Raw genomic sequence first — 72,089 nt, forward strand, 5'->3', positions numbered from 1 at the left:
GTGCAATTTATTCTTGCTCTCAGGTTTTTTCTTATAGCATTGAGCTACACCAATTTTGTCAAAGATTAAATATTTGTGTCTGTGTGAATTAATACACAAGAAGGAGGTAGATTGCAAAAATGTTTCGGGCTTCAAAAGTTTCTAGTTCCAAGTAGTAGAGATGACTTTATTATTATGTATTTTTTCACAACACGGAACCATTTATAGAATTATATTAGTTTACAGTATTTTATTTTATTGGTTTAGTTTTTGTCAGTACGAATGTAAAACTTTATGTAGATGTTTTGTGTTTTGTATTTCTGAATAAGATATTAAATTTAAAATATTTAGTAACTTTAACATCCGTTTTATGTTCTTGAATGAGCAGCATTGTGATATTAAATGGAGGGAAAATAACATTTAATTGATAAAATAATTCAAATCACATTTTATAATATATATATATATATATATATATATATATATATATATATATTTCTAATTTCATAGGTAAATCAATATACAAAAATATTATATAGTTGAATTAATATACAAAAATATAATTTCAGTGTTACTAGAAATATTTTTTCTATTTAATTATCATCAAATGTTTAATTAATCTTATTTTAAATTGGTTTATATTTTATTATTGAGTTTTTTTTCACCAATTTAAGTTAATGAATTAGTTCAGTATGTTTTACACCATTATTATTAAAAGCAATTAATCATGTGATATATATGTGTGTGTGTGTGCGCGCATGTGTGTGAATTTGTAAATGTTATTTATTTGTAAAAACTGTTGTTGATATACAAAATGATTATATTAAAGAGGTCTATAAATAGAAATAAGTAACTATGTTTATGTTTGTCTAGGTGATACATTGAGACATGGAAATTTAGAGAGAATAAGTTATGAACTTTGAAATAAAACAGTGACATACCACCCAATAGCTCTTATTAATTTTGGAATCTAAAAATTTTACACCAGTAATTTTTAAGATTTATTAATTTGAATTATTGTTAAATACATTATCAAAATAGTTAACTTTAAATTTACACTCATACTTTTTATTTTAAGATTTATTAATTTGAGTTATTGTAAAATGTTGGAATTTTTTATAATTCTAAACAAAACTGAAAAACAGAACAATACTCTGTTTTAACACGGCGGAAATAAAAATCGTTTGCGGAATACGGTGTTTCAACAACGCAGTTTCTTCAGTTGCTGTTTGTAGTGTATCAACAACGGTGTTTCAGAAACGCTGTGTTAAAACAGAGTATTGTTCTGTTTTTCAGTTTTGTTTAGAATTATCAGAAATTCCAACATGGTATCGGAGTTGGTTTAGGCACTCAGTGAGTCAAAAAACAGAGTTTGTTTTTTCACTGTAGGAGCTGTAAGAAGCTTATTGAGCAGATTTTCTCCAGCAAAGAAAGTTTTTGCTTGTTTTTATTTATACAGTCAGTATCTCCTTATTTATTTATACAGGTTAAGATGGTAGATGCTGGAACTGGTTTGACAAATTCCCAACTGCCATAGTTTAATGGGAAAAATCACAGTTATTGGTCCATAACAATGAAAACATTGTTTGCTTCTCAAGGAATATGGGAGCTGGTTGAAACTGGCTATGCTGAACCTGCAGATGCAACAACGTTGGTTGCTTTGACAGTAGCAGAAAGAGACCAGTTGAAGAGCGACAAGAAGAAGGATGCCAAAGCTCTCTTTTTTCTCTTCCAATCAGTACATGAAAGTGTTTTTCCACGGATTGCAGCAGCAACAAAATCCAAGGAGGCATGGGATATTCTCAAAACTGCCTATCAAGGTATGGAGAAGGTGAAGACTGCAAAGTTGCATATGTTGAGGAAAGACTTTGAAACACTCAGCATGAAGGAATCTGATATAATAGATTCATTCTTCACTCAGGTTATTGGGTTGATAACCCAGATAAGATCTCATGGTGAGATTCTTGAAGAAAGAAGGATTGTAGAGAAGATCTTGAGAATTTTACCCTCAAGGTTTGAATCTATTGTGGTAGCAATAGAAGAAACAAAGGATCTCTCACAGTTCACAGTAGATGAACTGAGTGCTTCTCTTATGTCTCATGAACACAGACTGAGTAGAGGAACAGATTCCTCTTTTGAGCAAGCATTCAAGACTCAGATGTCTTTTGGCCAAGGAAAAGGTCGAGGCAGAGCAAATAACAGAGGTCGTGGAAGAAGCCAAAACAAAGGCAGAAATAATCCTGCAAGCACAAGCGGAAGGAGCTGCAATCAAAACCAAGATGAAGGTTCAAGCAAACAGCAAGCTCATGGACAAAGGTATGACAAATCCCAAGTCCAATGTCATTATTGTAAGAAATATGGGCACTATGCCAATGAATGTAGGAAAAAACAAAATGACAAGAATAGTAGGCAAAATGCTAATTTTTCAAATGAAGAAGATAAGAATCCAAATATTGTGCTCTTAACATGTAACATTGCACAAGACAAACAAGAAGATTTTTGGTTCTTAGACTCAGGTTGTAGTAATCACATGACTTAAAATATTGCAATGTTTGCCAATCTGGATGAAAATGTGAAATCTGAGGTAACAACAGGGACTGATAGTAAGATATCTGTCAAGGGTAAGGGCAGAGTCAGTATCCGAGCAAGAAATGGAGAACAGATGATTGTGCCAGAGGTATACTATGTACCTGGTCTGAAATGTAATCTTTTGAGCATTGGACAGCTCATTAACAAAGGTTACAATGTGTTCTTCAAAGATGATATGTGTACAATCAGAGACATACCTCCAAGTAAGAAGATCATTGCACAGGTGCAGATGACCAGCAATAGAATGTTTCCTCTCAAACTCAGGGCAGATTTAAAGGAAGGAAGAACTATTGCAGATGTTACACAAGAAGTCTTTCAGGAACAAGTGAAATATGAGAATTGGTTGTGGCACTTGAGATTTGAACATCTCAATTTTGGAGGCCTTGAATCTGTTGCACAGAAAGGGAATGGTAAAGGGATTGCCATTGATTGAGAAACCGGACAACGTTTGTGAAGGCTGCATCTTGGGCAAGCAACACAAAGAAAGCTTTCCAGCAAGAAAGAGTATAAGGGCAAAAGCACCCTTGAAAATTGTTCACTCTGATGTGTGTGGATCGATGCAAACACCATTATTTTCCGGAAATAAATATGTTTTAACTTTCATTGATGATTACACCAGAAAGACATGGGTGTATATGCTGAAACAGAAGAGTGAAATGTTTGAGAAATTCCGCCACTTCAGAACTCTTGTTGAGAAGCAGTGTGGGCATTATATCAAAGTGCTCAGAACAGATAGAGGAGGAGAGTACATCTCCAAAGACTTTCTACGTTTTTGCAGAGAGAATGGCATACAAAAGCAGTTCACCGCGAGGTATACACCTCAGAAAAACGGTGTTGTCGAAAGGAAGAATAGGACCATTCTTGACATGGTCAAAAGTATGTTGAAGGGAAAACACTTGCTGCATGAGTATTGGGCAGAAGCTGTCATTTGCGCAGTTTACATCTTGAATAGATGCCCAACTAAAACTGTCATGAACAAAATACCAGAAAAAGCATGGAGTGGTCAAAAGAATACTGTCACTCACATGAGAGTATTCGGTTGTGTAGCATATGCACATGTACCAGATCAGCTAAGGAAGAAGCTTGATAGTAAGGGGGAGAAGTGTGTCTTTCTTGGCTATTGTGATGAGTCAAAAGCATACAAACTCTATAATCCATCCACCAAGAAATTAATAGTAAGCAGAGATGTGTAGTTCATTAAAGATGAAGCTTGGGATGGAAGCTTAGAGAAGACAGTGAATGTGAAGACAATTGTGTCTCACGAAGAAGAAGAGGAAGGGACAGCAGCAAATAATCCTTCCTTGGTGGCTCGTCCTCCACCACAGCAAGTACAACAAACCACACCACAAGCTGGAATACGAACAGCCTTGAGAAGTCAAGGAAGTGCTTCTCCAAGCACAACACAGGGATCAGAAATACCCTCAAGTTCGGATGGAACTCCAAGCACAACAAGAAGACCAAGATTCAGAAATCTGAATGAGATTTATGAACAAGGAGAGGTAAGTAACAATACCGGTCTAAATTCATTATTCGCTTTGTATTGTCATGTTGATGAGCCAGTTCATTTTGAAGATGCTGTAAATGAAGATAAATGGATTGAAGCAATGAATGAAGAAATTGGTGCAATTGAGAAGAGTAAAACATGGGAGTTAGTGGACCTCCCTAAAGGAAAAGATGCCATTGGAGTTAAGTGGATCTATAAGACCAAATGTAATGTTGAAGGCAAGATTGACAGGTACAAAGCAAGACTTGTTGTGAAAGGCTACAAGCAGCAACAAGGCAAAGACTATGATGAAACCTTTGCACCAGTAGCAAGGATGGAAACAGTCAGAACAGTGTTGTCTATTGCAGCACAACACAAATGGAAGATTTATCAGATGGATGTTAAATCTGCATTCCTGAATGGAGTGTTAAAAGAAGAGGTTTATGTTGAACAACCTCCAGGGTATGAAGTTGAAGGCCAAAAGCATAAAGTCTGCAAACTGAAGAAGGATCTTTATGGGCTGAAGCAAGCTCCAAGAGCATGGTACAACATAATAGATGCTTATCTAATTGAGAATGGGTTTGATAAGTGTGATGGTGAACCCACACTCTACATAAAGGAGAATGATGGTAAGATTCTTATTGTTGTTTTATATGTAGATGATTTGATTTTTACTAGCAATGATGCTTCTCTCATTGCTGATTTTAAAGAAGTCATGAAAAGTGAATTTGAAATGACTGACTTGGGCTTCTTAAGATATTTTCTTGGAATTGAAGTAGACCAAAGTGAAAATGGTGTTTTCATTTCTCAAGTTAAATATGTAGAAGCAGTGTTGAAGAGATTTAACATGCAGAACAACAAGGCAGCTGTGACTCCAACTGTAATGGGGTTGAAATTGACCAAAGAAGACAGTAGCAAGGATTTTGATCCAAAATTGTACAAGAGCATAGTTGGCAGCCTTATGTACTTGACTGCAACTAGGCTGGACATTATGCATGTTGTGAGTTTAATCTCCAGATTTATGGAAAGACCGAAAGAGACTCATTGGCAGGCAGCCAAGAGGATTCTAAGGTATGTGAATGAAATGAAGGGGTTTGGTATTTTATACTCCTCTTCTGAAAGTTTCATGTTGACAGCTTACACTGACAGTGATTGGGTTGGAAGTGTTGATGATAGGAAAAGCACATCGAGATATGTGTTTCATATGGGATCAGGAGCCATCTCATGGGCTTCCAAGAAGCAACCAGTTGTGTCTTTGTCAACAGCAGAGGTAGAGTATGTGGCAGCAACAGCAGCAGCATGCCAAGCAGTGTGGCTGAGAAGAGTTTTCAGAGATTTGCGTCATGAACAAGAAAATGGCACAACCATTTACTGTGACAATAGCTCAGCAATAGCATTGTCTAAAAACTCCGTTTTTCATAAAATGACAAAGCACATAGACACCAAATTTCACTTCATACGTGAATTGGTTAACAATGGTGAGATTGTTTTGCAGCACTGCAGAACAGAGGATCAGTTCGCTGACATCTTGACAAAACCATTGGGAAAGAAAAGTTTTGATCATTTCAGGAAATGCTTGGGTATGCAGAAAAAACCCAGCAGTTGAAATTAAGGGGGAGTGTTGGAATTTAATTCCAACTGCAACATAAACAGCTGGACAGAAATCTAATTTGCTGTAGATATTTCAGACTGTTGGATGCCTCAAAGTCGTGCTTGATATTTTCCACATTAATGTGCATTAAATTCTCAGCGTTAAATTCCCCTGCAACAACCGACTTCATTTCTTCAAAAGGCATCACCGCTTGCTGCATTCAATACGCAGATAAGCTTTAGAAGATATTTGTATTATCTTATTGTTTAAAGTCAGATATGTTTTAACATATAAATGTAATGAACAACAGTTCTGTTTTAGGTTAGAAGAATGAAACTGAGTTTTTTCTTGTAACGCACAGCAGTGCTGAAACTGAGTTTTTCTTGTAACGCACAACAGTGCTGAAACTGTAATTTTCTGAGATAGCAGAAATTGGTTTGTGAAACTAAAACGTTCTTGTTGTAATCCCTCTGTCAAGAGGAAGATGCTCTTCAGCATAATCTTTTGTGAAAATCCCTCTATGTGAGGGAGACGAATTTGTATAAGTTGGTTTACTGTTTATAAATAGAAGTTTTATTTGCGTGTTGTTGTTACACCGTAACCATAAAATAGTCTTGACGTCAAAACAGAGTGTTGTGATACACGAGTTTCAGCGTTGCTGAAACACCGTTGCTGATACACTGCAAACAACAACTGACGAAACTGCGTTGCTGAAACACCGTATTCCGCAAACGATTTTATGTTAAAACAAAATATTGCTCTATTTTTCAGTTTTTGTTTGAATTATCAAAAATTCCAACATAAAATACAATATCAGAGTATCAGAGTAGTATATATATTAATTTGAGATATTGTAAAATACAATATCAAAATTACATGTGATATATTTTGAACCCAAAAAACACGGTGTAGTTCAAAGAAAATGAAGGCTCTGTCTTTTGCATTATGTCCAACAAGTTAACACCAGGCATTCCAAACTAAACTAAAGAAGTTTGAAAACACAAGTACTTCACTCATCAAGCCAATTCCAAAGTAAACGTTCTACCTCCAGCAATTCCAAACTAAAGCCGTGTAACAGAACAACAATTATTCCTGAGCTTCTAACAAATACTTCACTCATCAAGCCAATCCAAACTAAAGCGTTCTTCCGAGACATCAATGGTGAGATCTGGAAGGGACAGCCACTCTCCCTCCATCGCCTCATCAGGAATTATTACACGGTTGAAATATCTCTATGTTAAAATGTTTCTATATGCTGTCCAAAAATTGTGTATGTATCAACGAAAGATGTATAGATGACAATATCTTTTGAATAGGATATCAAATCCGGGACATCGCCCGCTATATATATATATATATATATATATATATATATATATATATATATATATATGTAAATACAGCACTATTTTTTGGGAACATAATATATATTATACTGCTTTTTCTTTGAAAAAAATTCTTACACGCTTTAAAGATTTCAATTTGATTTATGTAGCTTCTTCAATCTCGAGCACTCCCTCATGTCCAACCATTCTAACTTTGATAGTTGATCAAATTTAGAGGGAAGGTCCTTCAAATTCCCACATAGTGAAATATCGAGATATTCTAGTTCGCCGAGATTGCAAATGGATGGTGGCAACCTTGACAAGATTGGACATGCCGACAATCTTAGCACCCTCATTGACCTTAACCTTCCCAATTCTTGGATAAGATGGCAATTAGTGTGAGAATAATGCAGAAATAGAGTTAGTTATGAGTGGTTGAACTGAATTAGTTGTAGGTGGTTGAACAGAATTAGTTAGGAATTGGTTGCACATATTTCCTATATAAGTGTGATGTAATTGAGCAAATAAATGAATGAAATTTGTGAGTTTTCTGTTTTTAAGTTGGTATCAGAGCCTGACGGGCTGTTGAGTTGAGGAGGAGAGAGACGCTGCCTCTTTGCGTGGACTGGTGTGCTGTTGGCCCTGTCCAGAACCCACTCTGCTCTCTGCGTGGATCGTGAGCAGTCGTTGGTGTGCTGTCGAGCACCGTTGCTGGTGCTGTGTGCTGTCGAGAACCAAGAACCGTTGCCCTGTCCCCAGAACTCTGTCTGGATCGTGACCAGAACTTTGCTGGTGCGGTGAGAAGCGAAGGTGGCCCGTAACCAGACCTTGTCCAAAACCGTCGTGTGCAGATTCTTGCCATCCGAGAATCGTTGCAGCCATCCGTAGTGCGTTTGCGTGCTGCCAGAACACCAAAACCGTCTGCCGTGAGCGTTTGCTGTCTGGTGCTGTCGAGAACCGTTGAGAAGGCGACAGTGAGGCCGAACCAGTGTGTGCGTATACCGTCGAGGAGCAAGGGAGACTTATTAAATTGGTGAGTGAAATTGCCGTGGCATTTTGTTTTGTTTGTGGACTGTCCACAAGGCCGTAAGCTTAGTTGGAAACGCCTTAAGCTTAATTGGAGGCTCCTCCTACCGTTGTTTTTTTTTTTTAAATTGTGAGTTGAACAAATTCAGAAGTGAACGGGGCTGTGCAGTTTTATGTGAGTTGAACAAATTTATATTTGTTCTGGGTATTTTAAAACAAAAGGGAGCAAGTTTGCAAGTTTTGTTTGAAGTTTAAAAAAAAAAAAAAAAAAAATCAAACGAAATAGAGTGTGTAAGAAGCTTGCAATTTTTTGAATTTGGTCATTGGTGGCGAAATGGCTAATCCCCTTGCAGATTCATATTTAAATGAGTCTTCAAAACTTGATGGAGAAAACTATGTAAATTGGAAATTTAAGATCATCACAGTACTGGAGGCATACAATCTCTGGCCGATTGTCAAAGGTGATGAGACCAAGCCTCAACCTCCTACTAACACTCAAGATTGGGAGAAGCGTGAAATAAAAGCAAGGGTGCTGCTACGCATGTCAGTGAAGGACAATATTATTCCTCACATTCGGGACTGTGAAACTTCGAAGGCGACATGGGACACTCTCAAAGGTTTGTATGAGACTTCTAATGCAAACCGTATTTTATTTTTAAAAACAAAGCTACTATCTATCAAAATGGATGCCAATGAAAGCATTAGTAACTTTGTTTCCCGAATTAAAGACTTTAGTGATAAGCTTGGTGATATTGGTGAAAAGGTTTCTAGTACAGACTTGGTAATTGTTACGTTAAAGGGGTTAGTCCCAGACTATAAAGTCTTTATTTTAGCTCTCTCAGCTAGACCGACACCTCCTACATTTGAAGAATTGGCTAGAATTCTTCTTCAAGAAGAAGAGCGCATGAAAACTTTTGAACTGGAGTCAAATGGTTCTGATTTGGCTTTGACTGCAAGAGGCCAAAGACCATTCCGAGGGAGACCATGGGACAGAAACAGAGGCCGTTTTCAAGCAAAGCAGAAAGGTATGGCACCTCCTGATTCTTATGTTAAAAGGAACATTGAATGTCATTATTGTGGAAAACCTGGACACCTGGCAAAAGATTGCTATAGGAGAAAGAATAATGAATCAAATCAAAGACATCGCAAGCATAATGGAAATTACATAAACAGAGACACCTTAGTGAATGATGGATTTAAAAATCTTAAGTTATTTCTTTCTGATGCTGCATTGTCTGCTGAAACTGATGATGCGAATGCTTGGTTTATAGATTCTGGTGCCTCGGCACACATGACTTGTAATAAAGAATGGTATGATAAATATTATGAGAAATCTGATGGTACACACATTTACCTAGGAGATGATAGGTCACTTAAAGTTCAAGGCTATGGCATAATAAATGTGTACTTACCTAATGGACAAATGCGACAGATTCATAATGTGATGTATGTACCTGCTCTTAAAAAGAATTTGCTATCTGTTTCCACTATCACTGATAATAATTTAAAAGTAGAATTTGGTAAATTGGGGTGTATAGTGAAAGATGTTCAGGACCACTACAAGGTTGTTTCTACAGGTACCAGGGTTGGAGGATTGTACAGATTGGATGTGACAGTCAAGCGCCATGTTGCATTGACATCTCAAGAGACATCGACAGCAGAATTATGGCATCACAGGTATGGGCACCTCAATTACAATGATTTATCGTTGTTACAAAGGAAATCAATGGTTGAAGGTCTTCCTGTTATGAAGTGTGAACATTTACCATGTGAAGCTTGTGCACTTGGTAAGCAGCATAGAGAAGAGTTTCCTGTTCATACTGAGAAACGAAAGTATGATATACTTGAATTAATTCACACTGATGTATGTGGACCTATGCAAACTAGGTCTCTTGGTGGTGCTTCATACTTTGTTATTTTTATTGATGATAGATCTAGATATACCTGGGTCTATTTCGTTAGAAGGAAAAGTGACATATTTGAGTATTTTAAAGAGTTTCGAAATATGGTTGAAAAACAAACAGGAAAGTGCATTAAAATACTCAGATCTGATCAAGGGGGTGAATATAAATCAAAAGCATTTAACACCTATTGTAAATCTAATGGAATTCAACAACAGTTCACAGTGCCACATACCCCTAAGCAAAATGGTTTTGCTGAGCGATGGAATAGAACCTTGGTGGAATCTGCTCGTAGTATGCTGCAAGGTAAGAACATCTCTAATGGTTTCTGGGCAGAAGCCATTAACACTGCTGTTTATCTGAAGAATCGATGTCCCACTAAGAAATTAGTTTTTCAAACTCCTTTTGAGGTTCTTTATGGTTATAAACCTGATGTGAGTCATTTCAAAGTCTTTGGATGTACTGCTTTTGCTCATATTCCTGAAGCTAACAGAAGAAAACTTGATGCCAAGTCCATCAAGTGTATTTTCATTGGATATTGTACGGATCAGAAAGCCTATAAATTGTTTGATCCAAGTTCCCATAAACTATTTGCAAGTCGTGATGTATTGTTTCATGAGCAGACTGATAAAAGTAACACAAAGAATGATACATGGCATATTTCTAATGATGCACATCTCAAGCTTGATACTTTGATTAAGCAGGAACAGGAACAGGTCCAGGTACAGGTACAGGATCAGGATGATAGCAGCAGTATGAGCACATCTAGCAGCAGTGAGTCATCACAAGGAGGTGATACACCTCAAAGCCAACGAATCATGGATGGAACACCCACACCAAGAAGGTCATCCCGACAGACTCGGCTTCCTGAAAGGTATAGAGACTATGCCTTAATGTTTAATATAATGAATGTTGAAGAACCAATTGATTATGAGCAGGCTAAACAACATGAACCATGGATTAATGCTATGAATGATGAGTATGCTTCTATTATGAAAAATCAAACATGGGAATTAGTGGAACTTCCTGAAAATAAAGTTCCAATTGGAAGCAAATGGTTGTACAAAACAAAATTTAAAGCAGATGGTACAGTTGATAAATTTAAGGCAAGATTAGTAGCAAAAGGATATGCTCAAAAGGAGGGAATTGATTATGAAGACACTTTTGCACCAGTAGCTAAGTTGAATACAATTAGATTACTGATTGCCTTAGCCACAAAACATAATTGGAATATACATCAAATGGATGTCAAATATGCTTTTCTAAATGGTGATTTACAGGGAGAAGTTTATTTGGTTCGACCTGAAGGGTTTGTCAAACAGGGACAGGAGCATCTGGTTTGCAGGTTAAGAAAGGCATTGTATGGTTTGAAACAGGCACCAAGATCATGGTATTCAAAGATTGATACCTTCTTTCTTCAGAATGGATTTGTGAAAAGCAAAAATGATCCTAACTTGTATGTTAAGAAAGATGAAAAAGGAAATGTTGCTTTAATATCTTTATATGTGGACGATCTCATTATAACAGGCAGTGCTCACAAGTTAATTGAAGAAATTAAAGTTCAGTTGTCACAGGTTTTTGAAATGAAAGATTTGGGTGAAATGCATTACTGTTTAGGCATTGAGGTATGGAGAGAAACTGGTAAAACATTGATCACTCAAAGCAAATATACAAAGGAGATTCTTAAAAAGTTCAATATGACAGATTGCAAAGCTATGTCAACTCCCTTAGAACAGAATGCAAAGTTGTACAAAGAAGATGGATCGAAAGAGGCAGATGGAACATTATATCGTCAGTTAGTGGGAAGTTTGAACTATCTCACCACTACCAGACCAGACATTGCATACACAGTCAGTATCCTTAGTCAATTCATGGCTAAGCCTTCAGGAAATCACTGGATTGCTGCAAAGAAAGTTCTCCGATACTTAAAGGGAACAGTGAATCTTGGTATTATGTATACTGATGTATCTGATGTTGCACTGACAGGTTTTTCTGATTCAGATTGGGCAGGAAATCCAGATGACAGACGATCTACCTCTGGCTATGCATTTCATATTGGATCAGGGGTCGTATCTTGGAGTAGTAAGAAACAACCAACTGTTTCTTTATCATCAACAGAATCAAAGTACAAAGCTTTGACCAATGCCACCTGTGAAGCCATTTGGTTGCGAAGAATTCTTGCAGATCTTGAAGAAGCGCAAAGTGGTGCAACATGTATCAATTGTGATAATCAAAGTGCTATCAAATTAGCACATAATCCAGTTTACCATGCTAGAACAAAACACGTTGAGTTACAGTACCACTTTGTACGTGAGAAAATTGAGTCAAAAGAAATTGGATTGATATTTTGTAACACCAAGGATAATGTGGCTGATATATTTACTAAGCCCCTTGGTAAAATCAAATTTGAAGTTTTTAGAAGTCAGTTAGGTATTGTAGAGAATCCATTTCTCCATTAAGGGAGGATGTGAGAATAATGCAGAAATAGAGTTAGTTATGAGTGGTTGAACTGAATTAGTTGTAGGTGGTTGAACAGAATTAGTTAGGAATTGGTTGCACATATTTCCTATATAAGTGTGATGTAATTGAGCAAATAAATGAATGAAATTTGTGAGTTTTCTGTTTTTAAGTATTAGTGACCGACAATATTTGGAGGGAAGTCAAATTGCATAACTTAGCTGGCAGTTCCCTTAAATCACTACAGTGATCAATATAGATTTCCTTAATGTTTGGAAAGTTGGGGGCTTCCACTTCCTTATCTATTCTGGTGATATTTTCAAGGCCTTCACATAGGCATATATACAATTTTTCCAATCTTTCCCACGATCTACAGTTGTCGTAAAGAGGAGGCACATGCAACTTATTAAGAAGCACAGACCTAATCTGGACAGGTGAGGGAAAAGAGGGCAGCCCACTGAGTGTTGCACGCTGAGAACTGTAATTGTATAATATAACAACTTTCAGTTTTGGCATGGTCTGTAAGAATGTTGGAACACAGTATTGTCCTGCGGAAAAGATTAAGGCTAGAGGTTTCTCCTCCAGAAAATGAATTGGACACCACTCGTGGTCTTGCATTGCCCCTGCAATTTTCAGAAATCTAGAAGTCATAAAAGTATGTAAATCACCTTTAATAAAGTTGGGAAATTATGGAATAGAAGTAATGTATATAATTGAATAGAAGGGAGAGAAAGCGTGTTTGATTAGGCAACAAATAAATCTTATGTTATTGGGCATTAATTGAGCGGGGTTATATTAATTGAGCTGGGCTGTATATGCCGAGCGTTCTTTCGATTTTGCCAAGGCCGAAATCGAACGATGGGAATATACTGCTGCTGCTCAATACAGCCAGAATTTATTTGTTGCCATTTTATTAGGAGCAGCTTGATTGATCACTTGTATGAATTGAAAGAAACTGAGCGCCAGACACTGATTTGTGAGTCTTTCGCCATTCTTTGGGAATATTATCCTCCTTGCGAGGCATGAAAAGCCTCTTACGATTGTCGATACCCCTCATTAGCCAGATGCACGGCTAAATCCCGCATTACTTCATGCTGAGAGAAAGAAAGCTCGGAGGTGCAGTTGTATTCCATGGCGCCACTCCTAACAAATCAAATCAGATGATCAAAACGCAGACCAATAAGTTCCATAATAGTGATAAAAAAAAGCTCCCAAATGTCCAATAACAAATCTACGCTCAGCTTTCTTCCTTGGGGAAATGCCCCCAAGACCAAAAAGCACTCCCTCGACTCCTTATCAAGGATATCTATACTCATTTCTAAGCGACTAAGAAGTTCATCTCTGTGAGAGTCTGATATATGTTGTGCTCTTGAAAGTTTCTCGTAGTAAGTTTCCCAAACTGGCTGGGGTTCTCCGTGTAAAGAACTTCCAATCACCTTGAGTGCAAGTGGTAAACCATTGCACTTTGCTGCAACCTACAAATATTTGTGAAAATATTGAAGGCGTGACTTACAACTTTTGTGGGGGTGAGTTGTATTGAACACCAATAGTTTTGAAGTTTCAAAGTTGCAAAATTAGTGTTTTGGAAGGGGTTGAGAAAAATTGAACAGTATGTATAATTCATACCTGTTTAACGAGATTCTTCTTTGCCGTTGTTGGAATCGAAGTCTGACCAAAGGCCCAGAAGCAGAAAAGTGACAGGGCATTAGCTTCCTCCAACATCTCCACTTTATACAGATGACGTGTACTATCTCTAATTGGAATGGTGGAGTCCTGTCTGGTTGTGATAATCGTCTTGTATCCTTTTGCTTCAAACAGCAAGCTTTCCAGATTTGACGTGAACCAAACATCATCTAAAACTAGCAAAGTTGGCCGATATCTTCTTGACTTTAGCTGTTCATTCAGCTGGTTGCGTGCATCCTCTATGCTCCTAAATTGAGGCCTTTGGCCAGGAATTATTAGCTTATCCCACATTACCTCTAAAATCTCTTTAGGGCCTTTTACATTATCAAGAAGCGAGACGGTAATGAAAATGATGTTTTCTTGAAAGTGATCTGAAAATACAAAGCTAACAAGCATTAGAAACTTAAGTCACCAGAAAATAAACTGGAAGTCTGGAAAACAAATTCATCAAAAATAAAATGCAAATCTTACCTTTGACGTCGGTATCCCTGCAAAGGGCCGCTGCAAGAGTGGTTTTTCCACTCCCGCCCATTCCTGCTATTCCAACGACATTAACATCATTCTGCAATAGAATTTGTTTGACGTCTATTAAACAATTATCCAAACCCACAACAAACTCTGGCATATCCGGGACGATGGGGTGTTGGGCCGCCGTACTTTCATGCATCATATCATTGGAGGTCTGACATACCTGAGTTGTGTTGATTTGTTGAAGCATGATGGTATTGTAAATGGGATCATTAGCCATTCCGGCAATGGCACTCTTAATTTCACTTTCAAATCGTTGAAAATAAACCCTAAAATCTGCATCTAGTTTCTGCACATCAAGGGCGGTATTGAGTGGAACTTGAGTAAGAAGGAAATCGTAGACTTTCCTTTGAAAACGGATTTTCTTTCCATATCGGTACTTTCTGTATATATCAAAGCTGTGTACCTTCTCTAAGCTATCCACCATCATGATGCCTTCTTCCAGGACAACTTCAAAGTCTTTGAAGTGGTTATCTCTGTCGGGCGATGTATCTGAAATATTCCCGGAAATTTTAACGATGGCAGGCTTTACGGACGATATTTTTTCTTTGAGTTCTTTTCCCCATGTTTTGCTGGAAGCAATGATTTTAACGACTCCGAGCAGCTCGGTCAATGCTAGCTTAATAAGCTCACCAATAGCTATATCGACTAGCGGCAGAGACATTCTCAATTCCAGAAATCAGACACTGAGCGATCAAGCGTTTGATAATGAAAATCCCGGTTTGCTCACGACTCTCCAATATCTGAGGCAAGTGAGAAAGAAATGATGTGGGACGAGCCTTATTATAGGAGGAAAATGGGCAGAGTCAGGTTGGAAAGGAATTTATCTTTAATTTCAATATTTTTCAATTTTATTTTAATTTTTACCTAACAAAGTTTCATACACTCTAAAATCATCTAAATTATCTAAATTTATCTAAATTTGAAGAAAGAAAGAAATAATTCACGAAGTTAAAAATAGCTTATAGGAGAGATTGCTTCTTCATCTGCCTAATGTATTCGGCCATTTTTCTGTGAAGCTTCAAAATAAATGCTCTTAGCTTCTCAACAAACCCCCTAGCTAAATAGATTATCTTAAAAGCTAGCTGATAGCATATTTGCATAACTCCCTATTGTTTTAAAAACCTCACATCCTAAATAAAACTCAAATTTTAAAGATCGCCCATGAAACTCATTCCACATTAATTCACAGTGTACACGGTGTCCTTGAATTTGTGCATTTCATGGACATCGCGCTTTTATGGATGTCGTGTCGATTCTTTTCCATTAATTTGTATTTCCAATAAATCGTGTCGATTCTCCTCAACTTGTGTGAATCTTTTTTTCAACCAAAGATTCACATGCATACATAATCTTGTCCGGATTGCACCACAAAAAAAAATTCTCAACTTGTATAAATCTATCATAGAATTTCCCACCTAAAAGTTATACAACATCCCAAAAAACAAGTTAGTCAAATTCTTTCATCCTCACTTTAATTTTGTAAGTGAGTCAAATTGTTTTCATGCCAACTTTGTAGCCATTCTCTTCAACTTTTGTAAGTCACACAACTTCCCAGCAATTTTATCAAATTGTCTATCAGGTTTGGTTGTGTGAAACGATCACAAAAATTATTAAACAAGTCAAGTCAATCTAAATATTCCCAAAAATATAAAGTCAAGTCAATAAAAATCAAATTGTTGCGAACTTTTATATTTATCGTGTGGTCCCCAACTTTTATATTTATATCGTGTGGTCCTAAACTTTTATATTTATTCACTTGTTTTCCCCACAAGTCAATCAAATTATATGACTTCCGAAAAATGAAATCCTTCTCATCCAGCGATGGAATAAATCAAAAATCTTTATCAGCACAAGTAATTAATACTCGGCGAGGTTTCAATCAGCCAATGATAGGACCCCGGCCTTGTTGTTAGCCCAAGAGTGGATGGGTGAGCCAGTGACTTACAAAACCAACACGTTGGTTCCACCATGGGCCCTTGGTGGCCTTTCAAACCATGTCTTGTGCCATGTGACCCCACTATAGGGCGTGGGGTCCAAGCCTTTGGCTTCAACGTGTTTGATGGGGCCCCTAAGCGTGTTGACATCACTTGCGTGTTTGATGGGGCCCTAGGTTCACCACCGGTTCACCAGGAGTTGGCTATCAAATATAATCAAAGAGACGCAGCAAGTAGCAAGCTTGTGACAGAAGCCCCTGCTTAAAATTAGTATCAGAGCCAGTAACGTTTGGTTCAAAAGGTCAGTATTCTAAATCTTATACTCATAAGAATGGATTCATTCTGGAAATCTGTTTCTTTCCGTGAATTAGAAGAGAGAGAATCTAAGGTTGAAGAAAATCCTTTGAGAGATATGTTTGCTTCAAGTTCTAGTCGTGTCCTAAATTCTGCTAAACTTGAGTATGAAGAATCTCAGCCTTCTACCCGTTGAGAACTACCTTCCATAGCTCCCTTAGAAGTATATAATGATATTTATGTTTTTCATTTAAAAGTTGCCACTAGAATTAGTATCAAAGAGTCTGTAAGCCAAATCCAAGAAAACTTTGATAATATCCAGACCATTTCTTTGTTAAATCCCAAAGAGTTACAGGCAGAGGCCAAAAGACTAAAAACAAATTATTTGCATTTAGGATGCATACGGGTAGGAATCAACCCTTTGACTCATCAAGGGTTAAATACTTATGTGTTAGCTACTGTCCGAGATCTGACACACAATAAGTATACAGATTCCTTAATTGGCGGAATAGTTGCTCCATTGTCTCATGACCCAGTCTATTTCGACTGTTTCCCAAATTTCTCTATCTACACATTTGATGAAACCATTGACCAGATCTTGCAGCTTCATATCCAAACCACTGTTTTCGATATGCATAAAAAGAGAAATAAAATTGCCATCCAAACCAAAGGTTGTTTTCGCCATACCAACACTTTATGGCCAACCATCCGCCATACTCCCAGTCGTGATTCCAAATCTAGTGTGGTTGTTCTGATTGATCCAAAAAATTAGAAAATAGAACACCAAACTATCAGATGGGAAGACTTAACATTCCCCGAGCACTGGGTAATAAATAATCCCAAGCCTCTCTTGCCAAAGAAAATCACCTCAGTTGCTATCACAGAGAATTTATCTTCTGCAATCATATCCTTTCCCAGAAGATCTACTATTGACCACCGAGGTATTGAGTTCACCTGTAAATAGTCTAAATATTACAGAGACCCCTCCACTATAGATACTACTTGTTCCAGTTCATCTTCCTCCTGTAAACATAATTCCTTATTTGAGTTAGCACAACTTGTAAATTTTTCCTCTTTAGAAGTCAAGTGTTCAGAATGCCAAGATATCATCAATCTGCTTACGCTTGCAAAAACTGCAATCCATGCCAACCATAATCCCAAATCTAGCATAGCTCCTCCTTCGACATCTATTAATCCGTTCCCAAATCCCAAATGTTCAAACATTCCTTTTCCACATGAGCAGGATGTTGATCATGTACTTATGATGCATGAGATTGTTACATTAGAAGGAGAAGATCCAAGGCTAACTGAGATGATGTGTCTTATGAGACCTGCTAAGCCTAGATATGGTCTAGGATTCCTTGAGCAAGCAAATGGCCTCATACCACCATGTAGATTTGGTCCAGTCCCTGATGACTGCAAAAAGCCTGTTGTAATGGAGATGCACAAATTCTTTTCTCTTATGGATGGATGCCTGAAGTCTCAAATTAGTGAAAAATGGATGAAAGCAATGCTTAACTGGGATTTGTTCACCAATCCTCAGGCAGAAGAATTTGATAGAAATTATACTCCCAAAGAGAAAAAAGAATTAGCTGAAGATTGGAAACATTTTATGGAAGTAAATAATACATGGATATATTTTTATTCCTGGAAAGATAATATTTCTCCATTAAATGTTTTTACTGGTTCTACATCAAGCACTTCAGCAAATAAACATGCTTGGACTGCATTAGATGGAAGTAAAGTTGAAACTCCATCAACATTTCCTCCATTCAAAGGAATTGTTATAGGAGAAAACCAGAATGCAGCTAAAGCCATCTCACTTGTGTAGAAAGATGACAATGCCTTAGGCATTGATGGAAGAATATAGAAGGCTAGTGAACAACTGAATTGGACAAAAACAACAATTAAAGGCCTTGAAATAAATGTAGTCAAATCAGCATAAGTCAAAGAACAGATTGATATTGTTCAAGTATCAATTAATGTTGTAACTAAATCTCTAAATAATGTACAGTTTGATTCCATTCTTATTCGTTCTTATGCAAGAGAATCTTTATCTAAAATAGAAGGAGTAGAAGAAAAATTAGTTAATCATTTGGATGCTACTAAGAATCTTATAACTGGTCTAACAGATAAGGTTGAGAAAATGAATTTGTCAAAAACAGAAAAACCAGTTCCCAACTCCTTTCTTGTCAAAAGAAGTATAAAGATTCAGGATCTTGTTAGGCCTATCAACAGGTTTCCAACATTGTTTCCCAAGGAAGTAGCCACATCTTCAGAATCTAAGGCTACAGAAAAAGTAACCATTGCATCCTTATTTAAGGATGAAGAAGAAAAATAAAAAGAATAGAAAGATCTTGATACACAGATCTTTCCCATTTATGAACCTCTTGAGCATAGGTTCAGTAAGTATCTAGCACCTGATATTGAAGGAAAAGGTAAACTTCCTGAAGCCCATACCTTTTTCCCAGAGTCCCACAGAGAGTGGAACATTGACAACCTGAGTGTTGGTCAAATCAGACAAATGATTGATATGATGTACACAGAATATAAACTAATGTGTCTGAGAGGAAAAAGTGAAATTGATGCTTGCAAGACTATCATTCAGTGTTTTACAGGAACACTCCTGAGGTGGTGGGAGACAGAGTCATCTCCTAAGCTCATTACAGAAATGGAAGAATAAGTTCTTAAGGATGAAAAAGGAGATGTCATACATAATCTTGATGGCACTGTTACCAGCAATATGATAGGAGCATTGACATCAATGATCCTAGAACATTGGTGTGGTAGAAAAACAGAAATTGCAGACAAAAATGAAGTTATTCTTATGAATTTGAAGTGCCATAAAATGTCCCAGTTTGAAGACTTCCATAGAGATTGGATGCAGCGAATCTATGAAGTCAAAGATTCAAAGAACTTGTTATGGAAACAAGTTTACCTTGCAGCATTGCCATCCAGGTTTGTAGATTACATCAGATTACAAGAAGTCTTCCAATTACCTTTTGAGTCTTATACATGGGGAGAAATTTATGCCCATATTACAAAGACACTGGTAAGTCTTTGTACCAGCTCAAAAGTCAATAAATCTCTGGAAAAACTTTCCAGATTACCAGATAAAAAGTCCATTTGTAGTAAATATGGACTGACAGCAGATGATCCTTTAGTAAAAAGAAGAAAGGCAAAGAAGAGAGCAAAAAGAGAATTTAAAGAAACATTCTACAAAAATCGAAGAAAGTATCCAAAGGATAGAAGAAAATATTCCAAACCAGCTCGGGGCCAAACCTCTAGAGCAAAGAAAGGGTATTATAAGTATGTTCCTAGAACACACTATTATAATCCCTCTGATATTCACCTGCACACTGCCAAGCAGGAGAAATGGAATAAGCTTACTTGTTGGTTATGTGGAAAGAATGGACATACTTCCTCCAGATGTCCAGAAGGTGAAGAGTCAAAGAAAAACAGAGGCAAGAAATCTGAAGCCTTTGTTCAAAAAGGGAAACAAGTCAAGCAGGAAGGAAGAGGACCAATGCAGTGCATGAAATGTGGTTCTCACACACACAAGATAGAACGCTGCCCAAATGTTGTAATCAGAGAAATAGCTCAACAACATCAAATAGAAGAATCTTCATATGATTCTTTCAGTTCTTCTTCTATAGAAGAACTACAAGCTCATATACAACAATATTCAGATTCTGACTCTTCAGAATGTTTATGTTCTGACTCTGAAGAATGTGCTTGTCAAGTTCAATATGATTCTGATTCTGAATATTACAGTGAATCCAGTGAAGAAGGGGAAAACCTCAAGCCCCAAAAAGAAAAAGTTCTCATGGCCGCAACAGAAGAAGATGAGCTGAAAATTTTATCTCAGATACGAGCCATGGAGGATGGAGAAATGAAAAATCACTTGACTGAAGCCTTTATGGACCAACTCAAATCCAAAGCTTCAAATAATTCAGGTAAGAAATCTTTATTTATTGATGCTTCATATGAAAGAAATACAAAATCATTTCAAAGGCATCAACAGAAACCTGATAGAGTGAGATCACTCACTCTAGGAGAAGTGAGTCGTGAGATTCACAATCTCAAGACAGAAATTTCTGCAATGAAAGCTCAGATTGCAGAATTGAAGAAAGGAAAACAGGTGGCAAAAGAAGAAGAAGATATTGACCAGCCATGGGATACTGCTCAATATAGCAGTAATCAGGAAGTTCAAGTTGCTGAAGGAATTAAGGATCCAAATTTTGGATTCTGAGATATGATATTACTAACTATCTCTTATTAGCAACATCATGTTAGAGTTAATATCTGCATAAAAGGAGAGATGCATGGGCTTTCCGTTAAAAGCATCCATAGTGTAATAAATAAAGAACCAGTCACAAGGGCTTAATTGTGGCCAGATTTCCCGTGGGCTTTGCTGTACTAAAGCCTCCACTGTGTAAATAATTCATACACTATATTTTCTCGTGGGCTTTTGATATACGAAAAGCATCCACTTTGTTTTGTCGGTATTATATTTCTCGTGGGCTTTGATAAAAAGTATCCACCTTGTTCTGGCAGAATCACTTTCTGTAAGATTTACTTTTCCGGACTGGAATATTTGTGCGGATGTTGCTTTGGCGTTACCCGAAAGCAATGATTCCATCCACCTTTCGGTCAGTCCACTGATGGCCTACAGTAATGCTTGTCCCCTCTCATTTCCTATATAATGAGGGTAAGGCTCATTGTTGGGGCATTCAGAATTAGATCGAGCCTTAGGGAGTCATTTTGTCGAGTGGCTCTCCTGCTCTGCATCTGCGGACGTTCAGTCTGATCTGCTTGCATCACGAGAAGAACTCTAGTCCTTAGGTGATTTGGGAGTTTGCGCAACAATGCTTGACATTGGTGAGAACCTAAAGTGGCCGAATCATTTTAGTGAGTCATCAAGTCTGTAAATGAGTCCAATCATATTCTAAGGCAGAGCCTATCTTTCGCCAGGTAGCCTTTGGTATTGCTTGTTCCTTGCGATGGAGATGTCACAGTGATTTCGTCACAGTCATGTTCCTCTTTAAATATTAAATATTGCGCTCAAATTAATTATATAAATTTTAGTTTACATCTATTTTAATTTCACATTGATGTTTTGTTTTTAAATATTAAATATTGTGTTTAAATTAATTATATAAATTTATATTTATATTTATTTTAATTTTGGATCGATAAAGTTTTAAGAGGGATTACAGAGTCAAAATGTTTAGATAGAATAACATAATAGGACATTAAACATGTTGTAGGAGCCAATGTTATAACTTAAAGCATGGTGAATTATCTTTGTGATCTTCCTCACATTTTTGTTAGATACTTGAAAAAGTATATTAAATAATTGTTTCTTCAAATTAATTATAAAATAAAATATTATGAATAATTAAATATTATATCTTAAAATAAGGGTGGGGAGAGTACACGTAATGCCTTCACACTCATACACTCATATGAGTATCACGCACACAAGTATGTTTGGGCATGCAGGAGATAATAGCCTTAGTTTGATTATCCACACATATTTTTGAGTATCTTTACTTTGGCACTACATGGGCGACATACAATGTTGTGGCATGCCATCACATTTTAGGCAGTCACACAACTTGGATAAATCCATGGTTGGGCGAGTAAGTGAGTCACACACCATCACAATGACTTGGCGAAATTAGTTGCACAAGATGAAGGGTGACATGACCAAGTTGCAATTGGTGGGTCATATAACATGGGTTCTCCCAAGTCACTAGTTGGGACCTCATATGAGGGTGCATGGGGTGAGAGATCCAAATTTGGGGTTTCCACCATCATACGACAAGGAGCACAATTGGCACAATGTCACAGTTAGCTTGGTGACCTACGTCGAAGGTGTTCAATTGGACAAGATTCGCATGATGTGATGGGCACATCGACGCAAATGAATGAAGGAACAAGGGCAAATAAAAAAATGTAGTTAACACATTGTCTAATACAAAAAACAACATGCAGAGAAGAATAGACACACCTCCCAACTGTTATGTTGGTTGGGGAGGTCGCTCACACCTCCTATATATTGCCCACAAGGGAGTTCAATGGAGAGGTATGTGGAGATGAGATGGAATACAACATAGTCTATGGTTGAGATGAAACAAGTGAGTCATGAACCAAGATCGAAGAGTTGGGTAGAGAGAGAGTGACATGGGTCTGGTATTCGCCACACCTTGCCTAGCAACGCAAAAGGAATGTGGGCCTGGGTTCTCGGGGACAAAAAATTACAGGTCGTCAAAGTGTTGCTGATCCAGGTGGATGTTGGTGGCTACCCACCTATCCCATTTGGATCCCCACAATTGTCTCTTTCAGTCTTTTCAGTTTCCTAAATTGTAGCATAGTTTACTATTTTTAGCAGTTTTTTCGGGTCTTGAACTTCCAGAGCCGTTTTGAGGCCCTAAACGACGTTTTTTGGGAAATATGGGGCAACATGGGCCCATGGACCCATTTTGCCTCCCAAAGTGGTAGTACTCGGATAGATCTTTCTAACGAGCTATCGTATGCGTCAAACGGAGATCGTATGCCAAAGTTACGACCCCGAGAAATTGATGTACCAATTTACCCAAACGGGGCCCACAATTTGGCGTTTCATCTTCTAGGGTTAGGTTTTGGGATGTGAAGGGTTTTCCATTGTTTCTCAACAATAAATAGGCCTTCGAGCCTCATTGTAACACAGTTTTAGAACAGTTCAGAGGCATGTAGCCGCCACATCTCTTCTCAGAGATAAGCTACCATCGCCCTAGCTGATTTATTTCTATTTCTGTTTGTAAGCACATTTCAGTATTTTACAGTAATGAAATGAAGTATTATTTCTGCTGCATCTCAGTATTTATGGTTATCTCTGTAATTTGTTGCGTTCCTGTCTAAATTCGGATCAGTGGTATCAGAGCGGTCTGTTTTTTTTTTCTCTGTTTTTCTTTGCATGTCCCCAACGAGGTCGGGATATAAGGAGTTAGGGCTTGAACTAGTCGAACCTTTGCAAGACCAGCCTCGCAAATCCCGACGGCCTCCCATGGCGGATGAGAAGAAAGACGAGGGGGCAGGAGATCCTATCAAAATCTTGCTCGAAGAAGCGCTCGAGCGACAAAGGAATGTGATGATCGATAGCTTTGCGCAGATCCTTCAGCGGCTACCCAGAGGCGACACATCGGCTTCGAACAGCGACTCTAGAAACACCACACCATTTAAGGTACAAGTTAATTTTGAAATCCCCATCTTCGAGGGTCAAATAGACGCAGATGCCGTAGATAAATGGTTAAATCTGCTAGATGGGTATTTTTCTGTTCATGAATTTTCAAGTCGGGAAGAGATTGTTTTCGCTCTTCTCAAAGCAACCCCCCACGTCAAGGACTGGTGGGAAACCTACTGCGAGCAGAAGGATGAAAGTACAGGCTCACTATTTTCAGCCGCACCCACTTGGAATGACTTCCGGGATGCCATCAAGGATCAGTACTACCCTGTCGGAAGCTATGAGGACAAATACATCAAATGGACCACACTGCGGCAGGGACGAGACCAAGATGTGCCGGAGTTCACAAACATTTTTCATACCCTTCGCATACAGTTGGGTATCAAAGATTCTGAGTTGCATCTGGTATTCAAATACCGCGGCGGCCTACACAGATACATCCAGGAAGAGATGGGGTTCTTGAACATCTCCTCACTCGGCACAGCATACCGATACGCTGTCAAAATTGAGCAAAAGTTCAAACAGAAGAAGCGAGACTTTGGATCTGCAAATCCGAAGCCCAAAGGACAAAGCCAAGGCGGGGTGACCCAATACAACCCGTTGAAGCCGCAAGAAAAGAACAACACCACGAAGCCAAAGAAGGACACAGGAAAGTGGTGTGAGTTCCACAAGAGTCCCACTCATAACACAAGTGAGTGTCGGACCAAGCAGTCGCTGGTGGCCGAGTTGAAGGCTTCCGAATCAGATGCATGTTCTGACCCTGAGCCAGAACCTGACAAGGGGAATGGCAAAGGGAAGTAGATCATTGATGCGGATCCCAGCGCCACTATTGCCACTGCCAAGATCCAGAAGAATGAACCTGCAGATCCAGAAGAGGGGGAGCGTCTTTTCCACTCACAGATGTGGGTGAAGGGTTCGCCGCTGCAATTCATTGTCGACAGTGGTAGCCAAAAGAACCTCATTTCAGCAGAGGTCGTGAAGCGGTTGGGCCTACCGACTACACCGCACCCGCAGCCGGACAGTATTAGGTGGCTTCACAAAGGACGAGATCTGAAAGTTCGCCATCAGTGCTGCCTTCCCTACTGCATCAAACCCTTCACAGACAAGGTATTGTGTGATGTTACACCTCTGGATGTTTGTGATGTATTATTCGGCCAGCCATACTTGTGGAGGCGACATGCTGTGTATGAGTCTAGGCCTCGTGCTGTCATTATTTCTTTGAATAATTCATTATACAGGATACCGGAGGTAGCCGCACCTACCACCACATCTTTGATCACTACTAAGAAAGGCAACATGCTCATCTCCAAGACCAGGAAATTCATTTGTCTGGTTCACTCCCAAAGTAAGGGGAAGATTGCCATCACATCCATGACCCCCGCGAAGGGTTCCTCCATGCAGCAGCAGCAGCAAAGGGATACAGTCATGACAAGATACAGGAACAACTTCTCCTCACCCACAGGGGTACCACACAAGTTTCAGGTGGGCGACAAAGTTTGGTTGCATCTGCAGAGAGAACGCCTTACCAGAACCCATCAGAAACTCAGACCACTCCGACATGGTCCTTACACCAGTACCAAGGCTACGGGTAACAATGCTTTGAAGCACAACATTCCTCCATTCCTTCACTTGCACCGAGTGTTCAAGGTGGGTCATGGTCGACCATGCTTCCCACCATTACTGGACACATCAGAGATTGCAGAACAACTCACCCGGGGACAAGTTCAACAGATGGAGGAACTCAATGCAATGGGGACCATTGCTTCCTAAGGGGGAGGAATGATCCAGGTGGATGTTGGTGGCCACCCACCTATCCCATTTGGACCCCCACAATTGTCTCTTTCAGTCTTTTCAGTTTCCTAAATTATAGCACAGTTTACTATTTTTAGCAGTTTTTTTGGGTCCTGAACTTCCAGATCCGTTTTGAGGCCCTAAACGAGCTATCGTACGCGTCAAACGGAGATCGTATGCCAAAGTTATGACCCCGGGAAATTGATGTGCCAATTTACCCAAACGGGGCCCACAATTTGGCGTTTCATCTTCTAGGGTTAGGTTTTGGGATGTGAAGGGTTTTCCATTGCTTCTCAACAATAAATAGGCCTTCGAGCCTCATTGTAACACAGTTTTAGAACCGTTCAGAGGCATGTAGCCGCCACATCTCTTCTCAGAGGTAAGCTACCATTGCCCTAGCTGATTTATTTCTATTTGTGTTTGTAAGCACATTTCAGTATTTTACAGTAATGAAATGAAGGTTTATTTCTGCTGCATCTCAGTATTTATGGTTATCTCTGTAATTTGTTGCGTTCCTGTCTAAATTTGGATCAGTTGCATGATGCTACTATGGGCCGAATTTTAGGGGCATAAATTCAAGGTTGTAATTTGGGGTTGCAAATGCCAAATTTTTGGGGTTGCACCAAAAAATTGGCACTTATCTTAGATCTGGTGGTTTTGGCAAGGTTTGCATTGAGGTAAAAGAGCTGAGAGGGTTGTTCATTGTTAAAATGTGTCATTACATATATGTTGATTCGCGTATTAGGTTAGCGAGCCACTGACTCTATATTTGTCTTTTTGCATGTGTTTGGATTTGCAATTGTACATGTTTATGGAAATTATTGTAGTTGTATACTTGAAATTGGTTAAGTAACTTATTATTTCACAAGCACTTAACTAACGATCATTGTGAGGGTTAGGAAGACTAATCCCTCTTGTGGAAAAGACAAATCTCCCTAAATCTCAAATGAAATCTAGTAACAAACAAGAAAAGAATTGCTACCTTTCCTTAGATTACGATTGATTGAAAAAAATAATATGCGAGAGATCACTTATCGGTGTAATGAAATGTCTGTCGAAGCCCTTTTAGTGCCTTCCATAGGTGGCTTCTCCTCGATGCTTTAGAGATTGTTCCAGCACATTCCACAACTTCTCCATGATGTTTCGAAGGAGATCTGCATAACCAGAAACACACAACGAATCAAAGCATCTAGTATATAAAAGTGAAAGATAAATGAAACACTTAACTTAACATATATCATAAATCGAATCAATAACCAATCACAACCTCTCTAAGTGATCAATGAATCCCACAAATGATATCAGAGAAGACATGATTACGAAAGAACAATTTATTTTTATTAAATAAAAAGGAGAACAAACTTACGACCTCAAAGCCTTGATGTTACAAGACTCTTCTCAAAATCTCCAACCTTCTCCTTGGATGAAAAGTATTCTAGACTCATTTCTACAGCATAAGCCTAACTTCAATGGTCCTCGCCAATCCTCTAGCCTATGCTTGACTTATAAGCAAAGAGGAGGAGGTTTGGGATCTTCTTCCTAAGGGATGAGATCCACAAATGGTGGGATAGGGGATCCATGAAGAGAGGGAAGTAGTTCCATGATGGGAGGGACCAGACTTGAGTAGGCATCCATTCGAAGTTGTTAATTGGAAAATATTTGAATATAAAATCTTATATACTTTACTTTTTATTTTTTACTTGCATTGAGTCACGTGCGCAGGCCATAGTGTTAGACAGAGCACACTTTTGCATAGAATCTATAGGTATCTTCTGCAAATGCGCATAAATTAATTAGGGAACTGCGTAGGAAGCCAACTATAACATTTTGAGCCTTGAGATCCAGGAATTTCATTCTCTTTGGGATTGTTTGGGTTCTGGCCTTGCATGGGGGTGCTTTGGAACAATTTGATGGATAGCAAAAGATCCAAATCGACTCTCATTTTCCTAATGCGTCAAAATGATGTGTAACAGATTGCCCCCTACTACAGAGTTTCTCAAAACAAGCCAGTTAAATTGTTTCATCCCCACTTTGATTTTGTAAATTTGTAAGTCAATGAAATTGTTTTCATCCCCATTTTGTATCCATTCTCTTCAACTTTTGTAAGTCATACAACTTCCCAACAAGTTAATCAAATTTTCTCTTTCCCACTTTAAATATATCACGTTTTGTTGTGTGAAACGATCACAAAATTTCCTAAACAAGTCAAGTCAATCTAAAAATTCCTAAACATATAAAGTGAAGTCAATAAAATTATCGCAAACTTTTATATTTATCGTGTGGTCCTCAACTTTTATATTTATATTGTGTGGTCCTCAACTTCTATGTTTATTCACTTGTTTTCCACACAAGTCAATCAAATTATATCACTTCCGAAAATGAAATCCTCCTCATCCAGCAATGGAATAAAACAAAAATATTTATCATCACAAGTAATTAATACACAGGGGTTTCAATCAGCGAATGATAAGATCTCGGCCTTGCTTTTAGCCCAAGAGTGGATGGGTGAGTCGGTGACTCTTAAAAAGCCAAAGAATTAGGTACCAGATTATTGGGTGCGTGCTAACACATTGGTTCCACCATGGGCCCTTGGTGGCCTTCCAAACCATGTCTTGCACCATGTGCCACCACTGTAGGGCGTGGGGTCCAAGCCTTTGGCTTTGGCGTGTTTTATGGGGCCTAAGAGTGTTGACATCACTTGTGTAAAACACTGTTATTTTTATTTTCAAGCGTTTATATTTTAAGTTGGATGGAGATTTCACAGTCATGTTCCTTGAACTCAGCCTTGATACCATGTAGAATTTCCTGTAGATTTACAAGCTCATGCAATGTACTAAAGCACGTGACAAGAATCTACTTCTAATTTCAACCAGTGGAAGCCAATAGATCGATGAAAAACAATATGAACAAGAAGAAGATAATTAATGGCACATAACACAATAAGTTTCTCTTGGGAAAGCCACTCCTCAAAACCTCGCCTATTTGTATTTCATTAATCATAAATATGAGTGAAGATACAAAGCTTGTTCTCACAAGAATAATTCCACACAAGTATGTTCAACTCTCTGCCTCACAAGCCCACTCTTAGCCAACACTTAGCCAATTTCCATTATCTGCCAAGCTCCTAATCTCTGGCACCATTCTTAGGATGAATACCCTGTATTTAAATGGAATTCATGGTTCCAAAATAGTGCAATCCTAAATTAGGTCCTTCTCCTGATTGCATGCACGATATTTACAACTCACTAAATCATAGAACTGATAGTACATTGTCCCTACACTCTAGTTTCAACTGGGTCTTTCTATGAACTGATATGCATGAGTTTCTCATGAGGGAATCTTCAGTTAACTGGAGTAACACTTGGGGATGCACCAGTGCACCAACTGATTGTTAGTCCTCTATTAATTCCACAAACAGTTAGAACTAATTTAACTGACCATAACAAGGTAAACTGAGTTAATCTAATTACAACTCAAATAAACTCATCCTGGACCCCTAAAATTTAGGGAGAATATATACATGACTACATAAATACTTCCAACTCAAAATTCCTAAGCTAATTAAGTTAATTAAACTTAAATAAATATTTACAAGTTGCTATGAGAATAGAATTCAATTTTAATTCTTAGTTTAATTCAATGATAAATTAAATTGTAATTTTTTGTTGCCATTTCTCAACAATTTTGTCGGGTTTATACTAGTATAATAATAAAAGTATTGTCACTTTTTGTAGTTAGTAGTGACAATTGGGCATGGATTGGCTATCTGCAAATGCTGAAATTGAAGTTCATTTATGTAACTAAATTGTAAATCTCTGAGTATTTTGTTGCATTTGAGCACAAATTTAATAAACAAATACTCATTGTTGTTAAATAATAATAATAATAAAACACAAACACAAACACAAATACAAACACAAATACCTTCTATTATTTTTAATTCTATCCTAAAAATCATTATTACAATCTTTCAAAATCCGCAAAAATTGGCAGCTTGTTGTCAATCAAAAATTCCATCTTTTAAAGGAACACATATTTTCCAACCCCACATATCTGCCATGGGATATCATGTTTCTAATTCAAATCTATTTCCTTTATACCTTTCCTTTTAATATTTTTTTTTTAATATTCAACTAGCCTAGATCCATCTTAACCCCGAATCTATCAAGTGCCGAGAGGGATCAAATCTCTCGAGCTGCAAACCTCTTTTTTGAGTGAAAAACTTGAGGAAAAGTTTGCACCTCGAGAGATTTGAAACCTCTTGGCACTTGATAGATCCAGGGTTAATATGGATCTAGGATGGTTTCAGTCATGTGCGGTCATACAAAATTTGTCGAACATATAATTATTTTGATAATTTTAAATATGCTAAATATGTCTAAGATTAATTTGGGCAATTTAATTTTAACTTTGCTTAGTTACCTTAGATGTTGAGATGAGACTTGAATGATGAAAAATGATGAAATACAAATTTTAAGTGCAAAGTGACAATGTAACAATGTTGAATGATAGAAAATGTGAACAATAAGACCATAGTCAATTACAAACAATCTTCATTGCGATCAATATGAAACTATTTTCTTCTATTTTTCCTATTGTCACGCCTATTAGTTATTTTATATTACCGCATTTGAATGCAAAATCATTAACAATGTTGAATGATGGAAAATGGGAATAATAAGAATGTAGCCAATTACAAATAGTTTACAATTTCAAGAAATGTTGAATGATGGAAAATGGGAATAATAAGAATGTAGTAAATTACAAATAGTTTATAGTTTCATGAAGAAGGCATTTCGTGTAATTGAACATTTTATTTAGAATAAAAATTTAAGTATTGTATTTATGGTTGAATTATTGTAACACAGAAGTTAATTCACGTCATGAATAATGTTTATGTACTTACACTAAGAGAGAGTGTATATGTTTTGGGGGTGAAATAGAGATATAGATGGTGGGGGGGAGAAAGGGAAGAAGAGAGAGGAAAAGATAGGGAGGGAGGAAAAGATATAGATATGGAGAGAGAAGTGTTAGAGAGAGAGAAGGGGAAGAGAGAGAGAGAGGGAGTGGAAAAGGGAAGGAGGGAGGGATAGATAGATAGATATGGAGAGAGAGTGTGTATGTTTGGGGGTTGAGATAGAGAGATAAAGAAGGAGAGACAATGAGAGATAGAGATATAGATGGAGGGGGCAAAGATGTGCTTACACTGAAATCAATGCACACTATTAATCTAATTACTTTGAAATTAATGTACATTATACATCTAGTTACACCAAATCAGAAATCAACATCTACACTAAAACCAATGTATCTAGTGCAAACAATCAAATAGGATTAGAAATCAATATATACACTAAAATCAATGCAACCAGTGCAAGGTATTAAATAGGATTAGAAATCGACATCTGCACCGTAAGGTATTAAATAGGATTAAGGATCAACACTTACACTGAAACCAACGCATCTAGTGGAAGCGATCATATAGGATTATAAATAAATATCTACACTGAAACCAATGCATCCAGTGGAAGCAATCAAATAGGAGTAGAAATCAACATCTACACTTAAATCAATTCATCTAGTGCAAGGTATTAAATAGGATTAGAAATCGACATCTACATTGAAATCAATGCATCTAGTGCAAGCAATTAAATATGATTAGAAATAAATATCTACACTGAAACCAATGCATCTAATGCAAATAATAAAATAGGAGTCGAAATCAACATCTACACTGAAATTAATGCATCTAGTGTAAGGTATTAAATGGGATTAGAAATCGATGTCTACAATGAAATCAATGCATCTAGTGCAAGCGATCAAATAGAATTAGAAATCAACAACTAAACTGAAATTAATACATCTATTTTAGTGAAAAGCCAAAATATTCATGACTTTCTAGATCTAACTTCTATGTATGTATTTGTCTCTGTGTGTCTCTTTCTTCTTCCCTCTCTCTCAACCTTCCATTATGTGTCTATCTCCCTCCCTCTATCCTTCTCTCTCTCCCCCTCACTCTCTCCTATGTCTCTCTCTCTCCACCTCTCCCTCCCTTTCTCTATCTTTCTCTTATTCCCTCTCTCCCCTACCATCTATATCTATACCTCCCTCCATCTATCCTTTTCTGTCTCTCTATCTTAGCCCCTAAATACATCTCTCTCTCTATCTCTCTCTCTCTCTCTCTCCATCTTTATTTCTATCTCCCTCTGCCTCTCCTTATTTATATCTCTATATCTGCCTTCATACACCCACTCTCTCTCTCTCCCCCTGTCTCTCTCTCTATATATATACCCCCTCCATTTATATCTCTATCTCAGCCCCCAAACATACACACCCTTTCTCCATATCTCTCTCTTTCTCTCTCTCCCCATATCTATCTCTCTTCCTCCCTCCCTCTCTGTGCCTCTCTCTTCTGCCCTCTCTCCCCCCCATCTATATCTCTATCTCCCCTTATCTCTCTTTCTCATCGCCACAAAATGCTCTCTCTCTCTCACCATCTCTGTATCTCTCCCTTGTCCCTCCCTCTCCCTCTCCCTTGTCACTCCCTTTCCCTCTGCACCTTTCTCTCTCTATGTCTTTCTTCCCCTTCCAACTCCATCTCTCTCTCCCCTTCTCTCTCTCCTCTCTCTCAAGTCATATCTCTCTTCCTTCCTCTCTCTCCCTTTCTCTCCCACCTCCCTCTGTCTCTCCCCCCCAATCAAACACACACTCTCTCTCCACCCTCTAATTTTTTCACTATCTCCCTCTCTCTCTCCTTCTTGCTCTCCCTCTCTCCCCCCTCCATATCTATGTCTCCCTATCTCTCTCTTCCCCTTCTTTCCCTATCTCTATCCTCTCCTTTTCTCTCCTTTCCCTTGTCCCCTATCTTCCTAATTCCATCTTCATCTCTCCCTTATCACTCCCTCTCTCTCTCCACCTCTATCTCTTAATGTATTTGTTCTTCCCTCCCTTTCTCTCTCCCTCCTCTCTCCCCCCATCCTCTCTCCTTGTCTCTCCCACCTTTATGTCTCTCTCCCACACTCTATTCCCCCCCCATTGTATTTTATTTAAGAAAGTATCTAAATTTATATATATAAAAAAAACAAACAATCATAATTGGTTGTAAAATTTTAAGCCTATATCCCCGGATGTGGGTGGTTGATGAAAAGTTAATGCAGATACGATGCCGCCCTGGCAGGTGGCCGAGCCACATGGTTGTCCTCACTCTCACTTGTGGGAATTTAAGGCAGGCCTCTGCCTCTTGGCCGGCGTCATTAATCCACTGCGTGGATTGAGATCTCTCCAGTAAGCTTAAAATCATGGCTCCGAGCCCTCAGCATACCTCCATTCTACCTCTGAATTGCTCTTGCCACCTTGTTGCAGCAGAGCCAAGCTCTCTCACTACTATAGGGAGGCGTTGCAGGCTTCTCTGCTGCGTCAACCTCGGAAATGGTCTTCACTTCTCCCAATCTATTCACTGCACTATGCAATTTGATGCCTCTGTCCCTAATTTGAATCCCCCTGTCATTTATGGTACTACCTTTGTTGCTCTTGCCCCGCTCCCTACCATCTCGGCTCACTCTTCACTGCAGCACCCCACTCAGAGCAATATTCCTCATCGTCATCATCACATGAGAAGTCAGCGTGGTGGTAGCCACGGAAGAGCTATCCACCCCCCTTCACCACTTCCCTCTGCTTCGACTTCCCCTTCGACCTCCCTACACCCTAGCCCTTCCTCTTCCCACTTCCATGGCAGTCATCTAGCTACCCATAGTGGAAGAGAACGATCTCATCCCTGTGAGACTCTTCAGATTGATGAGGCCACCCAGACGCCCATTCTAAATGTTACCACTGTTGTAGGGAAAAGTATCCGATTCGGATGACCCTATCCCACTCTAAGGGTGATAGTACCTCAGCAACAACTGTAAAGAAAACTACTTAAGGTTTACTTCTTTACGAAAGCAAGAGAGAATGAGGAAATGCACTAACCGTTGCCTTGCGCTTAATGTCGAATCGAAACTCTTCTCTTTGGCTGCTTGCTCCCAGTTCCTTGCTCTATTGCTGGCCCATCTACAATGAGATCCTGCAAAATAGAAAAGAAGGAAACTACAAGAAGCATGCAATCGTAACTGATTCAAGGATTAGCATAAACCAAATATACAATTATCACAATACATAATTGAAACAAGTGCATATAGAAGAACCTCAATAGCTTTTATTAATGAAGAAGTAAAGTTCTGAGAGAGTTACAACCATTGAAGGCTCCAATCAAGCAACACCTCCCAGCAGAAAGAATTTCTCCTCTTCACCTCCTTCAGGCAATCACCCAATAGCTCTATAGTGAAACCAACAGCATATCATTACTTTGCACAAAATTCCAGCCTCCTGAGCTCATAGGAGAGAGCTCAATATATAGATGAATTGAGAAAGGATGAGTCAGCTTGCAACTAATGTGTAGCTGCCTTGTGTCCTCTCTCTCTTCAGTTGATCTTCAGTTCTTGAGTCCACTTGGAGAACCTTGCTTCCACTTGGAGAAACAGAGCCTCTAACTCATCACAAGGCGAAATCCCTGATCCAAGTGTCATTTTTGGAAGATTCCAGAGCAATGACTCAGTGTGCCACTTGTCCCATCTTGCTCAGCGCAGGTGGCCTTTGTTCCACTTGCTTTGCAACACAGGTACACCATGGAGGAGTTGAGTTTCAGCGCAGAAGCCTAGTGGAGCACCTGCTTTGATTTCAGGATTGCTTGTTTTTGAGTGTTTTCAGGTGGAGAACTGATCTGAGAGCTGTTGGTTTGCTGACCTTGTTCCTCTAGGGGTAGGAACATCATGTTTAGGGACTTTGGATCCCTTGGATTATTGACAATTCATGCCTGATGCTGCCAGGCACAAAATTGTCTATAACAGATGCCCCCTAAAGTATGAGGTCGTTTATCGGGTGAAATGCTTTATTAGGAGGATCCGAAGTTCATTCAATCTGCTGAGAAGTGTCCTGTAATAAGATACAATACAATACATTATTTTTCATTCTTTTTCATGATCTAGCTGAGGCGGGCATTCCCATGCTCAGCTTTTATAAATACATTTTGGTACATAGAACAGACGATCGTCTGATGATAGACTGATAATTCTCTGCTAAAATTATCATCCTTTGAGAAGGATGATCATCTGCTGCAATGATGTACATATCAAATGTCTTTATATCCTGAATATATATCACAGCCCGGATGGATGAAACTAGATCCGGGGTCTTCAATCTCTTCCGATCTTCACTCGATGTACAAGTCGATCCATGTGAGAATTTCTTGAAGTCGAACATGGAAAGACATCGCTTGATTACCGGTCAATGATGTAAACCGTTAACAAGCGCGAGAGGAATCACTGATAAGGATGATGACCCTCAAGGTATGGTAGTACAATTCACATGGTGGGAATAAAGGACTTGGCGTCGACCACCATGCAAAATCTTCTGGTCGAAGGTCATTGATGTATACCTGTCGCCGGAAGTGAGAAACTTGCCATTGAGGCATGCAAGCTTCAAAGTACTGAAGGGGTTGTTCCTAGATCAACTCCTTGGATAATGAGCTGATGTCGACAAGGGGCGATCCGTCAAAGGAGGGCCTTAATGAATCCCACATCAGTGACACGGAACGGAGCTAGTGATTATGATGAGGTGAAAACAAACTGTGATGTATGATTTAGGGTGGCGGTCATGAAATGGATGAAGGACAATGTATGGCAGTGGATGGGACACGGTTGACTCTCTGCAGAACAACATCTCTTGAACATATAACGACACTGATGTGATGGATCGGTAGCATTACCCCAAATGTGGATGGTGTGGCGAGGACCATGGTGATGAGACCGGTGAATGAAACAACCCAACCCAATGTGATACGGAGGACAAAGTGTCATGTTCAAGAGCGACTTACTACCATTAAAGCTGTGAGGTTCTCCCAATTTTTCCCCAGTCATTGCTGACTAGTACCTCTTTATTTTTATCAAGCTTGAGGAGGATAACATATGCTTGTTCTATAACCTGCCCTTCGGGCAAGCCCATCGCTATGTTTTAACGAGCCTAGCGATAGGGAAACTCGTTCTCGTCTAAAGACAAGTTTGTCGCTATTTAATGAATTTAACAAGTCTAACGACAAGGATAACTCGGTCCTTTTCATTTTTAGAGAGTCTGAAAAGGTACATAAAGTCAACTCCAGAATTCCTTTTTCGTCATCTAATCCCTTAAGTCCGAAAAAGTATAAAACAATACAGAAGGGATGAATTTTCGATTGCCTTAACGAGCCGAACAAAACAAGCGCTCGATCTTTTTGTGCAATAATCCCTCAGGTCCAAAAAGATTAAAATCTAGAGGAGGGATAGCTTTCCGGTCGCTTTAACGAGCTGGAAGGCCAAAACTCGGCAAACTTTTCATATTTTACGAGTCAGTGAAAAGAGCTCAAAGAAGACTCGTCTTTTGAGGAACGAGTGATGAACAGGGCAGCAGCAGATTCCAAGTACATGTTGGAATATTCCAATCACGGCAGTGTCACAAGGATGGTTTAGTGAAATCACTCTTCGCAGCTGTTCCTCAAAATGGGTAAACAAACATATGGAGATGAACGATTGGCCAAATGAACGGATGGAGGTTATGGCATATAAACACGACCAATGGCTTTTAAAATGGCAGTCAAAGGTTACATTTCTCAAGGTTATTTACCGGTTCATTTTTTCTGGGTGAGCTTGAACTCTAGGGGAAGATTGCTCACAACTTATGTTTATTTTTTAACGAGCATGAACTATGTGCTAAAACTGCTCGGAGATGGCTTCATTTTTTAACGAGCTTGAAAGCGATCAAACCTTGCTCAATTATACCAGTCATAATACAAGAAACGTCTCAGGTGAGATAGCTATTTTTTAAGGAGCTTTATCTCACGAAGCTATGCTCCTATTTGGCAAGTTTTAACTTTTGCCCCACATCCTTTCTTTATGCAAGCTGGAAACAGCTAATCCTACGAGTTTAACGGGTTAGACCTACAGGTTTAAAGGGAGGACCTAAAAATTTAAAAAAATAAATAGTCGTCCCGTGCTTGCACTCAAAAAGGTTCGCATGCCCCCAGGTATAAAGTATAATTTCTAGGTTCGTCCTCTTACTTATTATCCGAAAAATGGTTTTGTTTGCTGCCGCAAACTAAACTCTTTTTTCCGGCGATGTCTATTACTAGGTTTCCAAGGATGGTGACTACTTGTTGCAGCAATTTCATCTCTTTCTTTGGAGGCTGCCCCTACTTATCCTTCAAAACATATGTTTTAATGGGTGAGGCTTGTCTTCAAAGATGGCGGCTACTTACTGCCACAAATGGATCTCCTTCCTTAGGAGAGCCTAATTTCTAGACAAAGGGAGCCGATTATTTCGCTCACATAACTTTGACAAAAGAACTTTATCCTAGAACAACCCTCTCTTCCTTCCTTCGGACGGGGTACGGACTAGTCATGTTCTTCTGCGGAAATTAACTTTATACCCAAGGTTTTCTTTGCCCAAGGCAGGCCAGGGTGCATGCCCCCTGGGTCCCAGTTCTTTCTTCCGAATCACTCGCATTCATCGGGAAGTAGAACCGGGGGTGGAGGCATTCCTTGAGTGAATAAACCGTTAAGGGATGGTATTTGACTATTTGCGATGCGTGATCCTGGAAATGAAAGTTGGTCTACGAGCTTGACCATTCTTCCTTCGTGCGGAAAACACATAACTCTGAAGAGTGAGGACACTATCGCCTCCATGCAATATATATAGTCTCGTCCAAGGAGTAAGTTATACACTAAGGGTCCCTGAACGACCATGATGTTCATATGAACTGTCTTCCCTTTCAATGTAACTGGAACATTGGGGAGAATCCCTAACGGGTGACTGGTTCCTTTATCAAAACCTGATAGATTTCTCATCTCAGGTAAAAGTGCCGGGCAACCCAGTGCTTTCCAAGCAATAGAGGAAAGGATACTCACAGATGCCCCTTCATCAATGATAGTTCCAGCCATCACCATTCTATATATTTGGACGATGATTCTGAATGGGATACTGGCTGGTAACCGGGGTCTGCCTAGTTGATTCCAATCAAAGGATACAACTAGGTTGCTTGGTGGTGGGACCGAATACACGGCCGGATACGACCCTGACGATGTTCCTTCCTGTGATAAAGGAATGGGCGCATTGCCCTGATGCTCATCAGAGTCTGTATTGATGAAAAGAATATGGACGGTGTCATCCTTATCCTCTTCAGTGAGGGTGTCATTTGAAGACGAATCTTCAACGACGGTGTCATTTGAGGATGAAACTTCTGAAGGAAGAACCGGGTCAACTGCCGTTTCGACCTTTAGACTTTCGTCTGGTCTGGATTCAGTAGGTTCATTCTCAATGACCAACACTTCAGCTAACCACTTGAGCGGGCCAGCTGGATTTTCAACTATCGAGGGATTAGGCACGAGTTTTTGGTATCCAGGAGGAAGTCGTAACGGTGATACCGGACGATCTTCCAAAACTCTCTTCGCCTCATCTAAGAATGGACATCGGTGGATGGCGTGATCGCCTTCACACAACATACAGGGTGATCTTGGTCTCCCTTTTCGTCCTTCACTCTCGCTAGTTGACGGACTGCAATCAACATGACTACCAGAGGTTGATGCTACCGGATTGTGCAACCTGGGAGACCAGTCCCTTAGTATCCGGGGAATACAAGGACAGTCACGATGGAAGTGGGTCCCTTTGCAAACAACACATGGTGATTTAGGCCCGGTCGGTGCAGTGTGTGGATTTTTGTCAGATGTCTTTTGCTTGCCCCCAGTCGCCTTCGCCATAGGCCTCTTCTACTTCTTTTCTTTCTTCTTCTTCTCCTTCTTCTCCATGGGAGGCTGACTTTTGCCGGCTCTACCTCGCGAAGATGAAGGATCAGAGGAAGAATTGTAAGAAGTGGAAGGCTGGTGGGTAGTTCTAGACTGGTCTGACTGTTGATTCGACTGCTCAGGATTAGTGGCGATCTGAACTACATTAGTTGAAAAGAGCCATACAGGTAGGCCAATTGTCAATCCTGGAAGTGACAATGTGGCCATATGAGGCGCACCAACATCTCCCCAAGAGGATAAGGGATTGGGACTTCCGCCAAGGTGACTTCCTTGGTTGGTGGGCTCCATACTTTTCAACTGGAAGATCAATGTGGGAATAACAGGTGATTATGCTCCGCTTAAAATAAATTTTATTAACGATGCTTTTAGACACAACTTTGCTTTTTCATGTTTTAAGAGTCGAGAAAAAGCTAAAGATGACTCTAGTCTCCTTCGATGTATTAACGAGCCCGAAGTGACAAATGCTCGGATGGAATTTTTCAGTTATAGAGTTTGAAAAAGGCCAAAAGAAACTTCTCTGGAGTTCTAGGCAGAGGGTGTGCCAAACTTTTCGCGAAACCACAGAATACGTTTTACGGTACGGGTGGTCGATCTTCGTGAATGCTGTGTTCACTGCATCGCGATCAGTAGGGCGGCCGACACGGCTTCCTATGGATAAAGGCTTTGTTCCTATAGGGGTCTCCCAATATATACGCGACGGTACGTGGGAGCACAAGTCCGTATTAGTGCCACCGACTCTCAGGAGGAATCACCCACCTTCATAGAGATCGACAGTCACTATGTTTAACGGCGCCGGAACACGTCTCTACCTAGACCTCTATGTGTTTGTGTTATGTTACAAAGCGTTGTTATGTAAATTGAATTTATTTTAATGTTGATCTTGTTTAGCAGTTTGCCTTTAAGGATCACCACGAGATGTATGTAACAAATTCTTGAATGCAGTCTAAGATGAGAAGCAAACTTTTCAATCTTTCAACTTTGAAAATTTTAACTACTGAGGGAAAAGAAAGGCAAATCTTTTCACACAGATCATAGAGCACACACTAATGCAAAATTTCCTAAATCGTCATTCAAACAGTCAAATGCAAAATGCACAATGCATGTATTTTCTTTTCCCTTTCTTAATGTTGATGGGTTACAGAAAGAAAGTTGTTATATAACTTTGATTTCGATTTAAAGCGAAAATAAACAAGCTTGTCCAAAATCAGGAGCCACCTTAAGATTTACTTGTTTAATCACTGGAAATACATGAAATCAAACCATAATGACGAAAGTAAAGAGACCAATCAGCTATGGATAGCAAACAAGCTAACTCTTTAGACCAGCAAAATGCCTAACACAGGTTCAGATCTAAGAGGCCAAAGCAAGACTAGTTTACTCTTCGTTATGGGAAATTGTAAATGAAGTAAGAAATACAAAAGAACAAGTACAATTTCGTTATATAACAGAGGCGGAATGATGGCAAGTAAGGTTGGTTTCAGAACAGGTACAAGAAAGACAACTTGCTGCAAAAACTATAGTGAAAACAGGCAAGAAAAAGGGAGGAAACCCCAACTGCACTAGGCAAAATTGGGCCAACGCAGGTGCTGCTCAGCCAGTCTGGCTCTTAGCGCAGGTAGCCCCTTCGGGACCTGCGTTGCAAAGCAGGTAGCCTGTGTACTACCTGCTTTGGAAAACGAAAGTTGCGTTTTCTCAGTTTCCGGGTCACAATTTTCTCAAAAATGCACAGTTTTTGCTCAAATCAGAAGCAATCAGTCAAGTACACACAAAGGGATGATTAGGAGGATGAAAAGCTATCACTAAGAGCTTACAAGGATCCTTGTAGATCAGCTCTTCAAATCATGAACATGCTCAGAAATGGGCTAGAGTAGCTGCCCTCTACTTCGCTTTTGATATAGTCAAAAGCTTTTCGATTTGGTACTCTTTTGTTCAGGAAATGAATAGCAAAATACTACAAACTATCAAACAGATACGATCCCCAGCGGAGTCGCCAGTTTGTTGTAGGGAAAAGTATCCGATTCGGATGACCCTATCCCACTCTAAGGGTGATAGTACCTCAGCAACAACTGTAAAGGAAACTACTTAAGGTTTACTTCTTTACGAAAGCAAGAGAGAATGAGGAAATGCACTAACCGTTGCCTTGCGCTTAATGTCGAATCCAAACTCTTCTCTTTGGCTGCTTGCTCCCAGTTCCTTGCTCTATTGCTAGCCCAGCTACAATGAGATCCTGCAAAATAGCAAAGAAGGAAACTACAAGAAGCATGCAATCGTAACTGATTCAAGGATTAGCATAAACCAAATATACAATTATCACAATACATAATTGAAACAAGTGCATATAGAAGAACCTCAATAGCTTTTATTAATGAAGAAGTAAAGTTCTGAGAGAGTTACAACCATTGAAGGCTCCAATCCAGCAACACCTCCCAGCAGAAAGAATTTCTCCTCTTCACCTCCTTCAAGCAATCACCCAATAGCTCTATAGTGAAACCAACAGCATATCATTACTTTGCACAAAATTCCAGCCTCCTGAGCTCATAGGAGAGAGCTCAATATATAGATGAATTGAGAAAGGATGAGTCAGCTTGCAACTGATGTGTAGCTGCCTTGTGTCCTCTCTCTCTTCAGTTGATCTTCAGTTCTTGAGTCCACTTGGAGAACCTTGCTTCCACTTGGAGAAACAGAGCCTCTGACTCATCACAAGGCGAAATCCCTGATCCAAGTGTCATTTTTGGAAGATTCCAGAGCAATGACTCAGTGTGCCACTTGTCCGATCTCGCTCAGCGCAGGTGGCCTTTGTTCCACTTGCTTTGCAACGCAGGTACACCATGGAGGAGTTGAGTTTCAGCGCAGAAGCCTAGTGGAGCACCTGCTTTGATTTCAGGATTGCTTGTTTTTGAGTGTTTTCAGGTGGAGAACTGATCTGAGAGCTGTTGGTTTGCTGACCTTGTTCCTCTAGGGGTAGGAACATCATGTTTAGGGACTTTGGATCCCTTGGATTATTGACAATTCATGCCTGATGCTGCCAGGCACAAAATTGTCTATAACAACCACCTAGTCCGCTCAATTTCTTTTCCTTTGCTCCATGGACAGACCTGTAGTCATTGCCACCGTCTCGGTGGAATTCAGGAAGGAAGCTGGCACGTGCATTGAACTAGACCATAGCCCAGCGAAGAACCTGGTTCTTCCGCCTCACGACATTGTTCCGAGGGTGACAAGCACAAGCTATCAGCAGGAAGTTAAGGATCAGCCGACCACCAGCAAATCGAAGGCGTTGGGCAGCAAGGCCATTAGCAAAGCCAAAGGCGTTCAAGAGGAAGCCAGAGAGCCACACGGCACTATGGGTGGTAGGCAGGCAGAGGATATTGATTTAGGCGAATATGGGTGTCGGATTATGGAAGAGAAGCCACCGTCATAAGACACCTAGCATTCGCATGCAGATAGGTCACATGTCCAGCTCGGTCTTTTGAGTTTTTTATCTTTTTACTGTGGTTAATTTTGGTTGTTAATTTTGAAATTCACCATGATAGTAAATTTTGAGTTTTGGAGATGTAGCCCCTACGTGGGCAGAAGAAACTTATCATTATCTCGTCTTCGGACTGGTTTCCCCACACGGGGCAGTCTCATTTTAGTTTTGTTGTTTAAACTGGTCATGGAAGTCCTAGACCTGCAGAGGCCGATGCCTCACTGTACATTATGTTTCCATTAATAGATTTAGTCTTACATAGAAAAAAAATAAATTAAGCCTATATTTTGAATCAATCATATCAAAGAAAATACAAAAATAAAAAACTTAAAAGAATCATGCACTGTACTTTCTCTATCATTGTTGGTCACTTTTCTTTCTCTCTTTACATGGATCTTTGGTTAAAATGCATCTATCGTGGTTCTTTATAATATTATTTATATTATATAAATTTCATATTTGTATATATAAAATTATTCTCATCTTTAGTTTATTAAAACCTCGATTTGATCTCTATGAGAATATTTTTCGTAGATATGAGGATGGTGAGTTTAGAGATACCTCAAAAGTAATTATAACCTTTTTGCTTTTAGATTTAATTAAAAAATATTAAAAAATTAAATTAAAATAAAGTATTTGTAAAATATTTTGATTTTGAAATAAGTTATGGTTTTTGGGCATGTGGTATTGATAAGCCAATGGCCATGGTATTGTAATAGAATAACTAAAAGCTTAGATCAATAACATAATAATGAAAAACCTAGATGGCCAATGGTATTGATAAACCATGGTAGTAGCCCATGGTATTATGATTTTTTCCCTCCTTTCCCTCTCTCCCTCCCTCTTTCAATCTTTCTCTTCTGGGTATTGGCCCATAATATTGTAAAAAAACCTATTTAGAAGTTAATAATATCCATGGTAAATATTCATGATTAAAAATCTTGTTATATTGTAAATATTAATTTTTTATTGGCTTATCAATTAAATTTAAAGATGATTATGCAATTATTATTTTAATTTATATTGCAAAATGGATTTTAATTTATAAATACTTTTTATGTGTTATATATTTTAATGTCATATGCATATTATTATTTCAAATATCTAAAAAAAATTGTTCTTAATTTTATTAATAAAATAAAAACTTACGATATAAAAAACGAATTGAATTTAAAAAATATCTCGCATCTCAATCTCAAAATTAACATCTCACATCTAACGCTCACACATCTAATGCTCACCCATCCACCCTAAACTCGACTGTAGAGTGTCTCTCGATGCAATAATAACCATTCCATATGGAATGTTCCCAATTTCATTGGACTTTCTAGCTTATATTAACATGTTTTTTTAGTGCAAAACTTGAGGAAAGGTTTCCACCTCGAGAGATTTGATCCCTGGACGTTTGATAGATTAGGGGTTAAGATGGATCTAGGCTGGTTTTAGTCGTACGTGGTCATACAAAATTTGTTGAACATCTAATTATTTTGATCATTTTAAATATGCTAAATAGTTTACAATTTCAAGAAATAGACACAAAATGGAAGGTTGATAGAAAGATAGAGGGAGGGAGATAGACAAAATGTTTCCAATTTCAGTGGACTTTTAAAAAAAATTTGAGTTCTTGGTCTGAAGGGGACAAATTTTCAATATTTTGCTATTATAAAATTTAAATATGATTGGGTTTGTCTATCTGTGTCTTTGTAGCCAGTTCTGCTTCTTAATTGATGTGTATTTGTCTCCATCATGTAAAAAAGGCATGATGGGTAACCTACTTTTATTAATTTTTTATATTTCTTGTGGATAATCTATACAGCTCGAGACTACACCAACATTCTGAGGGATCGCAAAGGGGATCAACCTTTGGCAGCTAGTTAGGAGTGATTTAGAGGTGTCACGTCTACGTATTACAGGGGCCAGACCTTCCAAAACATTTGTTGAGGGATTATAGATGGCATCAACCTTTGGCAGCTAGTTAGGAGTGGTTTAGAGCTGTCACGTCTGCATATTACAAGGGCCAGACTTTTCAAAACATTTGTTGAGTGATCACAAAGGGCATCAACCTTTGGCAATTGGTTAGGAGTGGTTTAGAGCTATTACGTTTGCATATTACATGGGCTAGAATTTCCAAAACATTTTTTGCTGGCTAGAAGAACGCCCACAGCTTCCCACGATTGCTTGGGATCCATTCTCTCAGCTATCCAATCTTCTCTCGTTGCAGACTCTTGGCAAGTATGGATTAATTTTATTTTCTTCTTTTTGGGTTGGATCTGAAGTTTGCAAATCACCGTTCACGAGTTTAATGCCAATGGAGTCATGGTTGGCAAGCACTTTTTGAAGTGAGTAGAGATTCCAATGAATAACCTATGCAACCCTTAAGATCATTAATTTTACTAGCCCTTAATTCTATTTATGACCATTCCCAATAGTTTTGAAACCGAGGCCTTGATCTGCTAAGGGATTGTGTGCTTACCATTGTTGGGATTTTGCAGGTTTGTTTTTTTATCTAAGATTGAGATAGGCCTTTGAGTTAAATCTGCAGGGGATTTTCCAACATGAGAGATGGGGTTGGAACCACATTAATACACCTTGTGGCCCAAATGAAACATGTAGGGGTTTGGCTTTAGTTTGTGCAACCACTAGAGCTCATCAATAAGAGATGAAGTAAGTAGAATCATAGAACACAAGACAAAGTAGATTGAACTAAACACAAACACTAAAAAACATGCTCATTCAATTGCCAAAGAGGGTTTTTATACACAGTGGAGATGTTTCTGGAGTTGGTGACGGTGGCTTCTTCAGGAAGCTATCTAACTCTCGAAACTTCCTCTTGAATTCTCCAGAAGGAACTAGGCTGTGCATTTAACTCAAGTGGTTGGATTTATTAATGTTTTCCAACACTCCTCGTTATTTCCAACCATATGACAAATATACTATAGCACAATACATAAGACACTGTTAGGGTCCCACCCTAACCCCCTTATTTAGGTAATGGGATCGAGTCATAATCAAGAGTCAATAAAGCCCACATTAATAATTGTAAGTGGTTAACCCGCAATTAATGACGGGACCACAGTTAGTTGCAAATGGGACATAGTATTAGATAGATGGTAATAATAAAACCCATGGTATTGATCCTTGGTATTGCAATTATGAGTCATATATAAAGGATAGAGACTCCCTGCAAGGAGCATCGTGTCTTATTTTTGTATCGAGCTCTGCTCTATTGGAGGTTGCCCCCTCGAAGAGGCCAGTCAACATTGCTTTCTCAATAATAAAGTATTTGCTGTTGTCTCTCACTATTCTATGTTCTGGGTATCTTTCTTCGCATATTCTGTATTTGGTTATCTTTTGCAGGTTAAGAGCATAACAAGTGGTATCAGAGCACTTTCCAGGGACAGTGGGATCTCCATTTCGTAGAATTTTTTTTTTGGCTAGAGACATGTTCAGGCATCTTTAAACCACAGGATCTGTCGTTGAGTGCAGAAACCTGCAGATTTGGGGAGGCATGCACGCAGGAAATACAAGAGGTGGTCATGCTTGTTGGACTCCCTTGTAACCCCTGTGGGTACCCCTTCGAGTAGTAGCGCATTAGACAGAACCGCGTACGGACTGTCTTCCAAGTACCTTCTAGGTATATCGGAAGTCCCTTAGCTCCTCTACAACCTCGCCATAGATAAACCTTCGGCCATCTTGCTGCTACAGTACACCGAGAACAACACTCGGAGAGATTACTCGCCCGTACGATAGGGTAGTTGGGTTGTACGGCTAATGGTACGGTTGATCCTCCTTAGTTAGAGCTCTGAAGCATTGGGCTGAGTACTACTATCATACCCTTATGTATATTGCGATCTGTAGCACCTGACACTCCTCGAGACCATAGTTCCCTTTTCTATCTGGGGATCACGCATCATATCTGCCAGATCAGCGCGCAAAGAGGTGCAACAGTAGCAGACATCAGTCCCGCAGTTCTGAGTTAGTAGACTAGCCACTCTGATCTATTAGATCCATCAGATCCGTAGCAGCAGTCTCTTCCGCCGCCCAGAGCTATCCGATCCGCCATTCAGATCTCTCAAATCCACCAGATCTGAATCGTTGTGAAGGGTTCCTATACCGGGGTATAATTCTTCACTAAGATGGATCTTCGCTCAGGCTACCACCAAATTCGCATGAAGGAAGTCGACATTCCAAAGACTGCTTTCAGAACTCATGAAGGCCATTATGAGTTCCTGGTCATGCCATTTGGTCTTTGTAATGTCCACTCTACTTTTCAGAGCCTTATGAACCACATTCTCAAACCATATCTCAGGAAATTTTTCCTTGTCTTCTTCGATGACATCCTCATCAATAGTGGCACTTGGGCCACACATCTTCAGCATGTAGATCTACTCTTGCAACTGCTCCGCAAGCATAAATTATTTTTCAAGATGTCCAAGTGTTCATTTGGTATGGAAGAAGTTGAGTATTTGGGCCACATTGTGGGGCGTGAAGGTGTCAAGGTGGACCCCAAAAAGATCCAGGCAATGCAGGATTGGCCTCAACCTAAGACCTTGAAGAGCTTGAGAGGATTTTTGGGTCTCACAGGCTATTATCGTAAATTTGTCCGCAACTATGGTCGCATAGCGAAGCCCCTCACTCAACTCCTAAAGAAAAATTCATTCTTCTAGAATGAGGAAGCACAACAGGCATTTACCGCTCTAAAAAATTCCATGTGTTCCACTCGAGTCTTAGCACTACCTGACTTCACCAAATCTTTTGTCATTGAATGTGATGCTTCAGGTACAGGTATTGGGGCAGTCTTAATGCAGGAAGGGCGACCTTTGGCCTTCACAAGTCAACAACTAAGTGGGAGGAATCTAGCCAATCTACCTACGAGAAGGAAATGATGGCCATCTTACATGCAGTAGAGACCTGGCGACCTTACTATTGGGGCGACGTTTCCAAATCCGCATAGATCATCACAGTCTTAAATATTTTTTGGAGCAATGCCTATCCTCCCCACAACAAAATAAATGGCTCGCCAAAATACTGGGATATGATTATGAGATCATTTACAAGAAAGGGAAAGACAATAGTGTAGCCGATGCATTATCTCGCCAATTTGAGGAGGAAAGTACTTTGCTAGCAATTTCCCTCCCCATTCCAGAATGGATTGAAGAGGCTCGGAGGGAATGGTTTTCACATCTTGGGCTCTCCCAACTCATTTCTCAATTGCAGGTAGATCCAAATTCCACCAAGGGCTACTCGTGGCAGGATGATATTCTTCGTTATAGGGACAGAGTCGTAATATCACCAACATCCACCCTCAAAAGTCGCATTTTGGCAGAATTACACTCATCTCCCATTGCAAGAAATTCGGGCTTTCAGAAGACGTATGCTTGCACCAGAAGATCATTTTTTTGGACAGGCATGAAAAAGGACATCCTTACTTTCGTAGCAGGATGTGATGTCTGTCAACGCCACAAAGGGGAAACCGTCAACACACCAGGCACATTACAACCATTGCCCATCCCGACATCAATTTGGACGGAGGTTTCTATGGATTTCATTACAGGTCTTCCAAAGTTAGGAAACAAGTCAGTCATCATGGTGGTTGTGGACAAACTTTCGAAGTATGCTCATTTCTATGCCCTACCCCACCCGTTTACACCAACTTTGGTCGCTCAATCTTTCATGGATCAGATCTTCAAATTGCATGGCATGCCCACTTCTATTGTGTTTGATCATGACCCGATCTTCACCAGTAATTTTTGGCAGGAACTCTTTAGGATACAGGGCACTCAACTAAAACTCAGTACTTCCTATCATCTGCAAACGGATGGTCAAACTGAAACCGTCAACAAATTTCGGGAAACCTACCTTAGGTGTTTCACTTCAGAAAAGCAACATCTTTGGGTACATTGGTTACCTCTGGCTGAATGGTGGTATAACACCAACTATCTTGCCACCACCAAAATGACTCCCTATGAAGTAGTATATGGTCAACTCCCTCCTTCCCCTACTTCTTATCTCAAGGGGTGCTCAAAAGTACAAGCAGTGGATCAACTCCTACAACACCGCGCAACCATGCTCGCCCATCTTAGAGAGAATTTTCATCAAGCTTAGAACCGCATGAAGCAACAGGTAGACCAACATCACTCAGAGCGCCAATTTCAAGAAGGGGATCAGTCTTTTTGAGGTTGCAACCATATAAGAAAACATCACTCAAAGAAAAGGGTTGTCAAAAACTATCTCCAAAATTCTACGGACCATACCAAGTACTTCAGTGCATTGGAGAAGTGGCTTACAAGTTGGCTTTGCCACCTACAACAAAAATCCATCCAGTTTTCCATGTCTCGTGCCTCAAGAAAGTGATTGGGAACAATTGCAGAATTCAAACCATTCTACCTGAATTGGACGAAGAAGGTTCAATCTGGCTCCAACCTAAACAAGCCCTAGACACATGAGACAGGCATTTGCAAGGCCGCATCATTAAGGAAGTCCTCGTCAAGTGGAAAGACACCTCTCCGGAAGATGCAACTTGGGAACCAGCCACTATTCTTTAGCAGTTTCCGCAGCTTCAGCCTTGAGGACAAGGCTAGTCTTAAGGGGGAGGGCATGTTAGGGTCCCACCCTAACCCCCTTATTTAGGTAATGGGATCAAGTCATAGTCAAGAGTCAATAAAGCCCACATTAATAATTGTAAGTGGTTAACCCGCAATTAATGATGGGACCACAGTTAGTTGCAAATGGGCCGTAGTTTTAGATAGATGGTAATAATAAAACCCATGGTATTGATCCTTGGTATTGCATGTATGAGTCATATATAAAGGATAGAGACTCCCTGTGAGGAGCATCGTGTCTTATTTTTGTATCGAGCTCTGCTCTATTGGAGGTTGCCCCTTCGAAGAGGCCAGTGAACATTGCTTTCTCAATAATAAAGTATCTGCTGTTGTCTCTCACTGTTCTATGTTCTGGGTATCTTTCTTCGCATATTCTGTATTTGGGTATCTTTTGTAGGTTAAGAGCATAACAGACACTGTAAACATACTCTTAATTGTCATGTGATCTATTATCTCCTAAATAGATGTGTCCACCATTATTAATCTCATGATAAGTATCAAACCAATCTCTTTTGCATGTCATGTGTACTGATGCACTAGAATCTATAAACCAAGCAATATCATCATAAGTTTCTGCTATAAAGCAGCATTGGACACAAACAATTTAAGATTGCTAAAGTCATGACTAATTGCTTCATCTCTATCAACATAATTTCCTGAATGCCTTCTTTGTTTAAATTGATCAGACCACCTTTTCATGCAATTCTTAGCAAAATGACCAGGTTTTTGACAATAATAACACACATCATCTCTACTTGATTTGACATATGTCCTTGGTAAAGGTGTACCTTGAAACGATTTTACCTGTAGTTTTTTGCCTTTATTTTTCTCCCATTGTTTTCCTTTGAAGGACTGCTTCCCTTTGGCCATCAATGCTAAATCTGAACTGGGAGATTTTTGTTTAAGGCTTTTTCTCCACTCTTCTTCTTGCATAAGTATACTTGCTAACTCATCAAAAGTAGGATCCTTCTCTCTAGCTAAAAGGCCAATGATAAACATTTGATATTCATCAAGCATTCCATTTAATGTCACAGTAACCAAGTCTGTACTAGATATTGATTCACCAATGTCACCTAATTTATCCTTTAGATCTTTAATTCTAGAAATAAAATTACTGACACTTTCATTTTCTTCCATCTTAATTGAAAGAAGCTTACACTTTAAATACAATATTCGATTTCCCCGGATGCGGGTGTCATCGAGATAAGCAATGGCGAGCCACATGCCGAGCATGGGCTGCCACGTGATAGAGCTTGGGCCTTTAATGCCTCAAGCCGCCGAAACATCATAACCGGAGAGGCTTCTGGGCATCCTTAATGGAGCCGCTGGAGGGAATGGCAAACCTGCAAGGGGCATTCAATGCAGGTCATTTCAATGGTAATGTTAAGCGGTTTAAGTATGAGGATTGGTTGGGGAAGGGAGCTCATCGCGTTGAGAGGAATTCACAGAGCGTTGAGCGTCTATGCTGCGAGCTGGTGGTTGAGAGTTGGGCCGAGGTTCGCTTCACACCTGCGTTCCCTGGACTGTGTATACGTTTATTTAAGTACTGCTCTATCCCGAATTGGGGATCGCAAGTTGTGGGGAGGGCTCGGAACCATTGCCGGACCTCGTCTGCTCGGGAACGGAATAAGGGGCTGGTGGTTATCATGGTGCGTGAAAGGATGCCTTGTCGTAGAGGACCCGGGCGCGGAGAATCCTCTCGTCCCCCAGCTGCGGACGTTCATCATCATTGTTGCTGTTGTTACTGTTATAGAAGAATGGGAGCCACACCTATCCCGGCCTGTCAAGTCATGGAAGTGGGTAGCTCTAGTGGAGGGGAGCCCAAGCTCCCAGCATTTGGTTCAGTCATCTTCACACTGGGTAGCTCCGGGGATAATCCAGGTATTAATGCACATATCTCTGTGCTTTTCACCAAAATTCAAGAGGAGAACGAAGAAGAATCGTCTCTGGTCCTGGCTGAGGATAGCACTGCGCGCGGTAAGGGGAAGCTCCCAATGGGGGAGCCGTCAATTGCAGCGGAAGGCTCAGCGAGCGGTCAGGGGAAGCTCCCAGTGGAGGAGCCGGCAAGTGAGGAGGGCAATTCGGGGAGAGAGCATTCTCAACCCCCCACCCATCGTCGAGCTCCCGAGCAGCCAGAACCTGCGCAAAATCCTATGGCTATGGAAGAAGAGCCAGAGGAATAGCTCTCAGCGGCGTTCTTGTGCTTTTGCCTCCTTCTCTCAGGTCGGGTTCTGGGGTATGGACAATTTCAATTTTCTGTTCTACATGGTGGTCTGTGTTCTTCTTGTTGCTAAGTCTTGCATGCGGTCTCCACCGTCGCAGTGGGGACGGAGTCTTCTGTTGGGCACAAGTCTTTTTCGGTTGCCCGGTTTTTGTATGTTTATGGTTATGCTTTCAGTTTCTACAGTTTGTCTGGGTTACATGTCTTTTTGGAAGTGCCCCTGCGTGGGTCGTTATGGTGCCATTCTGGAAACTCTCAGCATTTTGAATTTTGATCTTTCTGAAACTATCGCCCTGCGAGGCAAAAATACAAGTCTGATAATGCCACCCATGGTGCCACAGTTGGCCCTGGGCAGCCAGCTTCTTTGGATGTAAAGTTTTCTGTACATATTAATATAAAAGTAGTTAGTATTGTCGAGAAAAAAAAATACAATATTCGATTTGTAGCCTTCACCTCATACAAATTTTTGAGAGTGTCCCATGTCTCCTTCGATGTTTTGCACTCTTTAATGTGTGGAATGATGTTGTCCTTAATGGACATCGGCAAAAGCACCTTCACTTTGTTTTCCTGTCGCTCCAATCTTGAATTGCAGCATCTGTGGCTTGAGGGGAGACTAGCTTGACTTCAGCTCAAGACACAATCGTCCAAATATTATAGCCTTGCATTAAAGTCTGCAACCTAAACTTCCAATTTGCATGGTTTTCACCATCTAGCTTGTTAGAGTCACATAAATAAAACTCCACTAATACACTTGCCATAATATTTAAACTTATAAAATAACTCAATCTAAACCCTCAAGCATAAATTTTTTTTATTAAAATTCACAGCTCAAGTCTCTCTTTTTTTCCTTTTTCCTTCCCTAATTTTTTTAAACACATAAAAATAAACAAAATTTCACCACTCCACGAACTTTATGACTGCACTCCTCATCTATCCCTTAAAAACATCATAAACAATAACATGTCAATTAAAAATAAACCCAATTACATACAACCACCACGTGGAACTCTTGATTTAAATTACTTTATTTTAAACTTAAGCTTTTAGCTGTTTTTTTTTTTTAACTTGAAAGAAACTATTCTTTAGATTTCAACTTGAACACTAAAAAAATACCGTGATTTTACCATTCAACTCTTATCTTAAAAAGAAGATGCCAGAGCCACTTTTTCCATAAACTTCTAACTTAATGAAAATGCCATACAAAATTATTTAACAGATTTTTAACTTTGCATAAATATATGAGAGCACCACTAAATATCGACGGAAATAGTTCACCATATATGTAGCTATCTTCCAAGGAAATATACAACCATATACAATTAGCTACAGAAATATACCCCTCCTTTTTTTTGGCAGGGGACAGGAGCTGTCGACATCTTGTTTTACGATTCTCTGTTCCAAGAGGAGCTGCGAACTTCTTGTTTTATGATTCTCTGTTCCAAGATCTTTCAGCGTTCTCCTGGACACTTTAATCAACCAATGCTTCTATACACTCAAATCGATCCTTGAGATCTTACTTTCATGAATATCAATCTGACACCCTTTGACCAGCGCAGCCTTCCCCAAATTACACACTGCACACAGAGACTCCTCTGCAGCACACCCTCAATGATTTCTCACACTCAGAGTCAGTTAGCTCTCTCATTGTAGTCTCTACCCAACAATGATTCACTGGCACATCTTTGCACGTTCTCTGCAGCTACAACAACTCTCACAGCCACACTACTTGTAGGAAAAGACTCACACAGTAATTTGTCACACACTACTGCACACAACACTCTCAAACACCTTCAGTGATCTCAGACTCACACTCTCACCTTGATCTAATACCAAATTAGAGAACACAAGACACAACAGATTGAACTGAACACAAACACTCATAAACTTGCTCATTCGATTGCCAAAGAGGAATTTTATACACAGTGAAGAAGTTTCTAGTGATGGTGGCCTCTTCAAGAAGCTATCTAACTCTTGAAACTTCCTCCTGAATTCTTGAGAAGGAACTAGACTGTGCATTTAATGCAGGTGGTTGGAATTATTAATGTTTTCCAATCGTTCCTTTGTGGCATTGAAACCATGGCTGTCACATCTGAAATATTGTTCTTCATAACATACATGTCTACTTTCATGAAAATTGAGTTTTTTTTCTAGAAAATTTATGTCAAATAGATTTTTTAGTTGCTACATCTGAGTATTTCTCTCCATTGAAGTGAGAGATTCATTCTATAGCCCAGTATGATGTGAGGGGCTCATTCTACAACGCAGTATAGTATGATGTGTAACGCTATCTGTGAGTCATCAAAGTTGAAATTTTATTTATGTGGGCCAAAAAAAAAAAAAATTAAAATTTAAAAATAAATAAACAACTATACAAAACATTTAAATAATGTTTACTCATAAAAAAATTTGCATGTGAAGAAATTAGATCACTGGGCTCATGTTAAATCATTAGGACTCATGTTAAATCGGTATTTAAGATAGATCTATACTGTTATTAATAACATGTGTACCTCATTTTTGTGAAAATTGTCTTTTTTTTCTTAGAAATTTATGCCAAATGGATCTTTCTAATAGAGCATGTGCTCTATCAGAAGTTAAAAAGAAATTCGGTCAATTCTATCAATTTTGTTTTTCTGTTGTTTGTGACTGTAGAGGAAAAATTTCACCAAACATTTAATCAGACCCAACAATGTTCGTAAGCATTATCCTTTATAGACGACCAAGGAGGACACCTTTTTGCACCTTGCTGCTAAAGGAGGCTGCTTGGATTTTGTGTGAGAAGTTTTGGCTTGGTGGCCGCATTCAATGATATGCATATGGGTGAAAATAACTTTGTAACCCTCTGAGGCACAACTTTTACTACCCTATTTACTCTCAAACTTTACTATAATTTAGTTTGTTCATGCATAGGACTATTGTAAAAGAAATGAAAAATAAATACTTTACCGAGATATTTCCGTAGACTATTAATTAATTTGTTTTACTGGGTAGACACATCCCAGATGTTGTAACCCCTAAATACAAATGCTCTGCGTGTCTAGTCTTACTGAATCCAAGTGCTGCAAAGCCATTGTTTGACACCATGGAAATTCATAAGTTAACTCTATCCAGAGGATGGAAGTCCTAGTCATAAAATTGACCAGTTGTGCATCAGCTTTTTGTGACGAGGTGTGCACTGGCTGGTCAGAACCCTATGGAAGTCCAAACTTTCAACTATTCCCCAACACTATAGCTACACTGAATGCTTAGGTGTAGCGTAGCGATGTGAGAACAATTGGGCTGGCCCTTAGCGATGTGCCAATGATATGGTAGGTGAATGGATGTGCTGGAAAAGAAAATCAAATCAAATATACTGCCCAATGAAAGTGTGACTTGAGCTGGTCTAGCCTGAAATAGATAGAAAGAAATCATCTTCAAAGGTGGTGAATAATAAAAATTGAATGAAACAAAATCTTGTAGCGTAAACGAAAAAAGAAGGGCAGGTCCCAAATCCCTAGGGTTATTAACTTCTTTCCTAATGATTGATATGTTTTCAAGTAGTTTCCTAATGACTAATCAAACAAAGAATAGATAAAGTGCCATCTTTTGTGTTTTCATTGACTATCCAAAAAACCTAGAAACCATGTGATTTATTTTTCAACAAAATTCTCAAAAACAAGAATCTAGATTCTAACAAATCTGGTGACCAACAAGCAAGATGTTAAATATAATTCATTAATCTTACTATTCTAGAATGAAGTTTAAAGCTTTAAAGCTTACTACTCTAGAATGAAGTTTAAAGAGGAGGTCTTGAATGTCTCAAAAAATCTTACTCTAACTCATTAAAAAAGTCCACACATCTTATAAAAATATAGAAAGTGACTCTAAAGTATTTAGCCATAAAAATAATTGAAAATGACCCTGGAAAAAGTTTTTAAACAATCAAATTAATTTAGCTGATAATTTTCCATTTAAAGTTTTTTTTTTTTTTTTTTTTTATCACTGGTTTCCAAATTTTATATTATAAAAATAAAAATATAACATATATATATGTATTATTTAATACTCAATGAAATTTACTCAAAAAATCTGCTTTCAAAATTAATGAGAAATTGCCTATTATTGTTTATGGCTATAAATACCAATTAGTTATTGAATGAGATTGGAACGTATAACATTGACGCAATCACTATATCCTCTAGATTCTGCTAAAATTTGAGAAATTGCAAAGTCTGAATGGCTAAGGGACATTACCACTATGAACCTGTTCGGAGGGTTTAAGGGTACACGCTTCTCAGCTTTGTCGTATGTTTTTGGATTAATTATTCATACTACATTTTAACCTTTTTATTTTTAAACCGCGATGAGCAGTTACTAAATCTTTATCAAATTGGAATTTTGGATTAATTATTCATAAGACATTTTTTTTTTTCAAACGGTGATGACCCATTATTAAATCTTTATCACATTGGAATCTTTTTTGCTGTAGGCGATCTTATTACCCTGCAGCAGGAGGTTATTATGTGCTTGATTCTTGTTTTGATTATCAATTATTTTATGTTGGAGTAAAAATTAATTATTTTATGTTGGAGTAAAAATTATTATTTTATGTATATGATGTGCATGATGTAATGGCTGGGGTGGATGGCTTTCACACCCCTCACCCAAATTCGAATTCTGTGAGGTTGTAAAAATGTGGAAAAATGAGTAGATCCTACTGAAGCTTACAAAAAAAAATTTAATTATTTTATATTTGACTAAGAATTAATTCATCAGAGATAAAATTAATTTTATTAAAAGGTTATCATGTGCTTCATTTATGTTTTGACTCTCAATTATTTTATGTTGGATTAAAAATTAATTATTTTATATTGGACTAAAAATTAATTCATCGTAAATCAAATTAATTTTATTAAATCAAATTAATTTATTTTTTTCAATTTTTAAATTTCATTTATCTGAAACTTAATTAGTTTACAAGGCTTTATTCTTATTTTTTTTAACCATTCACTGTTTTATCATCAACAACCCACGGATATTCACTGTTTTATCATCAACAACCCACGGATCTTGCACTTGCAGTGTTGTGCTAGATCTCCTTAATTGGCCGATCTGAAGATCTTTAAAGCTGGTGAAAGTTTTTTTTTAAGCGATCTTATGTCTAGAGTAGTGGCCAATCTGTGGGGGTCAAATTGAATCGGTCATCTCAGTGGATCGAGTCTGCAACAGTGCTGTTGGTTTCAGTAGAAAGAGACCGTGGAGAGTTGACCAGAAAAATTAGAGAGCGGTGATAGCTGAGTTGTTGGATGTGCTAACAAAGGAGTATAAAGACATGGACTCTCTTGCAATTAATGTTAAAAGAGGAATTTGTAAAATTTGACGATAGATGTTTGTTTTATGAAAATGAATTGAAGGTTATATTTGAAAAGAATTTGATTGATAAATTATTGTTTGTTGTTGTTAAAGTGGAAGAATATGAAGAGGAAATTGTCGCTGCAATTAAAGGGACAAGAAATTTTAAATATGTCAAAACTGATTATGATGCAAGGATAAAGTTTTTTGAGGAATGGGTTGAAACACTTTTTGAAGAAATTGATGCAGGTCTCAAGGCAGCAGCCGGAATAGTGAAAGCTTTTGAAAATAAGCACAACGGTAAATGGTAAATCAATGAATGATTGATATGATATGGAACTAGAACTAATGGAGCACATATTTGAAGAAGTTCCTGGTATTTTAATATATTGGAGCCCAAAGGAAATAAAACATTATTATGGATTGATGAGGCAACAACCAAGTAAACAGAAAACTATTAATGATGAAAATGAACTTGTTGAGAAAGGAGTTGAGATGGATTGGTTTCATCCTACTTGGAATAAGAAGCAATATACATACTTCATGATCTGGGGTAAGAAGAAGACTAAACATGTTGAAAGTGTCAAAGTTTGGAGCAGCAAGTCGTAGAAGAAATTTCATCAATATGTTGATGCAAAGAAAGTTAAAATGAAGTCATATTTGTAAGCCTAGCTGAGACTAAGATCAGCATGCGCTCTTATATATTTTTGAAAAACCATTTCTCCATTAAGGGGGCATGTTGGAATAATGTAAAAATGATATGCCCAAATAGAGTTGATGAGCTGTATTCTAGTAGTTAGTATTGAGTCTATTTATCATGAGTTGTGTATCATTATATAATGGAACACATTGTGATATATGTGGATGAAATTAATAACATGTTCCATTGTGTTAACTCTGTATTTTCTTATATTACTAACATAAACAAAATGACATATAAAACCTTACCTAACATAAACTTTGCATATCAATTATTAAACACTGTATTTAATGGACATAAACGAAATGACATATAAAACCTTACCTAACATAAACTTTGCATGTTAATTATTAAACACTGTATTTAATGGACATATTTCAAGAGAACCTTACATAACATAAACTTGGCATATTAATTATTAAACACTGTATTTAATGCACATATTTCAAGACACAAACTTTCTAGAAATGCACCCCATACTCCTCAGTAGAGAAGCACCACCAAAGGTGGATTAGGTCATCGGAATAAGCTTCTCTCGGACGTGTTGTGCTCTTGACGGCAAGACAGTATTTCGCGGTTGGACATTTCTTTTCACATCTGCAGCCTAGTTTATGGTGGTTAACGAGACATTATCATAATTGGCTTCCCTTTTACTGTATATCAAATATATAAGCTACCTAGATTCCGTTTCATGGTTGATAATAAAGCTCATGAATAAGTCCATTGAAATCTTTTATTATACGAAAGGTATTGTAAAAGGCATATATGTAAATATTTTTGTTTCATTTATTTTATTTCAGAGAAGGGCATACGTAAATATTTTCATTTAAATGATTTTATTTCAGAGTTATATTATATTTTTAATTGGTTATTAGTATGGTAAAAGATTTTCTTTTCAATTATTTTATTGGAGAGTTATTTCAGATTCTCAACTAGTTATTAGTATAGTAAAAGTGATTGGTTAATTTTTTTTGTAAGCTTGGTAGGATTTTTCTTTTCACTATCTTGCAAAAACAGGTAGGTTACATTCATAAACTAAATGGCTAGGTGCCCTGAACCTAACATGATAAGCCATCCAAAAGAAAAACATTATGAGTATGTCAATCAAAGCTAAATAAGTTTGTAAGTCCTTAAACTTCCTAGATTCTAAATAACTATAAACATAAACTTGGAATCTTTGAGATTGCTGCATACAAGAAAAGTTAAAACTAAACGTGAAACAACCAACTATTCATCATCCACTGAGGCGACAATTCTTCCTTTGGAGCTGAAAATGGATCTGTTGGAAATCCTTACTATAATCTGGGAACCTTTGAGAAGACGAGGTTGAACTAGAAGGGATATGTTCCAAAGCTTTCACCAGGAGGTTCTTCATCATCCAGTACATATGGACAGTTTATTTGAACTAAGAGAATCTTCCCTGAGAGTGTCTAGGGTCAGGCACAAGAGACTGCCAATCTTCCATATCACTATCCATAATGCCAGCTTGTTGGTTAAGCTCGGCTTCCCATGCTTCTATCAGCTAGTGAACCTCGGCAGAGCTACCCTCATGATACGCAGAGGCAGCGACATTAATTATACGAGAGACAGATTTGTAGCCACAAGGTTTACCCTCAGATTCGTTAAGGTGACGAGATTTAGATGAGCCTAAAGATAGCTTGTCATGACCGCGACAACCCTCGGTGGCCTTTCCCTTCCCAGAAGTGGCACGGGCCATGGTTTAAAGCTAGCTGAAAGAAAGGATAATTGTAGATTTGGACCCTATTATCCAACCCGACGATGGGTCACATCAGACCAGGGAACCTACCACATTAACCATATATGAGAGCCTCATCCTGTTCATAACCCAATGCTTCCCTCTGTTGCAGAATTTCAACCAAAAATAAAAATAATCCCTGAACTAGGAAACAAGGGTCCCTCTCTATCTGGAGTGGCTGAGGCCATAAGAATGAGCCAAGCTAAAAACATGGGCGACAAGAGAATTCCAAAATATATAGACACATGAATAAAGAAAATAGAGAAACCCTCATACCATTCTGCAATTTCCATGTGATATTTCAAGTAGAACACCTTCCAAACCATCCAATGTATAATATTGACATTCTTCTTAGAAACCATCAAAACTAGATAATTAGCCATGGGCACAGAGAGACAAATTTTAAGACCAAAAACATACCTATATGTGGTGGTCTGAAGAGACTATGGATGGTCCAACGCCCGGTGAAGGACTACGAAGGACACCTCCCCCAACCCGTGGAGATTCTCAGACCAAGGCGAATTTGAGTAGGGATTGCAAACATAAAACTTACCAACCTTACCAACATGAAAATCTGAAACTTTCCCCTCAAGATTGTTTTTGCCACCTTCTTGAATGGCATTAAGTGGAGACATGCATGAGGCCACCACTCCATGTGCCTTGTGCATGTGGAGGGTGGTGGAGTACCTCCTCGGAATCATCATATTAATTGGCTGGCAAGGGCAGGGCTTGCTCTATCCTGCTCACACCCCAGTCAGGGATATTGGTCCCTATCCTGGTCATAATGTTGGTTAACCCTAATATCCTGCTCCAAAATTTCATTTAGGGGATTTAACGTGTCCTCCAGGGATTGGGGTGGTCAAGCTAACTCTATGGATCGATCTAGGTGAGAACAACCCCAATTTGCTAGGAAATCTGCAATTTTGTTTCCCTCTCTCGTGACGTAGCAAGTGAGAATGTAGCCAAAGTTAAGAGTAGCTTACCCATCCCAGACTAGTTGAAAAATACACCAACTATGGCTAAGATTGTCCCAATTTACCCCTTGATTCAGTTTCTTAATAGCAACAAGGAATGCTAAAATAGCACTGTTATAAATAGCTATTCAGCTAGTGTTGAACTTATCAACAAGGTATGGAAAAATGAAAGTGCTAAAAATAGCATTCTATAAATAGCATTTCGGGATACCTTCCTATTTTAGTCAGTCCCTAAACTAAAATAGTGAAGTAAAAAAAGTTCGAATTTGATCTTAAGAGCTATTTGGAAAATAATTAATTAATTCACCATGAGTTAATAAGTTGTGAAAAATCAAACATGAAGTCTATGTGAGGACATGCAACAATTTCTCCATTGATTGAGGAATTTATCCATCAGTTAAAGAGATAAGGATGAGTTGTATTTATGAGTTGTAATTAGTTCGCTCAGTTAACTGATTCAAGTCCAGTTAGATTAATTCAAACAGTTTGTTGAATTAATGTGAGTTCAGTTAGTTAATGCATGCTTGCATATAACTGAATATTCTCTCATGAATAACTCATGCATGTTAGTTCAGATAGAGAGCCAATTGAGATCAGATGGAGGGATAGTGTACTATCAGTTGCTAGAATATTCTGTTGTGAATATTCCTTGCATGCAGAAGGAATTCTTTCCTTGAGGATTACGTAGTTACTTCTTCCTGTTTAGTGATTGTGATGAGGCCAATTCACACATGTGGCTTCACTAGACCCCAAGAAAAACTACACAAGGAAATAGGAGGCTTGGAGGGCTTGAGGAGCATATATTCTATGTTTATTCAGTGTGTGAGCTATATTGTTTCATTGCAGAGAGAGCAGGATAGCTTGAGAGCTGATTCTTTTTGTAACTTGAACAAGATTTCCACTTGTATGATAATACAGAGTTGGGGCTTTAAGCTGAGGCTTTCCCCTGGTTATTTCTTCTGTGTTATGTGTGATTGATGTCTTCTTATCAGTTATATGTGTTCAATTGATCTTGCTCAATTCACTTAAGCTTCCGCATAATTGTTTGTAGAAGTAGATCAAGTATTTGTCTTTAGTATATTGCATTATCACATGATCTACAGTGGGAATTTCTACATGGTATCAGAGCAAAGGTGATCAAGGAAGAACAATATACAAGAAGGGACAAGTTCAAAGTTTGTGATTCCTGAATATAGAAATTGAGTTCTTATCACATCTCCATTTCACCTATGGCATTCAATGGTTTAGGAATCGCGTATGCCCTTGATGGTATCTCGAATTATATAGCCTGGAAGGATTGCATGGAAGCAGTATTAGAGGATAACGGTCTAAAGGACTTTATCGATCAAGAAGTCCCCAAGCCGAATAATGATACTGAATTGGTGGAATGGAAGAAATTTGTGGCTAGAACAAGGAGAATCCTTCTGGAGGGAGTTCGAGAAGACATAGTCTCGAGTCTCCATGGGAAGGAGACATCATTTTCAATGTGGAAAACATTAAAAGATCTATATCAGAATAGCAGCGATCAAAGGAAGCTGGTGCTGAAAGACAAGCTTCGGAAGATCAAGTGTGACAAGGGCGACACAATCTCTACGTATCTGAACAAGTTCACCACCTGCAGGGATGAGATTGGAAGTGTAGGGATCATGACAGCTGATGATGACATGGTGAGTCTAGCACTCCTCAGTCTTCCTAAGAGCTAGCATAGCTACTAAGACTCGGTTAATGGAAGAGAAAAATTGCTAGATTGGGAATTACTTTGGTCGGATTTGATGCAGGAGGAGATAAGAAGAAGCACCAGAGATGGATCCTCATCGAAGCAAGATGATGAGGAAAATCTAGCCTTAGCGAGTAAGGCGAGGAGGGGGAAAGGGAAGGCGTCCCAATCCAAATCCAGTTCTTCCCATGGTGGGAAGAAGTTTGACAAATCGAAAGTGTGATTCTTTCATTGTCATGAAGTGGGCCATTATGCTATGAATTTTCCACATAAGAAATCCAAGAAGGGTTCCTCAAAGGGATCTGATGGTGAGGCACTGGCCTCATAGTTTGAGTTGGATTTCTGTCTTCTCGCATGCATGGTTTCATCCATGGTGGGATGTTTTTGATACCTGGACAGTGGAGCCTCATTCCACATGTCAGGTGACAAGAATATTTTCAGTACTCTAGAGGAGAAGGATCTCCATATGCAGATCGAGATGTGCGATGATGGAAAGTACTGTGTCTCAGGTGAAGGTACAGTTGTGTTTCAGAGGGAGCATGGAGCTCCCCTCACCCTGACTGATGTAAAGTATTACCAGGTCTGAAGAAGAATCTTATGTCCATTGCTATGTTAGAAGATAAATGCTATGATGTAGTCTTTAGCAAACGAAAGGTATTCATGAGGCATATCGGCACTGGACAAGAAAAGCGAATAGGGATTCAAGTTAAGAATCTCTACAAGCTGGAGGTAGATGACTGTGCTGCTTTGAGTTCCAAAGCTGAGATGGTGCAGAGCCAAGATGTTGGCGGGTTATGGCATAGAAGATTGGGCCACTTGCACCATGGAGCCCTAAAGGTCATGCAACAAATTTCTACCAGATTACCCAAGGTAAAACTTGAGCAGACGACAACATGCAAAGGTTGTACCTTGGGTAAGTATGTGAAATCTTCCTTTTCAAATCAAGACAGTAGAGCTAGAGCAATCCTGGAGAGAGTTCACTCAAATGTTTGTGTACCTTTCTCTATAGCCTCCACCACTAAGCAAAGGTACTATGTTATTTTTATTGATGATTTTTCTTGTAGATGATGGATCTACTTTATGCAAAAGAAGGATCATACCTTCTTGAGGTTTTGTGAGTTTAAAACCTTGGTAGAGAAAGAATCTGGAAAAAAAATAAAAGCCTCACGTAGCGACAATGGTGGAGAGTATGTCTCCCATCAGTTTAAGGACTTATGTGTTGCAGAAGGAATTAAATGGGAATTGAAGGCACCCCATAATCCACAACAGAATGGGGTGGCCAAAAGGAAGAATAGATCGATTGTGGGGGCATCTTGAGAAATGTTGCATGACCAAAGCCTACCACTGCATTTGTGGGTTAAGGCATGCAATACAACAGTATACTTGCAGAATAGAAGCCCTCACCGTTTACTGGGGATGAAGACACCTATGCAGGACTATTCTGGGAAGCGACCTGATGTAAGTCACTTTCAAATCTTTGGATCATCAGTTTACCGTCATGTGACCAAAGATGCCAGGAAGAAGCTAGACCAAACAGTTGAGTTGGGAATACTTGTGGGGTCAACGAATACACCCCACAACTATCGAGTGTACGTGCCTTCCACTTAGAGGACTATGGTACGTAGGGATCTGAAGTTCGACGAGTAGAAATCCATGCAAGTGTCACTTGAGAGGGAGCTCAAGTTGCATGTAGAGGAGGAAATTTTAGTTCCTAAGTAGGAGGAGCCTCAGATTGATGTGGAGTAGCCACATGTAGAGGATCCAAAAGTGGAGACATCCACTCATGCTGATACTTCCAGAGATGGATGGAAACACTCAAGGGAAGCTGACAGGTTGAAGCTAGATGCGCAGGAGAATGTGGGACAGCCATCTTCTCAGCACAGACAGAGGAGGGCGCTAAAGCGGTACACTGGTTACATGGCCCTGGTTGGGGAGTGTGTAGATTCTGAGCCTTCTTCATTTGAGGAGGCAATGCATCAACCAGTCTGGGTTGATGCAATGTTGGAGGAGTATGGCTCCATCATGCGGAAGTATGTTTGGGATGTTGTCCCAAGACCTCATGACAAGTCAGTGGTGAGCTCTAGATGGCTTTACAAGGTAAAGCAGGCAACTGATGGCAATGTTGAGAAACATAAGAGTAGGTTTGTTGCCCGGGGTTTCTCACAGGTTGAGGGGATCGACTACGATGAGAAATTTTCTCCCGTAGCAAGGTACTCATGGATTAGATCGATGTTGGCACTATCAAATCAGATGGGGTGGAAGATCCACTAGATGGATGTGAAGACAACATTCCTCAATAGGAAGATTGAAGAGGAGGTGTACATTGAGCAGCGAGAAGGTTTCGAAACCTTTGATAGCGAGTCACATGTGTGTAGAATCAAGAGGGCTTTGCATGGGCTGAAGCAAGCACCCTGTGCTTGGTACACCAAGATTGACAGCTATTTCACCATGTTGGGCTTCACCAAGAGTGAAGAAGAAGCGAACCTTTACCACATCATGGTAGAAGGTAATCCATTGATCATTGTTCTTTATGTCGATGATTTTCTTTTGATAGGTGATGATCAGCTGATACAGTCTTGTAAGGACCTTGCAAGAGAGTTCGAAATGAAATACATGGGTCTTATGCATTACTTTATAGGCATGGAGGTGTGGCAAAGAGATGGAGAAGTTTTTGTATCTCAAGGCAAGTATGCCAATGAGATACTCAGGTGCTTTCACATGGAGAAGTGCAAACCCATGCAGACTCATCTAGCTGGGAATTGGAGGAAGGAGTATGCTACTTCAGGTGAGGTAGTAGCTACTACTGTTTATTGGCAGCTAGTGGGTTCACTTATGTATCTGGTGAACACACGACCCGACTTATGCTTCGCGGTGAACCATCTGAGTCAAACTATGGTTCAGCCTACCAAGCTGTTTTGGAAGGTAGCGAAGCATGTGTTGAGATACCTCAGAGGCACATCTCAGTTTGGATTGTGGTACAGATGGACAGAGGGAGTGAAGCTTCAGGGCTTCACAGATGCGGATTGGGTAGGGAGTCCATCAGACTGGAAGAGCACTTTTGGAGGAATCTTCAACCTTGGTTTAGCTATAGTTTCCTAATACAACAGGAAACAGAGGTCAGTTGCACTTAGCTCAGCAGAGGCTGAATACATGGCTGCTAGTCAGGCTGCATGTGAGGCCATTTGGATGCGGAAGATTCTAGTGGGATTGTTTGGTCAGAGGATGGATCCTACAGTGATCTACTGTGATAATCAGAGTTGCATCAAACTCTCTGAGAATCCAGTTTTTCATGACAAGTCCAAGCACATAGATATCCGATATCACCATCTTTGAGACTGTGTGGTCAAGAGGATCATGTTGTTGCTGTATGTTTCGACCGAGGAACAAGATGCAGATATTTTGATGAAGGCATTGTCAAAATGCAAGTTCGAGTTCCACAGAGACAGGATTGGGGTTACTGATAATCCCTTTCTTGTTGAGAGGGAGTGTTGAAAATATCAACAAGAAATGCTAAAAATAAAATTGCTAAAAATAGTACTTCTATAAATAGCAGTTCAGCCAGTGTTGAACTTAGAAACAAGGGATGGAAAAATGAAAGTGCTAAAAATAGCATTCTATAAATAGAATTTCGGGATACCTTCCTATTTTAGTTAGTCCCTAAACTAAAATAGTGAAGTAAAAAAAATTCGACTTTGATCTTAAGAGCTGTTTGGAAAATAATTAATTAATTCACCATGAGTTAATTAGTTGTGAAAAATCAAACATGAAGTCTATGTGAGGACATGCAATAGTTTCTCCATTGATTGAGGAATTTATCCATCAGTTAAAGAGATAAGGATGAGTTGTATTTATGAGTTGTAATTAGTTCGCTCAGTTAACTGAGTCAAGTCCAGTTAGATTAATTCAAACAGTTTGTTGAATTAATGTGAGTTCAGTTAGTTAATGCATGCTTGCATATAACTGTTGCACTTCAGATAACTGAATATTCTCTCATGAATAACTCATGCATGTCAGTATAGACAAATACTAGTTGAGATCAAATGGAGGGACAGTGTACTATCAGTTGCTAGAATATTCTATTGTGAATATTCCTTGCATGCAGAAGGAATTCTCTCCTTGAGGATTGCATAGTTACTTCTTCCTGTTTAGTGAGTGTGATGAGGCCAATTCACACATGTGGCTTCACTGGACCCCAAGAAAAACTGCGCAAGGAAATAGGAGGCTTGGAGGGCTTGAGGAGGATATATTCTATGTCTATTCAGTCTGTGAGCTATATTGTTTCATTGTAGAGAGAGCATGATAGCTTGAGAGCTGATTCTTTTTGTAAATTGAACAAGATTTCCACTTGTATGATAATACATAGTTGGGGTTTTAGGTTGAGGATTTCCCCTGGTTATTTCTTGTGTGTTATGTATGATTTATTTCTTCTTATCAGTTATATGTGTTCAATTGATCTTTCTCAATTTGATTAAGCTTCCGCATAATTGTTTGTAGAAGTAGATCAAGTATTTTGCTTTAGTATATTGCATTATCAGGTGATCTACAGTGGGAATTTCTACATCTTAATGATCTCTATCACCAATTTGGAGTCACCTTCAATAACTAGCTTTTTGTAGCCAATTCTAACAGCGATAATCAGGTTGTATTGAAAACATTGAATTCTACCTCATTGTAGCTTGCAAAACCACAATCAGCCGCATATGCAAGTCTATTCCTCTTGTGCGAATCCCGAAAAAGTCCTCCAAAACTAGTAGTCCCTGGATTCCCTTTAGAGGCACCATCAAAACTAAATTTAATAAAACCATTCGGAGGAGTAGAGAAGTGATGAGGTGATAGAGCAAGAGTTATTAAGAGTTTCCAAGAGCTTAGGGAAATCATTTTACAACAAAGATTCAACAGGGATAGAATTCTAGCTTCATCAAGGGAAACCTGCCAATCATCTGGGTGCCATTTTTCTACCAAGATAGTTTCTCTAATATTTTGAATTATTCCTTCCCTATAACAGCCCTCATGAAAATTCCATGTAATAAAAGTTAAAAGCAATAACCATGGATGAGTGGGACACTTATTCTGAGATGAATGTTGGGCAAGACATCTTAGGGGGTATTCATTTGGTTGTTTATGGCTAACGAAATTGGAAAAGGAAATGATTAATGTTTTGGAAAGGCAAATGACATTTTTGGCACATTTATTTATGAAAATAATGGAAATTAGGAGAAATGGGAGGTGAAAGGTCATAGGTTGCATGTGAGGAGGAAAATAAAGAAAATAGAGGCCTCATTCATAAAAAGGCTTTTGAGGATCAGTTGGTAACCTTTTGTTAGTTTAGTTTTGGAGCTCTCTCATTATTCTCTCTCTCTCACATATTGTTGGAGACTTAGAGTTTTCTTGGAGCACTCTTGGAGGTTATGGAATACTTGGATTCTTGGAGCAAGAAGGAAAAGGAAGAGCAGGAAAGTGCAAGAAGGCATCAAGAACAACATCTATATCAGATTTGTTTGCAGGTATTGAGTTGCATGTATGCTTCCTTCACTAGTTTTTGCATGCATGGCATATGCATGTGGTTTGTTGGTTGTGATCTGTCATTGGCATGGAGGATGGCCAAGATTGGCAGTGGATTGCCTAGCCTTGCCATTTCCTGGTTAGCCATGGTTCTTATGGGTTTATTTCCTTATTGTGTTTTTGGTTGGTTCTCATGTTCCCTTAGCATGGTTTGAGTTATTAGTTTTGTAGCCTTGGTTGGTCAAATGCTCTAGAGCCCTGTCACAACTTGGGTTGAGTTGCTAGTCTCGTAGCCTGGGTTGGACAAATTATTTGGAGCCCTTGGTGGGTTGAGCTACTAGTCCCATAGTCTTGGTTGGACAAATGCTCTGGAGCTTGGCAAAAGTTGTGGGTTGAGTTACTAGTCCCGTAGTTGGGTTGGACAAATTCTCTGGAGCCCTGGATGGTTGGGATAGAGATCGATATAAGATGGTTTTGTGATGTCCGACCACGAGGTGGAATCATTGTTTTATGGGTTGAGGTGGATGGCCTCTAGAAGCTCTGTATGGTTTTTGATTGATGTGTTCTATGATATCCCACATTCATTTTTAGAATATGGCACAAGGGTGAATGGCTGAAGAGAGATTTGGCTCAGCCATTCTATGGTCGGGTGGAACGTGGATGTCCCATCCCGGGTTTGGATTTTTCATCAACAATGAAAGGTTATTTCTCCAAGTATTTATATGAGAATTTTGATGGATTATACATGATCTATATGACTATACTTTCATGAGTATTTATGTCCTTATTATGCTGGTTATGTATGTGTTTTATGACAACATCCATGTATGGATTCCCTCATGTTTTTAATTGTACTTGAATGATCAATGTATATATTATCTAATGGATGGAATGGTTGATGTGTTGAGGCATCAATGTTTCTTAGCGATTCTCAGCTAAGTATCCCCTATGCTCAGAACTGTTAATTACACTTGTAGATTACACATTTGCAATATGTTTGATGAAATTCTTGTCGTGGCTAGTAGGGGTCCAGTCAAGGTCTTGAACAAGTATTTTCTTTTGTATTGTCATTTCCATGTTAATTTACTGATTTGTAGAGATGGTTCAATTCTAGGCAGTGACCTAGGCTCTAGACCTGAAAAAGTGGCTCAAATCCCGAAGTCGCAGGCATAATGCTGATTGTTTCGGTCTCTATTCGTTGGTAGGCAAGCCTGTGAGAGAAACTTTGAGTTTTTGGTCACACTCATGCCTATATCGTTGGAACGACAGAGCCTGAAATTGTCCAAAAGATCAGTGGGACCCTAAGGCAGGTTGTCTAAAGTATTATATTGGTTCTTGAGAGTCTTGTAGCTAATAATTAATGTCTGTATGGTGTGTTTCCGTCGATTCCACTTCCTTAATGTGACTTGGGAAGTAAAATCATATCCTACTGGCCTCTCATCGCATGTTTACCCTAGTTGGGAAGTTACTTGGGTAGATGTGGGAGGAGGGTGTTACATTGTCAAACTTCTTCCTGAGATTTTTGGTGATCTTTAAAGATCCTTTTGCTCCTTTCCTTCCAAATGGTCCATAGGAGGAATCTGAGAGACAATTTGCAAGCCCGATTTAGTACCGGGCTTGAGAACATACTTTTATGCCATAGTACTATAGATTCCTTTATACTTTATTGATCTCTGTCTAGATGACCAAAACTTTCGCCGAATTGTCTCATTTTTTATTTTCAAAAGCGCAGGAGTTCAAAAGGTGTTCAAGATTTTCATTGTGACATCCACATAAAAAACATAATGAAGGACCATGAATTCCAAGTTTCTAAAGTTGATCCCAAGTGAGAATATGCCCTCTGCACATCATCCATAAGAAATAAGATATTTTTGGCCATAATCTTCCTGTCCATATCTTCTTCCATATGGGGTTGTGATAATATTCATCTTGTAATTGGTATGCTTCCTTAATGTTGAATATGCCTCGAGTAGAATAGCCCCAACGAAGAATGTCATGCCCCTCCTGGTTTGTAATTTTTTGGGATTTAAGTTCTTTGTACCATTGTTGCCATTACTATGAACTGGGAGGGTTGGGCCAGTCTTGATACTCCTTCCACTGTCTCCATCCAGAATTTGGTTGAAGGGGCTTCCAAAATTGGTCCATTGTATAATAGTTCTGACTATTTGTGAATAGGAATATCTCCCCTAAATCCTTCCTACTAAGCAGTTTCTCTCTCTGTTGCCATGAGTCATGCCAGAAGAGTGTTGTTTTTTTGTTCGAATTTCCCAAAAAAGTGTTGATTTGTTAGATCTATTTTACTTTCTACCAAGTTCCAAATTGAAATACCCTTAGGAGGATCTTGGCACTTGAGGATATCCTATGTCTGTAGTGGCATACCATATTTTCTTGTCCATATTTTTTTTCCATAGATCTTAGTCTCTTTTTAACCATATCCACCTGAGTTTAGCTCCCATGACTTGATTAAGAGTGAATGGATCTTTGAGACTTAAACCCCCATCCATCTTGGATTTTGTGAGACTAGAACAAGAGACCAGAGCCCATTTCTTCAATTGTTGAGCACCACCCCATAATAAATTTTTGAAAATGTCGACCATAGCTGAACACGAAGATTTGGGAGTGGCCATCCCTGAGAGCTGGTAGATAGGAATCGACTATAATACTTCTTTGATAAGAATAGTCCTACCTGCAAGGTTGAGGGATCAAAAATCCCAGTTGTTGAGTTTCTTCTAGATCTTTTGAAGAAGGTCTTTCCAACAAGAGGTCTTTAAGGAGTTGACTATAGAAGGCATGCCCAAATATTTGGTAGGGAGTGAGCCTATTCCAAAGCCAAGCACCGTGTTGAGGAAGGTTTGGGTATTCACAAGGGTATTAAAAATGAAGATGCTAGATTTCTCATTGTTAATCAGGGTTCCAAAGGTAGTCATAAAATCATGCAGGATATCTTTGATCTTTCTCACATCTTGGAGAGAAACTTGAAAAAATAGCATGATGTCAGCCACAAATTGTTGGTGAGTAATGGGTAGATCATTACCCCAGGGTTATATACCTTTAATCTCAAAGGAAAGAACCATTGATTTGAGATATCTACCCAATCCTTCAGTTTCTAATACAAAAAGAAGCGAGGAGATAGGGTCACCTTGTCTTAATCCACAGGAGGGATTAAAAGTTTTGGTTGGGAAGCCATTGAGCAAGATTGAGAAAACAAGAGATAAGATAAGTGAAAATTCCACTTCAACCAACATTGGTCAAAACCAAATGATTTAAGAACACTAATAAGGTAAGACCAAATTCAATGGTCATAGGCTTTTGAGATGTCTAGCTTGATCATCATGACAGGGGTTTTAAGTTGCTTCAAGGAGTGTACAATTTCTTGTGAGGTGATAATACAATCAAGAATTTGTTGACCTGATGAGCCTCAATATAGCAACAAGAATGTTGCAACTCCTAAGGCTACCGACTTTAATTATCAACCCGGGGTTCGTACAAACTTAAGAGGTATTGGCACTATATGTGAAGCATGCACTGTGTCATTCCTTTGCTATCATGATGTAATGGAGTGCATGTACTAAAGTCAAATCCTAAACTAATTGAAGAAAATGAAATGTTCGAAATGTAACCTTAACCTTGTACAGAAATTACCTGCATACGAATTTTAAAACAAGGAAAAAAAACAATGTGAGAGTATAAAACATAAAACACATATACACAGAGATTTTCCCATGGATCCCAAAACCAAGACTACCATCTTGATTTTTCATTGTGTTTTTTTCAATGTTACAATACATATTTATACATGTCAAAGCATCCAATACCATATACTAAAAAACCATTGCGTCCAAAACCATGGACCGAAAACCATTGCATCCAAAACCATGTGCGAAAAACCATGCACAAAACCATAGGTGGGTTTGCCCCACCTAATATAGGGTCCAATTTTTTTTTCCTAGGGCACTGCCCCATACCCTATAGAGGGGGGCTACTTGCCCCCTTCAAACCCCCTGAACAGGGGGGCCTGCCAGCCCCCCACTACACAATCGGCGCAATGATGGGGGGCTCTGCCCCCCCTCTAACCCCTCGGTTCACTACGTTGGCTAGTCTTGGAAAGAATAACACAACCTAACATTCTCCCACTTGTTGTTTTCTTTCCACAAGGGGCCACAAGAGAGCTTAGTGATTTATCCAGCCCTGCAATGCCCATTTTTCCTCTACACCAAAAGAACTTCTCAGAGCTCACAGATTTTGTCAATGCATCTGTAGTATTCTTCAAAGTGTCCACCTTTACGAGCAACACCTTTTTGTCTTCTATCATATCCCTCACAAAGTGATACTGAACATCAATGTGCTTTGTCTTTGAATGGTAAGCAAGGTTCTTTTCCAAGAAAATTGCACTTTGGCTGTCACAGTCTATCCTTATAGCTCCCTGTACTAACCCCATACTTGAACACAATCTTTGCAACCAAACTACTTCCTTGCTTGCATGAGTGGTTACCATGTATTCTACCTCCGTAGTTGATAATGTCAGTATAAATTGTTTCTTACTCATCCAACTGACTGCACCTCCAAATAGGTTAAACACATACCCACTTATAGATCTTCTCTGATATAGATCTCTAGCCTAGTCCGCATCAACAAAGCCACAGATATCCAAAACTCTGTCCAATCTTGGTCTTCCTTGGTAGCACAAGCCATAATCACTAATGCCACACAAATACCTGAAAACCCGCTTCACTATTGTCCAATGCTCCTTCCCTGGTTTTGACATAAAACTAGTCAATACTCCCACTGCATGTGCAATGTCTAGTCTAGTACAGACCATCACATACCTCAGGCTACCGACTGCACTTGCATATGGAACACGGGACATGCCCTCTTCCTCTACTTGTGTCTTCAGACACTGTTCAACATATAACTTTACACCTACAGGAATAGGAACCTTCACCGGTTTATTATCCTGCATATTAAACCTCTGCAATCTTGTCTTGACATAATTCCTCTAGTTTAACAAGAGCTTCCTCTTTGCCCGATCTCTTTTAATTTCCATGCCCAAAATATAGTTTGCAGCACCAAGATCTTTCATGTCGAATTTGGATGATAATTTGGTCCTCAAATCTTGGATAATTTCTTTGTCATTTCCAATCA

General features: G+C 39.0%; 1 protein-coding gene across 1 annotated transcript; it reads right to left on the reverse strand.

The window, feature by feature from the left end:
* Positions 1-13,502: 13,502 nt before the first annotated feature.
* LOC149143421 (putative disease resistance protein At4g33300) lies at positions 13,503-15,302 on the reverse strand. The gene is made up of 3 exons (XM_089451811.1): positions 14,506-15,302; positions 13,978-14,405; positions 13,503-13,826 (listed from the first exon to the last, which is right to left on the reverse strand). The coding sequence occupies exons 1-3, from the start codon at positions 15,224-15,226 to the stop codon at positions 13,503-13,505; spliced, it is 1,473 nt and encodes a 490-aa protein (XP_089307937.1). The 5' UTR covers positions 15,227-15,302.
* Between the last annotated feature and the right edge of the window lie 56,787 nt (positions 15,303-72,089).

Source organism: Pinus tabuliformis, chromosome X (assembly GCF_031772625.1).
Source record: "Pinus tabuliformis cultivar Carrire ecotype Pingquan chromosome X, CPIR1, whole genome shotgun sequence".
In the NCBI taxonomy this organism is placed as follows: Eukaryota; Viridiplantae; Streptophyta; class Pinopsida; order Pinales; family Pinaceae; genus Pinus; species Pinus tabuliformis.

Excerpts from the sequence above, each read along its gene's own strand:
- LOC149143421 (XM_089451811.1), bottom strand. The coding sequence starts at position 15,226 with ATGTCTCTGCCGCTAGTCGATATAGCTATTGGTGAGCTTATTAAGCTA. Across the intron at positions 14,406-14,505 it reads CAGGGATACCGACGTCAAAG|ATCACTTTCAAGAAAACATC; the intron begins GTAAGATTTGCA and ends TTGTATTTTCAG. Across the intron at positions 13,827-13,977 it reads AGAAGAATCTCGTTAAACAG|GTTGCAGCAAAGTGCAATGG; the intron begins GTATGAATTATA and ends AAATATTTGTAG.